Raw genomic sequence first — 60,948 nt, forward strand, 5'->3', positions numbered from 1 at the left:
GTCTGCCAGGAGTTGGGAGTGGCAGCCACGGGTGTGGCGTGAGACACACAGACAAGCAATCAGGAAGCAAAGGGAAACTAAATGCAAAGCTGTCACTGGGTAGATGTTCCTCAAACAGAGCAGGGCAAATACTGACAAATGCTGAAGACAATGGCTGATAAGGAGACAGATGGGGTCTTCAAAATTTCCATTTTGAAATGTCAGCATCTCAAATTTTGGATTCTATTACAAAGAAAATGAATCAGAATCAGTTCCCTCCACGTTTAAATTCTAAATAACCTTCCACTCCCTATGGTTAAAGGAGTTCACTTGGGTTTCTTTTTTTTAAAAAAAAAGAGAACAATACACCAGCCCCTACACTAGCCCACTCAGCAATCTCCCATTTCATGGGATCCCCTTGTTTTCACCTTCTTGGAAACATCCAAACTCTAAAAGTCAAAGGTATATTGTGCAATCACAGGAAAGCCAGGCTTGAGACCTAAAAACATTGCTATTTTTCCCGCTCTGGGATGATTCTTGCCAATAGACATATGCTCCATTTCACAAGTTATGTTCAAGTTGAAGTTGTAGTGTAGTAGTAGTAGTCCATAAGCCAGGAAAGACTCTCACTGCTTACTCTATAGCATCAGCTAGAATCATTGGAACAGACGCCTAAGAGCAACAGCTCCCCAGTTGCATGGTCCAATGAACCACTACCAAACAGTCATAAAGACAAGTGGACTACCACGTGCAGGTAACCAGGAATCTTGATTGTGAAACTTCTAACTGAAAACACTACAAAGACTAGGTGATCTCATGGATAAGCTGAGAACTAGTTAATACGGTCTTATGGGCCACCAGTGATTCAGGAGAATCAGAGTATGCTGAGGAGAGAGAGGAGAGGGACTGGCATCACATTGGTGGGGGTGGCTGTAGGCACATCTCCTGAGCAGGCTGGAGCAGGCAGCGGGCAACTGATGTCTCAGGGAGACCAGGAGCCACCTGAAGACATCCTCAGCAAGAGAATGACACCTCCAACTTCCCTACCCTGTGCCTATGGGGAGGCTGGCTTTCCAGGCAGCAGGCAAAGCTCTTCAGCCAGAAGAGGGGAGAAGCGCATGTTTTACCATAGCAGTACATGGAGTCAGTAGTCTCTGTAATTTGTCTACTTCTCTGTAACTTATTGCCCCCAAAGGGAGCTGTTGGGCTGCAGGGAGCCACCAGACTTGACACGCTGGTCTTCCCTGTCTGGCCCCTGGTAGCTGAGGAGAGCCGAGGGGACAGAGCCCCATGGAGGTCCCGGGGGAGATGGCCAGGTGGGCAGAATCCCCAGGGGGCCCTGGGCCAGCTGCCATGACTGCTACTGTGGGGAAGTGCCCAGTGGTACCACCAAAAATTTGAGAACACTGGATTTTGCAAGGTGACTTGGGGTGGCTGGGTCAGTGAAGAGAGCCAAGGAGAGGGTTTTCAGGGTGGGCACCAGCTGGTAGAGTAGAAGTTCAGATGCATTTCCCTGCTGTGAGGAGATCTAAAATCGTTCTTGTGCCTCCGCTAGCCAAACCAGCATGAAAACCCAGAGGTGTTGCTAGCAAAGTTACAATGCACCTTTCTGGAATCAGTGGGCTGTGCCCAGCATGAAAATGCTCTGTAAAATCATTGCATGAGCAGCTGAGCCAAGGAATACGTAAGATTTGGTTTAAACTATGCTAGGGAGCATTTCAGTGAAAAAGGGTAGGTCTGAGAACTAACAGACCAAAATTTCCACAGTTGTGAATGGGATAGGAAGCATCACCCCTCCGATAATTTACACATTGTTCTCATTATTTGATGCACTGTCTCTTAAATGTCTCTGGCAGCATAGTCAGGTATGTCAGCTACTCTCAGGCAAATGCAGCCGATCATTCATTCATAGTGCCGCATTCATTTGGTCCTTTCTGGGGCAGGATGGTTCCTCTGCTTTCACTTTTCACAGGTGGGGATTGCTCTCAGCAAATGAGTTTTGTCAGGCTGATGATGACTTGGAATTTACATGATGTATTTTGTTGTGGTGCTTTTTTATTAAACCTTCTTGCACAGTCCTTGAATGTTAGTTTTTGTCTCTTGCAGGTGGTGTCCCTCTTCTCTTGCCGAGTTAGGAGTTAAGACAGTGGTGTGTCTCAGAGGAGATGGAATAATGCAGCAGCCTTTGCTCAGTCTGCTTTGAGATTTCAGTTGAATGTTGAACTTCCAGCTTGTCGTAAGCTATTCTGTAGTGTTCCTCTATGCTGCTGAATTGCTGTGGGATGCACTTCTCCTCGGGAGGAGTGAGCAGTGAAGTGAACTATATAACTATGTGCCTTCATAATATGCTTTTGGTCCCAGGAAAGGACAAATGTAATAACCAGGCTGATTAGTTTCTCTAAAGATTTACAGCCTTTCTTACTTGCAGCATTTTGAGGGAAGATGGAAAATACTCTTTCCAACTCACCAGCTCTCTGCAGTCACTGAAATGTGCTCTTGACTTCTGCGTTTCAGCCAGCTTGGATTCTGAGGTGCTTTCTTAAGGCTGATTCAAAGTGTGTTTTGCGTAAAAGCTGCATCTGTAATCTGTTTCACATGCAGCAAAAAGATGATGCAAAGATGGTTTCCAAGGGACTTAATGATACTGAGTATCTGGCGTTTGATCTCTTCATCCTGCTGGAGAACTTGCATGTTGGTTAGCTGAGCTCTGATGTCTATAGACCAAGTCATTGTATCTCTTTTCAACACATGTGGCACTGGTTGAGCTCTTCACTTGCAGCTTTAGACAAGCTAAGCTTTAAATAGGACCACATAAAAGCGATTGCCTTTTCAGCTGGTGTCTCTCTAAAATGGAATTGAAAGGTAGGAGAAACGGAGAAAAACGGGAAATTGTTTCTGCTGAGTTTGTATTCAGAAAATAAGCTGTATCAGGCAGTTCTTAATGCACTGCATTATTGCCAGACTGTAGCATTGTCCTCTGAAAGCCAAGAGCAAATGCCAGCAAGGCAATCGCCAAGTAGCACAGGGGTGGTCCAGTTCTGAGCCCAATGCTTCTTAGTAGGTTGGGGAGTTGCCTGGTAGGTGTTTCCCTGAGCAGAAAAGAAGACCAATCCTCAGCATTAAAACTTTACAGACTGAAAATCACTCTTTTTATCTAATAATGATGCTCGAGTGGTAAAGTTGACTGGGATGCACTTTGCTCTGTTTTTTCATGCAGAGCTCTGGTGCGTGATTAGGGCTCTTCAACATTACAAAAGTAAAAAATAATAATTAACATTTTATTTTCCTTCTGCCACCCTTTCTTGTAACCATGTCTCTACTTGTTATGTTCTTATGCTGTAGGACTCTGTGGTCTCTTGGCCGTATTGTTAAAGTTTTCTCTTGGATAAAAAGTTGGACGAAAAAGCAAGCAACATTTTTTGGTGTTTTGTGTTTATGCAGGTACATAAGGATCTGTGAACTAGAGACTAACTGCAACAGGGGTATGAGCCACATGCTGAGTGCTGTGATCTTGGGGAAAGGAGGTACACTTTTCAAACACCCAGCTCATTGATCTGGTGTTGGGTTTGCAATTCTCTGTCCTGTTTTAAATTTTGATTAAAATAACCAGTTTTATAAAACTGTTAGTGTTCCATAAATAAGTGAAAGAGATCTGCTCTGTATGCTGTCTAATTCTGCTGATCGTAGATCTGCTCTATACATTTCAACACCCGTGGCACTGCCAGGTTTGTTTTTTTCTGCATTTGACATACTTGATTTTCTGCTTTGAAATGTGCAACAGTAATCATCTTGAGTTGCCTTTGTCACTGTCTTAAAGCACTAGCATCCAGCAAGGAAGGCTGCTCCACTGTTCTGCTGCTTACCCTTCGGGAGGGTCCAGACTGAAGCCTGAATGATGCTTACTGTCCAGAGCTTGTAGTCTGAGCTGCACTTCTGTTTACGTGGAAGGAGAAGTATAGCTGTGAATACGTGATTCTTCAGTACAGGTAGGTGCTCCAGTATTCAGCTACTGGCTCTGAATGAGCATGACCTGCAAGGGGTAAGATGTGGGTCCAGTAGGAGTTTTGTCATTTCACGTGCCTTTAGTCCTTCTGAAAACATGCACTGTATCAAATTGGGTTTTGAAAACGGCAATCTCCTTTTTTCTTTGAAAGACGGAGGTAGCATTGGCAACTGAGTCCCACCTTTCCCATAAGTTTGTGGAAACCGTAGTGCTGTGGGTAAACCGCCTGCAGCAGGCCAGCAGCTGCACATCCTCACCTTATATTCTTTCTTGGCGTAGTAGCAATTTTACTTCTGCAGATTGCTCCTAACCCATTGGAACTGGGATTTGACTGTTGGGGGACATTAACAGAATCTTTGAGTTTGAATAACTGCTGAGGCAGCTCAGGCAGTTCAGGCAGGAATCAAAGTGTTAGTTGCAGGCTGCTATCTCTGTAAGCCTTGTTGGTCTGCCGTGCTCATTAGCAACACTTATCCAGTACATCCTAACTTTTTGTGTATTCAAACACTGTTCTGAAAATAGCTAGTTTTAAGTAAAATCATCTATTCATGCATGGAAGTGAAGGAGGGAGCAGAAATAGAGGCTCAAAACCTTTCTGTTTCCCTGGAGCTACTCTGTACCACATGAGGTTAATTAGAAGACCAGTGTTTTTTACAAAATTTCAACGTAAGACGTTTCAGATGTCCTCTTGGCCAATAGCACAAATTGGCATAAGTTTCTGAAACAATGGCAAAATTTAACTGGACAAGGAAGGACATAAGAAGGTTGAAGAGATGAGGGACTATTTGTCTGTTACAACTAAAAACATCAGCTAAGAAACCTCTTTTTCCTTTGCTCATCCTTCAGGATGAAAAGATTATTCTGAAGACAGAGACTGCTTGTTTTTATCCCAGGGCCAAACCACTGTCAGAACAACAATGGGACTTGCAGGAGCAGCATGTGCCAGGCACTTTTTGAGATCAGACTAACTGGAGTTGTTGTCTTGATGCTAAGTAAATGGAAAAGTTCATTAATGCTGGCTTTGGTCTACTATTATTGACCTTCTCCCTTCCTCCACTGCCCCTAAGATGAAAGGAAAATATTTTCCAACTTTCCCAAGCTCTGGGTATTCTTCCTATTTGAAAATCAGACCATTCATTTAAAGAGAAAAATAAGCATATATATAGCAATAATCTAGCAACTTTTCCAGTTTTAAGATTCTGGCAGACTTTTAACAAGGAAATTTGTGAGTGACATGGATTTCTTTGAAATTGGAGTTGGGCTTCTCTGTCATTTCAGTATTCCAGAAACTGCTGTTCTTGTTGTCTAGCTTTCTGAATGTAACTGTGAAAATCTTGGCAGGGGACATGCATGTACTGCCCCCGTCTGAAACAGCTGTTCTCGGGAAGTTGAGGCGGAGCTGGGCTTGTCCTGCCAGGCCTTTCTTGGCAGTCAGACACTGAGCACTGCCAATTATGTAGGCTGGGTTTGCGGTCTGAGCTGAACTGGAAGGAGTAAAAGTATCAGGGGCACCTGGGTGCCGCAGACAAATCAAATGGACCTGTCTTGGAGTATTACTGGCGGCTGAGTAATTTGGAAAGGTGACCAGGTTACCTTGCTCCTGAATTTTGGAGGCTGGTTCTGGGCTTTGATGCTGCTCTTTTCATTTTCAGCTGAAAAAGAGAGACACATTTTTGCAGACTAGTTCAGCTGAAAAAAGCCAGATTTTGCAAGTAGGAATGTGCATATATGTGCATGATAGTGCATGTTTTACACCAGCTGGAATTAGCTGGAATCATGGTTTTAAATAAAACAAAATCAAAACCAGTAGAGGTTAAATGCTAGCAGTTTTTAACCTTGTTTTCAGGGGTGGAAAAAGCTCATTTGAACTTGATGCAAAATTCCCTTTCTGTTGCAAGCGTTCAAGTCTCAGTGTGTCTGTGTAAGTATGCACACAGGCATGTGCTCTCTAATGATCTTTTCAGTTTTAATGGAGACAGTGAAAACCTCCAAAAGATTAATGAACTTTCTTATTTCAGTCCCCAAATACTGTGTGCTTTCTGGGATCTGCAATAGGATTGTGCTGTTTACAATTCAGAATTTTCTGTAAGACCATTCTGCATATACACCAGGCACAGATGTGCTCAGTAGTGGAACAGAAGGCAAAGACTTACGAAGAGCAGGTAGCTCTGGAAGGGAGGGAAAAGATATTAGCCCAAAGGGAATTATGCTTTGTTATTCCTTGAGTATTCTGACTATTTTTCTTGAAAACCTGAATTTATCCTTCCAAATGTGCATCCATCTTTGTTCAGTGTTTCGTATTGTTCTTTTGTGGCTGCTTGGTTCTGTTATGTTTGCATAGCTAAATGTTTGCTGTGCCCCAGACATAAATTTTACTCTTCTATCACATTATTGTAGCCCTCAAGAATCAAAGTGTTTCTAGTGAAATGAAACCTAGGGTAGCAAGTTACATGGAATTTCTGTGAGCAGTGTGGCCAGAACTGACCCAGTGTCCTCCTCCTGTGCCAGCGTGTGTACTTGCATATGCCCTGCAGTTAGCCAGATAGAGCAATCCGGGGTAGAATGAAGTCTTGTAGGCTAGTTCTAGGTTAGATCAGTTGACCAGTACAGCACCCAGTTTGCTTTGTAGCTTTGAAAATGTTTGTGGTGGCACACAAGGGGCAGTGGCAACTGCTTTTAGTAGCTGAAACTGGTCATGGAATGGCAGTCTTCGGGTGCAAGTCCCCAGTGGAAGTTTGGTTGTTGAGGTTAAGTACCTCTTTATATGTGTGTCCACTTTCCAACTCAGTGGGGAGATTTTTCCAACACAGGTGACTTACTAGCACCTGTTTTGAAGAAGAAATCTGTTAAATGCAACAACCAATTCCAGGTGACTTGATGTTTTGGTGGGATGATACCATGATGCCATTGCAGGATCTATATTTTGCCCACTGAACGATAAGCCACAATCATCTGCCCAGCTCTATAGAGGAGGAAGGCAACACGCAGACTGAGACCATGTTTTCTCTCATACAGAAGAAAATATAGAAGGTAACAATGAAATGCACAGTATTATCTGGTGTCCTTCCCTTTCTTCTCCCACAGCTAGACCAGACCAGGAAATGTATTCTCCTACATTTTGCAATACTTTGCAGTGCCTTTAAAGCTGGATCTTGCACTGTTTTCATACAGAAGACGATTGCGTAGTCAAGTAAACCTTTGCTTTTAGGAGATTTTTCCCGTTATTTACATTCGGTTTTCCTTGACTACATATCTTTCTGAACCTTTCTGGTGCATGGAATTTTGGGCACTAAGGCACAGAGGCATGAAGGAGAAAATAGGTAAAATGAAGGGAATGAAGATGGAAGCAGCAAGTTATTCTCAGTTCTCTTCCAGAGAGCATCCGTTTTAATTTATAAATGTGCATAATGGCGAGTAGCTTTTTTAAATAAAAGCCTTTGTAGTAGTGAAGGATAAAATGGAAAAATCAAAGAAAACAGGAGAAACTCATGGGGTAGAAGTTGCGCTTTAAAATTTTATGCTTTGTTCCTAGTTTCCTAGATGTGAAAAAAAATGCTACGTTGTCTACAACGGTTTTTGTAGGAAGGCTCAATGTGAATTCTTCTGGAAGGGGAAGGTGGTTTTTATTTTAAGCAAAACTGATTTCACCCATGCTCCTTCTGCCACGGATTTCACTTACTCATTCTCTCATATTCACAAATGCCAAGACATGTGTGTCCAAGTAAGCTGGGAAGGAATAATAGTGCCACGGGGGAGAGGTGTCAGCAGCTGCTGAATCCTCATCATGTCTCTGGAGGTTCTTCTTGATTGGCAATCATTGTTAGTCATTACTAACTGAATTTTGGTTGTGTCTTTTGCATCTTCCATGAGCAGAGATTTTACATTTGCCTGACTATCCTCTCTTGCCCTTTGCAAGTCCAAGGAAAAATTGCTGAGTCTCAGTGCTCTGTATTTTCTTACTTGAGTATTTTATGGCTTCAAGCCTGTTCTTCAGCTCTCTGTCACCTTATCTTTATGGCTTTAAATTGCTGCTGTTCTTGTTCTCTGGTTATTTGAACGACAACCTTCTGTACCAATTAAGGCATGCCATGCCTTTATCTCTTGTTCCGCTCTTTATTCAGGTGCCTCTTCATACGTATTTCCATTCAGATGCCATTCATTCCAAACTCAAGATTTCTGTTGCAATGATCGGCAGTTTAATGCAGTATTTGCCTCAGAAAAATACATAGGGCACACATGGATAGCTTTTCATTGCTTTGGATGTCAACTATAGAAAGCTCATATGTAGAGGACCTGCGAGCAAATGTGCAACACACTTGAAAAGCAGTGTTTCCTAGAAAATACACTTTTTGTGGCATAGCAATTAAACCAGCAGGATTTTATACTTAAAAAAGCATCCTATACTTAGCACTTCTTAATTATTTTAAAATTGCACTATGGTATAGTATAACAATAGAGTAAGTTTAGGATACTGAAGTTTGTTACTAGAATGTTATCAAACAGAAACTGAATGCAGTATGAAATCTCATGTGCTGCCTTTTAAACCAATGTACATTACGCCATAGCTAATCAGTGCAAAATTCTTATGTGGATAAGGCCAAGAGTGTATGAAAGATGAAATAGGAATTGAACTTTTAAGATAAGCGTTTTCTTTTTCCCTGTGTCCTGCTTACAACTGCCTGTAGCACGGACATCTGTAAAGTTTGCCTTTGTAGGACAGCGAAACAACCGGGACTCTCCTAAAGCAAATGGAGGGACCCTGGATAGTCTCGGTGTTGACCTGCTGCCACCTTCTGCTCATAGAATCATAGAATCTGTTTAGGTTGGAAAAGACCTTTAAGATCATCGAGTCCAACTGTCAACCCAACATGACCACGTCCACCACTAAACCATGTCCTTAAGTGCCACTTCTACGTGCCTTTTAAATACCTCCAGGGATAGTGACTCAACCACTTCCCTGGGCAGCCTGTTCCAATGCTTGACAACCCTTTCGGTGAAGAAATTTTTCCTAATATCCAATCTAAACCTCTCCTGGCGCGACTTGAGGCCATTTCCTCTCATCCTGTCGTTGTGCCACAAACAGGCAAGGGCGCTTTGCCGGTTGTTCCTCAAAACCATCGCTATGGGCGCCGTCGTCCCGTTCGCATTTCAGAACACCCCTAATGCTCTCCCCCTGTGAGGTCTCTGCAAGCAGATTTTTAAGGGAAGTTTTTTTTCAGAATGATTAGTAAAATGGGAAGTCTTAACCCTTGTGCCCCAGATTTGAAGGGATTTTACTCCCCCAGACTGGGTGGTTGGATCCCAGCTTCCTTATACGGAAGGGAGAAGTAGCACTGTCTCCCTGTTGTGCTTTCTGCTTACTTGGAAGAAGCTACTTTTTGATGAACAAGTGAACTCAGTTCCATGAGAGCTGGGGCAAAAGCTAAGTTGCAGACCCTTATCTTCCCAACAACTAGAAATTAGTGATACCCGTAGTAGACAGGTGACCTTTATGAGCAAGAACAACTCAAGAACAGAATTTTAATTTCTGTTGTGGGTTCACAAAAGTAACTGCATATGAAGCCTCCTACAATATTTAGTATTTTACCCAAGCTGTTTGAGTCATATGACATTGGGAATATTGGCTATTAAAGTTACAGGTAGATTTCTAGTTTCCAGTATGCTAAAGAAATCTCGGAAAACTGAATCCAACGGATTTGTTAAGATACTGCCACCCAAGCATTTATTCTATTAAGAAGTTCCTGCTGTTTGAGAGGAGATCGTGGACATCAGGAGCCTTGATTCATGGAGTATGTGTAAGGAACAATGCCACAAAAGTAGCAGGGTTCACAGTTATTAATTTGGATCTATGACTGCTTACACAGACTGAGGCATGAAAAATCGGATTATATCAATGGTAAGAACTCTGGGGAAATTGGAAAGCAACAAGAATTTACTATCAATACGACAAGCCAAATATAAAATTGAGTGCATTCCTGTTAGTGGTACAGGCATTTGAAAACACTCTGTTTCTGAGATGACCTCATGCACAGATGATAGTCATCTTTCCATCATCCCAGAGAGTGGTTCCAAAACTCCACGGCTACTGTCAGAACACTAGGGAAGGCACAGCTCAGGGTCCATGATACATTGCGCTTACACAAAGCAGCATGATTTACCTCCCCTGCACCTCTGCTAGAGCTAACCTGGAAAAAAGGAAAGCAAGTCCAGCTGCCACCCTTTGACAGGCACAGCCTCCGCATCTCATCAGGCTGCCGCGTACACTTACACGTCCCTGAATCAAGGAGTGTAAGAACAAACGGTGGACAATTTGAAAAGACATGGGAGGAAGGTGGGGCCAAGGGGAAGACCTGGCTTTACTATTTGAGTTGAAGTGTGAAACCCACTTTGGGCAACGTGAGGAGGGAGAGGACTTCCAAAGCACCTAAATGGTACGTTGGAATGAATTTTTAAGTAAAAAAATATAGTAGAAAAAGAAAAAAATGACTCCTCTGTGCCATCTGAAAAACTACCTATATTGCTACAAAAAGCCCAGAAGACTGAATGTGCAGAAATCAAAAGTAAATGTCTCATTTTATCTCATTTATCTCATTATCTCATTTATCTCAAGATAAACACATTTATCTTGATGGAAGGCACTTGAGGAGACCTCAGGATACAAATCCAGGCAAAGCGTATTGCCTGCATTGCCTCTGGGGTGAAGTACAGGAGAGACAGTGCCACAGAAAGGAATATTCTGCAGTGCTTGAGACGTTCTCAAGGAATTTCTCCTGTGCAGCCTTGCCCAGACACACCTGCCCCAGGCAGTCACACGCCAGGTACCTGTGTCTTTGTTAACCACAGCAGGCCTCCAGGTTGGTTTGGAATTCCTTTTGCCTGGGTCGCTCTCCACCCTGCCCTGCCCAACAGGGAAGGAGAGGGAAGGGAAAGGGAATGGGCATTGGAAGAGGAAGAGGAAGGCACAGGAAAATGTGGGCTTTGATTGGCGGGAAGAGCTGAGAGAGCTGGGGCTGTTCAGCCCAGAGAAGAGAAGGCTCGGGGCAGGGTGGGGGTGCCCAGAGAGGTTGTGGAGTCTCCGCCTGTGGAGCTACTCAAAATCCAACTGGACCCAGGTCTGGGCAGCCTGATATAGCTGAACCTGCTTGGGCAGGGGGTTGGTCTAGATGATCCTGAAGGGCTCCTTGTGACTTCAGCAGTTCTGTGGCTCTGGGATCCCATGACATGGGGAAGGGCAAAGGGAAGGAAGTCCTCTTCCCAAGAGTGACAATGTAGGTTTGGGTTGGAGAGGAGACGCAACGGCTCTTCCTTGCACGAGAACGATTCCTGAGGAGCATTTAATTCACAGAACACACTGAATAGGCAAGATTCTCCCATGATGCAGTTGATATCACAGCCTTTACTTTCCATGACGCTGTCAGCTGCTGGGTTGGGTGAGGAGTTCTCAAGGGGTTAAACTAGCTTTCTAACTGAGCCCTGAATGTGCTCTCAGTAAGCTATTTTCTGCCAAGGGTCTTCCTAAGGGCCAGCTGCATGTGCTTGTTTGTTCAGGTTATAATCTACAGAGTTTAACAAGGGAGGCATTACAGTATAAGTAACCGAAAGAAAAGTGTCTTCATCCAAGATAGGTCTGGATTTGGGCCTCAGACAGATCATGGAGACACATTCAAAGCGCACAGCAACCACAACAAGATGAGAAAAGCACTTAGGAAAAGCTTTTTGCTCCTCTTCAGTAGAGGGAATTTTCTTCACGATGAAGCCATTAGAAAGCAGCATCAATAGGAATGAGCCAAATATAACCAACAGGCTAAGACTGGACATGAAAAATTCAGTTCCATTGCTGTCCATGCAAGCCATATAATCACAAGTGCCATGTCACAAAAGAAGTTCATCTTACGGCCGTAGAAACTTCAGTTAAATATGGAAGACGTCTCTCTTAGAGACAGCACCAACCCAATTAGTGCTGAAAAGGCCACCAGATGAGTACAGGCTTTGGGGTTCATGAGAATGAGTTTGAAGGCTTACACACTGCAAAGCAGCAATCATAGCCCATTGCTACTAGAAGGAAACAAACTGTGCACGAAGAACCAATGAAGAAAAACATCTGCATAAGACAAGCTATAAATGAAATGGTCTTGATTTCTTTTAAGAAATTTGCCAACACACCAGGGAGAACGACTAGTTAATAACAGAGCTATGAAAATGAAGGAAGAGAGGGAAAGAAATAAATGGGGGAGTACCGTCAATCCCTGTTATGACCATAATGGTGACATTTCTGGCAAGTGTAAGCAGGTATATGATGGAAAACACTAGGAAGAGCACAAGCTGCGCATCCAGAAAGCTGGAAAATTTGAGCAGGATTAATTCTGTTGTGAGGATTTGATTTCCTTTTCTCATTTTTGCAAAAAAGTTCTGCTGGAAAGAATGATCGTAAGACAAAGGAATGACATACTAGTATCACAGCTTAATCCATTAGAAAAGCTGATCTTTTCCCAAATACACCATTATACCTTGAAGCGCTACAAGGACGGAAACTATTCCACACCTTCAAACGGCCTTTCACGTGAGAATAACTCTAAGAGTAGTATTATAGCAATAATAAACTACTGTAGCTTCTTACTTACTTGCTGCCCAACTAAGACTCCGGAAGAGTTTAAGCCACGTACCTAATAACCTTGTGACATGAAGGTCTACATACAGAGATAAAAATGAGGAAGCGTCAACCAAGGCTGACGTCTTCTGAGAAGAGAAGGTATTGTTCCCTTTACCCCAAGGTTTGTTTTCAAACATCCTTCATCACAGATCTTTGAAAATTTGTATCACATAAGTGCAACTTCTCAGACACAATGTCAATGACTTGATGAAACTTCACTTGCATGGGGAGTCCCTGCATTTCTCTCTCACACACCTGACACAAATATAGGGTATTTTTCCCAGCTGAGGGACAAGACTGGAATGGAGGAGGGGAGAATATGGAGGGCACTGGAACTTCCAAACGCCAGGCTTTGTCACTGCTTAATACGCCTCTACTAACGACCCTTCTCGGGTGATAGGCCTTGACAGGCAGGACCCCAGGGGACCCATGTCTGGGCAGCCTGTGGCTCTGGGATCCCGTGACACGGAGAAGGAGGTCCTCTCCCCAGGAGTGGCAATGTGGATTTGGGTCGGAGGGGAGAGGCAACGGCTGAAGGGAGAGCTGTCGCAGGGCAGGGCCAGGGAGGAGAATGCAGAGGAGAAGAGAGCGCTCGGCCCTGTAGCACCTCCCCCCGTGCCAACCGCTGGGAAAGCCTCTGTCATGGAAAACAGGAGCGGAGCTGGGGAGCAGAGCTTCCCCCTGAGCTCACCCACAAAGGGCGGAGCCAGCGGGGATGGCATCACAAGCGGGGAGGTGAGGTCACAGAGGAAGTCCTTCCCTATTGGTCCCTGCCACCCCAGAAGAGCCCTTGCTCCCACTGCCCAGGCGAGCAAGGGGCCCGAGCCTGCGCAGGAGAGGGCCTGAGCCTGAGCCCTTCTTCCGCGGGGCTCGGCCAAAGCAGGGTCTGTCCCGGCCAGAGCACGTGGGGACGCCGTGCCCAGACAAGGCTTGGCCAGGCCCAGGCAAGCTGAGCCCGGAGACAGGAACCACCAGCGAGGGTCAGCAAGGAAAGCAAGGACAGGTGGGCAAGGCAGGCAGGCTGCAGGAAGACGCAGCATGGAGATAGCTGGGGAGAAAGCTGCGAGCAGCATGTCCGGAGCAGAGGAGGTCTGCACAACGCCTGAGCAGGAGAGGGAGCCCGAAGCGGCATGTTCTGGGGGCCCCTCCGAAGGCAGCGAAGCAAAGGCCAAAAAGAGCCGCTCCTCCCGGTCCTCCCGGGCCGGGCTGCTCTTCCCGGTGAGCCGCGTAGAGAGGCAGCTGCGCAGAGGCCACTTTGCTGAGCGCTTTGGAGCCAGGGCCCCCGTCTATCTGGCTGCGGTGCTGCAGTGGGTGACGCACAAGGCCATGGACATGGCTGGCAAGATTTCCAAGAAGAGCAAGCAGCAGCGCATTTCTCCATCGCACTTGCAGATGGCGGTGCAAAAGAGCTCTGTGCTCAGGAAGCTCCTGCGAGGCGGCGTGCCTGGGCACCACGGCAGGGCTGTCCCGCAAAGCCAGCGCGTGGCCTCACCCTCCAAAAAGAAGATGACCAAGAGTAAGAAGAGACGCCCCATGCAAAGGGCTGCACCTGCCCGTGCCACTGCTGCTGTGAAGTAAGGAGAAAGCAGAAGCTCTTGCCCCACAGTGGCAAGGCAAGGCAAGGGCTGTCATGTTTGCAAGGCTCTTGCCAAATCCAGCTCTATGGTCTAAGGGTTCAATAAAAGCCTTTGCAATGCTGTGCAGTGCCTGGAGCATGCCTTGCAGGTTTTAGGCAGCAGAGCGTGAAGAGGCAGGTCAGGAGACAGCAACTGCCTCTCACCCAGTGGGAGAGCGCGCCCCGTCAGTCGGGAGTTTTGTTTGAGCAGCGACACCCGGTACTGCCCCAGTGGGGAAGAGTCTGTGGAGGGATTGCTCAGGATGCCTGGCTGCGTTTCGGTATTTTGCCGGCTGCCAGGGCCTTCTCACAGCCATGCCTCTCCTGCCCAAGGGAGAACGGTTCCCACGCAGGAGCCCAAGTGTGACCACAGAGAGAGGGAGTGAGCGTGTGGGGCAAAAAGGGGGGATGTGGGGGATAAAGGTGCCCCCTGGCAGTGACCACAGAGGAGCGGGTCCTCCCTCAGCCCCTTGCCATGTGACAGGATTGTCCCAAGCACGGGCTCTCCACCACATCCATCGTTCCCTCGGGGGAGGGCCGGGAGGTGGTCCTGATGATCCAGGGGAGCTCTTGGTGCAAGGCCAAGGCATTTCTCCTCCTCAGTGTTGCCCCGTTCTCTGTGTCCCTCCTCTCTTTCTGGCTGAGGGGGCTGCCGGGGTGGGGTGGGGCTGGCCACTTGCCCATGGGGTCTGTAAGAGGGCCACTGGGGTGAGGCTTCCTGCAGGGGAGTTTCTCCTCAGAGGAGCTCCCAGCTGTGGGTGGGATCTCTTCGCGCCATCTCAGTCATGCCAGAGGAAAACCAGGCTACGTGGACCCCAGCGCTGGGCATGCTCCAAGGACTGAGCAGTCTCTTCCTGTGAGCAGGCTCAGCATTGTGGTAGCCAGGCCATGGAGCCTTTTGTGCTGTGTGTTGGACTAGCGTGTTGGGCTAGCGTCTCCTGGCTGGACAAGGGCACACAGCTGGACATGGGGATAAAGCTCTGCAAAGGGAGGCTGTAGCACAGCCCCTGCTGAGAAGGAGGGCAAGGAACCTGCCTGGAGGGCAACTGGCCCTGATGGGCAGCACCTGCCTCCAGCTCAGTTTTGCACTTGGTCTGAAGGCAGCTGGGAGGGGAAGAAGGGATCTGCCCCCCAGAGGATGGGCGCAGGCTGTGAGGGGTGGTGAAGGTGAATGTTTCGAGAAGAGCAAAGGGCCCCGGAGGTTCCTCTTGCGCCGTCCCAAGGGGGAATATGGGAGAGACAGCAAGTGCCCCGCAGTCCAGCTGCGTTTGCCCTTCCTGGGTGGGGAGGGCAGGAAAGCACTTGGGCTCATCACAGCCAGCACCCCAACTCCCACTGCTGCCTGCCCATGCAGAGCCCCATGGCCGGTGTCTTCCACACCTTTCTTTGCACGGCTCTCGGAGAGCCCTCAGGTTCCAGATCCAGCCTGAGCACACTGCCCGCCTCTCTTCCGGGTGAAGCACACAGGGACAGGCCCTCCTGTGGGATCTTCCCATCGGGCGTATCCCGACTCAGGACCCTGGGAAGGCAGGAAAAGCCACTTCCTGACAGTGACTCCTGTTCATTTCCCCCCACACACACTTTTCCTATTTATTTCCACACTGCAAGATCTTCTGGATGTTAAGTATGTATCCTACACGTCTAGGCTGAAGTTAGTTTTCCCCGGAACATCATGGGAGGAGAGGGAAGAGAAAGGAAGGGCGCACGTGCCATGGAGAAGTGTGTTGTCTGGTTGCCATAGGCAAATGCATTCCACTCAAAACTGCTACAGAGAGGTGACCCAGCTCGTTGCAGGATTTTATAGAAACTCAGGGCATGAAGCGCTTTGAAGCTCAAGGAATGGTTGAAACACACTCTTCTTTCAATCTTGTTCTACTAACACCTTCCAGAAGTGGTTTCCAGTGGAGACAAGGGGACAGACGCAACCATCTCCCATTGTCTTTAAGCCTCAGAGACAATAGGTGGCACATAAACACATCTCTAAGACACCTGGGAAATTATCTCAGTGGCACCACAAACTTCTTGTTGTTGATGTAAGTGATACTGATATAAATGCTGATACTAAGGGGAATTTATAAAATAAACAGGTATACCTGACATATATACATGTTGCTCCAAACGCAACAAAGTCACCTGCTGCAATACGAGGAGATTTAATTTTTTTTCAGTATATAGGGGCAATCAAAGGTTAAAAAAGGCACCCCACACCTGGAAATCTGAAAATAAGCCAAGGATAACCAGTGTTTTGGTTCTCTCCTTTCCTGGTGTTGAGGTGTGTGGCGCAAGGTAACCTGACATGAGAAAGAGATACAGGAGAGCATATCCTTCAGTTTGACCCTTAAGTTTGAGGTGTGTTAAGTAACTGCACTAGAATTTCTGTTTATAAAAGGCATTTTCAAATTTTTCAAGGGCGAGGATCTCTCTGACCATTTATTTCCAACACGGATTTGCTTTCTCCTTTTCTTTACAACGATATTCCGCGTTTGTTTAATCGCCAGGTATTTTTTCTAGCTATGGGGCAAGACTGGAGTGGAGGAGGGGAGAAAGGATGCTGCCTCTGAAACTTTCAAAGTCCAGGCCTTGTCACCACTTACAACCTCTCTGCTAGTGGCCCTGTTGGCTCAGTGGCTTCCAGTCCTCTCCGCAAGTTTGTCCCCATTCTACGTGACGTGAGAAGAACAGTGCTCTTTCTTAAGCACGGGGGTGACGGGAAGAAGCAGGCAACTCCAGACGAGAGGGGTTGTTTCCGCTCTGGGGGACACTGCGGGAGAAACCTTAACACCGGGACTGGCCAGTGAAAGGGGGATGTGGGCACAGACAAGCTTTGGCAGAGCAGAGGGACTCAGAGCGGGCATGTCAGAGCCTTCAAGGCACAGGAATGGGGAGAAAATGGGTGCAAAGGAAGAAAGGAAACGAGTGCAGACAGGGAAAGGGGTCAGCAATGGCACACGGTTGCAGATTCAGTGTTTTGGACGAAAGGGGATCCTGGAGCTATGGAGAGAATTATGATGGCCAACCTGGGAAAGTTGGGGAGAGGACAAAGTCCCGTATTTGCTGGGGCAAGACAGAGGAAGAGCTAGAGGTAGAGACCGGGAAGAGCCCTCTGTGTTACACCTTTCATTCACCAAGGAATGAAATGGGGCAGTTTTGGTCTTTCCGAAAGGGTGACCCTTGTTTCTTGATCCTGATCACAGTTTAGCAATCCCAACCACAGTAACAAATTTTCGGATTCAGCGTAACACGAGCTGAGCTTTTATCCCCGACAAGCTGCCATTAAAATAAGCGTGTAGATGCATTTGTGCGTGTGCCTGCAGACAGAAGAAGGGTTATATTTATTATGGACATGAGAGTGGACAGGGTAGGTAGGCAGGTGGGAGACACCGCTAAAGCCTGGAGCCTTCTTCCCCCACTACGTCTGCGATGCCTGCGTTTCCATGCTTGCAGCGGCTGTGCCGAGAGACCCTCGGGCTGTGGCAGAAGGGGAGAGCTGCGGACCGGGTGGTGCTGGCTGCCCATGGCCAAGGAAGGCAGAGAAGCAGAGGTCATCGTCTGTCCTTGGCTTGGGGGGGGAACTGTCTGTTGTTGCGTTGGCTTTGCTCACAGCCCAAGGGGCTTCACCAAGCATTGTCTGGCGGCCCTGCGCGGCCAGCCCCTAACATAGAATCATAGAATCATAGAATCATAGAATCATAGAATCATTCATAGAATCATTGAGGTTGGAAAAGACCTCTAAGATCATCAAGTCCAACCGTCAACCCAACACCACCATGCCCACTAAACCATGTCCCTAAGCGCCTCATCTACACGTCTTTTAAATACCTCCAGGGATGGGGACTCAACCACTTCCCTGGGCAGCCTCTTCCAATGTTTAACCACTCTTTCAGTAAAGAAATCTTTCCTCACGTGCAATCTAAACCTCCCCTGGTGCAACTTGAGGCCGTTTCCTCTCGTCCTGTCGCTTGTTACTTGGGAGAAGGGACCGACACCCACCTCGCTACAACCTCCTTTCAGGTAGTTGTAGAGAGCGATGAGGTCTCCCCTCAGCCTCCTTTTCTCCAGGCTAAACAACCCCAGTTCCCTCAGCCGCTCCTCAGAAGACTTGTTCTCCAGACCCTTCACCAGCCTCGTTGCCCTTCTCTGGACACGCTCCAGCACCTCAACGTCCTTCTTGTAGTGAGGGGCCCAAAACTGAACACAGTAGTCGAGGTGTGGCCTCACCAGTGCCAAGTACAGGGGCACGATCACTTCCCTACTCCTGCTGGCCACACTAGTTCTGATACAGGCCAGGATGCCATTGGCCTTCTTGGCCGCCTGGGCACACTGCCGGCTCATGCTCAGCCGGCTGTCGACCAACACCCCCAGGTCCTTTTCCAACAGGCAGCTTTCCAGCCACTCTTCTCCAAGCCTGTAGCGTTGCATGGGGTTGTTGTGACTCGCGTGCAGGACCTGGCACTTGGCCTTGTTGAATCTCATACAGTTGGCCTCGGCCCATCGATCCAGCCTGTCCAGGTCCCTCTGCAGAGCCTTCCTACCCTCGAGCAGATCAACACTCCCGCCCAACTTGGTGTCGTCTGCAAACTTACTGAGGGTGCACTCCATCCCCTCGTCCAGATCATCGATAAAGATATTGAACAAGACCGGCCCCAAAACTGAGCCCTGGGGAACACCGCTCGTGACTGGCCGCCAACTGGATTGAACTCCATTCACCACAACTCTCTGGGCCCAGCCGTCCAGCCAGTTTTTTACCCAGAACATCATCGCCAGCAGACACGTAAATGCTTTGCAAAACAAGAAGTCTTAACTTTTAACAACCCTCACTGTGGCCTGTGTCGCAGCACAACGGCACTGGGAATCACCTGTGCCACTTGCAGAAGCCCCATCAGACTTGTTATCGTTGAAATGCTGACACCTTAACGATGCCTCGTGCGGCTCCTCTCCCAGCACCACGGGACCCTCCGCTGTGCCATTTGGGCAGGCAGAGCCTCGGCCCTCAGGCTCCGTTACCCGAAGTACTGAGTAGGGCTGTGTGCCCCACGTGCTCGGTTCTGGCTCTGGCAGCATATTGCCTGCATGGCAGGTCAGGCACAGCCACTGCTGCTGCTGTGGCATTTGTCGCCCGCTCGCTGTCAGATAAAAGTTGGGATTTCACCCTTTACTTAGCTCAGGTTCAGTTCCCTTCTCAGACATTTCCTCATGTGTTCTTGCATCCACTTCTCCATCTACAGCTGCTCCCTGGAAGAGCCATTGTCATCTGCTCCTCTCTTTTCTGTTGTGCTCTTCGGCTGTGCTTCCCTTGCCGTCTTAGGGATGAAGTGATTCCTGTCAGATACCCACTGTGAAATCCCTCCCCAAACCCCAAACCCCAAGCCCCAGAGGTTGTTCCCAAGGACCAAAACAAACAGAGATTGCTGCTGAGAAAACCGCAATTGACTGTGGGGAGGTGGAGATGGGGAAAAAGCACCTGATTGCACAGCATACCAAAAATCAGCTGCAATTTAGATGCTTAGACGCCCTTGTGGACCTGGCCTTTGTTGACCTGTGAAAGGCGAAGCTCCTGCAGTCCTGGCCTGTGATGGCAATCATGCCCTGAGATTTGAAGGAAGGTGTGGAAAGAAAGGCACCCACATCTTGTGCGCTTGGCTTGGGTCAGCCGTAGGGAGTCCAGGGGAACATAACAATGGGGTGGAGCACAGGCTCACATTTTCTGGCCAAAGGGAGACATATTGTCAAGGACTTAAGCTCAGGAGGGCTTAAGCCCACAGATAGTTTCAAAAGCAAAATGTGGTTAAAGATAAACTTCCTCGTAGTGATCACTGTCCCTGTCCTAATGAGTCAGGGTTAGGTTGCGCAGCAGTCTTTAGAAAGGAACGGGGAAAATCTTGAGGGATGCTTGGAGCAGCTAGTGAAAGAGCGTGCTCCAAGCGAGTTATTCTAACGTGGTTTGCGATGTGGTTAGAAAGAAGGTGATTTTAGCAGGGCTTAGATTGCGTGTGTGCCGGAAGGGAGAACATGAGATTCAAACAGCACCATTCTCAGATGGGAAAGAGGTACTTACATGGGCGCCGAGTGACTTGGTGTTTGCTTCTAGTCTTGCTGAATCTGACCAGGGAGGAGGGACCTGGGGGAGGGAATTGGAAATAAGCCTTGGGCATGAGCAGAAAAAGACCCAGCCCCTGAGCAAGATGTTGGATCCGCACCATTGAGATACATACTGCTCCCTCAAACTCTAACATGGGTGTGCACAGCCAGCCCAGCCACGAGGTAGGACGGTGTTTTGCCGGGTGGCATAACTGGGGCAGGTGCTTTCTGATAGAGCAGAATCAGAGACAGATCAGCCCCCTGGCTGGACTTAACAACAGCTTTGTCTCTCTCCCACCAAGACAACGGGCGCAAGCCACAATAGCAAGAGCAAGTCACTGTTGTCCTTTTCTCTGGCAGTGCTTCAGGTTTATTGACTGTAACCTACCAACATAGAGTGGAAGGGTGTAACAGAGCCAGTCTGTTTCCCTGTGTTCAGAGAACTGGTACACTCCAGATGAACAAGGCGTTCCTCAATCTCATACCAAGTGGGAAGAGGAAAAGAGTCACAAGCCCAGCTGTGCTCTCTGACTTTCTCAGCTTGGATGGAGTATAAATGGAAATGAAGCTAACAGCCACCAGCTCGGGGGCCCAGGGTCACGCTGTGCCATCCGTCTGATAAAACTCCAGGAGCTTTGTTCCCAGAGGAGAGGCCATCATCAGCTGGGCTCAGGGAGACTCGTACTTCATTGAAAGGTTCTACACGCACCGGGGCTGTACGGACAAGACCGTTCTTCTTCTTCCCTCCACAGGGTGATATGAAATGAGGGACCGAATAATGTTCTTCAGGACCACACTGGTGATCTCAGGGCCTGGCAAGAATGACGCAGATGAGCAAAGGAGCACGCGTCAGGATGTACCCTGCTTCAGAAATGGGGTGCTGGGCCAGGTGGCCCCCAGAGGTCCCTTCCAGTCTAACTTCTTCTGTGAGTCTGTGTGTGCAGGAGTTACCTCCGGCTCTGAAGTGAAAGCCAACATGAGGATAAGAAAGGAGAATAAAGGCAGTGAAGCTCTCTTACAGATCCAGTTATCCAAATGGTGTAGGTACCATGCTAATGCTGATGCTTTTCGTGCTGAAATCAGGAATGATCCACTTTAGGGAAAGGAGATTCCTTTATTCCCACCTCTCTTTCACTTTTAAAATTCTGCCAGATTTTTGATAGGTTATAATTTTGTTTATTGCATGGGTGCCTTGGAAAAGGGATTTTGGCCCCTCAGTCATCTCAGCGTTCCAGAAACACCTACAATGAATGTCTAGCTTTATAAAGATAACTGTGGCTGTTGTTTGAATTTCAGGTGCTCTTCCTGTTTTTCAGCTCTGCTTTTCTCACATTCATTAGAAAAAGCCAAACTTCTACAGGGTTCAAGTAGGAAGGGACTAATGTATCTGGTTTATCGATGCTCAGGGTTAGAACATCAGCAATAGTCTCCTCTGGCAGATGAACATCTGTTCAAACCAAATGGTAAGTGGCTAATCAATTTTTGACATTTAGTGTGTTCACATTAGCGAACACAGCCATGGCTGGCGCCCGTTGCTGAAGGGGCTGCCAGCTTTCCCATTTCTCTTCTTTTGAAAGAGGACCGCTGTCTCAACTGTTACATATTTCACAGGAAGTTTTCAACAACACGTACCTGCAGTCATTCTCCCAAATGAACACGTAAGGCAGGAACCTTCAAAGGCTTGTTTAGGATGAGGGGTAGGGAGATTTCTTTCTTCTCCGCTAAACTTGTGCCAAGTAGAAAGATCCAGAGGAATTACGTGTTGAATGCAGTCCGTTATTTTGAAAACCCCATCCCAGTTAGCAGCCTTATTTCCTGGAAGGGATGATCCTGCTGACAGGATCCGGTGGAATATATGGCACTTTTTAACCATTAGACCTCCTAGTTAGATGTGTCAACACAGAGACCAGGGAAGATTTTCCAAAGCATAATTGTCAGCAAATAGAGCTGCAGGAAGAAAGACATTTGAAATGTGGGTAAACAGGAAGGCGCTAAGAGCCTACAGCCTGAGTCAGGGTCAATGCAAGAACTACACTGCAGAGTGCAGACACCTCAGCTAGCTCAGTCTGAGGAAATGCTGTGGGTACCAGCCTGGCAAAACCACACAAAGCTAGTTTCTGCACTGCAGTGGTCGTCATGTTCACTTCCTACACGAGAGGTGTCAGGCTCAAAAGTGTGCAGAAGCAAAACTCTTCACAGGCTCGTTCACCCTCCTGAGAAGCAAAGCCCGTTAGCATCAGGTTTTCTCTCTTTCTCGTTCTAATAATAGAGTTGAAGCTCTAGCATCCTAAGGATATAGGAAATACAAATATGGTAGGGAAAAATAATATCTTATTAGATCAACTGATACGCTCAGAAAAAAACCTGCTACACAGTAGTTTATTCTGACTGCTAGTTAGAATCGAGAAGACAAACTACTTTTTCCAGCTGCGTCAACAGTTCTGGTAAAACATACTACCTGCCTAGGATGGCTGCATATGAGGAAGAATAATTAGTCATCGCTAATAAAAGGAATAATAATTAGTCATTTTGTGTTGTGATATTCATTAGATTGTACAGAGAAACAGAGGCAAATGCATTTGAATAATCTCGTGTTACGTTTTAACCACTTAAAATTCAGTGAGAAATACCCAAAGAGCTCAAGAAGAAAGAGCAGAAAGACAGGAGACAGGTGAAAGCCTAGATCCTGAACTACACGGAATGAAAAACTCTTTTCCTTCTCTGAAGCTTCAGCAAGGCTTCCTTCACCTGCTTGTTCCTCAGACTGTAAATCAGGGGGTTCAAACTTGGGCTGACGAGACTGTAGAAAAGGGAAAGAACTTTCTCCCTCCCAGATGAGTTACCGCTCCCGGGCCCCATGTACATGAAGATGGCGTTTCCATAAAACAGACCCACCACGGCCAGGTGGGAGCCACAGGTGGAGAAGGTTTTGTGCCATCCTGCCGCAGAGCGGATGCGCAGAATGGTGGCCAGGATGTGCAGGTAGGAAATTAGGATTAAGGCTAAAGGGAAGAGGAGGAAGCACACGCAAACAGCAAAGATCAGGACTTTATTGGCAGTAGTGTCAGTGCAGGCCAGCTTTAAGACAGCAAGGATTTCACAGAAGAAGTGGTCAACCTCGCAGGGGCCACAGAAAGGCAAGTGTAAAGCCAGAGAGGCTTGTAGTGTACCAAATAGGAACCCAAAAGCCCATGAAACTGCAGCAAGGGTGAGGCACACCCTCCGGTTCATGATAAGGGCATAGCGGAGGGGATGGCAGATTGCCACGTAGCGATCATAAGACATCGCGGCCAGCAGCACGCACTCTGTAAGTGCAAAGATTAAATAAAGATGTATCTGTGTCCCACAGCCAGCAAAGGAGATGGTTCTGCCTTGTCCAAGGAGGTTCCTCAGCATATGGGGAACATTGTTGGAGGCGTAGCAGATGTCCACGATGGAGAGGTGGCAGAGGAAGAAGTACATGGGGCTGTGGAGGCGGTAGTCCAGGCAGATAAGCACAAAGACAAGGGCGTTTCCCATCAGAGTGGCAGAGTAGAGGACAGAGAAAATGCCAAAGAGGCAGAGCCGCAGGACTGGGTTGCTGGAGAACCCCAGGAGGATGAATTCTGTGACAGACGTTTCATTCTGCATGCTGTGCTGGAGGTGAGACAGCACAAACTGTGACCATGGGGATCTGGAAAGGAAGGAGCAAGGAAAAGCAAAGAAAATTGAAAGTTTTGCTAAGAATTTTGCGTCCTTTACTCTTTACGTTGCAGCTCCCTTCTCCTTGTTTTTCCCTCTGACTCCAGTGCAAGGTGCATACTGCTCTTACCATGCTGAGCAATGTACATCTGAATTGCATGCTCTAATCTCTGCACAAACTTTGAGCAGCTTTGAGCAATCTTGCACAACTTGATTGCCTAGCTTGCCCTTGATGTCCTTCTTTTTCTGGGTTGGGTTTTTTTTTTTGGGGGGACAGCATTTCTCTGTTGGAGAAAATAACAGCTCTCTGTCATGATGAAGATTGCAGGTGTCGATTAAGGTGAAGTCAGAACATCTTCAAAGCAGCTATTTTAAATTAAGTCCATATTAAAATGAATGCACAGTTCACAGAATAATTCCAGTTTTACCATTAAACCAACCAGCATTTATAATCCATTGCTGTGTCCTCTTTACCTTAGTGAAATGTATTCATATTGAATCCTGCAGTTGCTTGATCTGTTATCCTATAGCTAACTTCACTTCAGACTGCTGAACAAACTGAGAGCTACACTTGGAGGTGCAGCAGAAAATTATTGCTAAAAGAATGTTACTAACATTTACGTACAAGTGTTTCCTTACCTGTAGCATCTGGACAAATGTGATTTGTTCAGCTCCGTGTTTTTTATCAGGGAAACCTTATTATAAAGTTCTGTGTAATTCCTCAGACAACAGGCGAAACAAAGAGCTGTTCCACTCTGTTCAGCTCCCTACATTCATTTGTTTTTAAAGCCAAAATTTTCTGTGTAATGTGTCTGAAGGGACACTGTTTTGATTGCCAACAGGCAGTACAAAAATTAATCTCAAGTATAAATCCCCAGAGTTCCATACCTGAACTCTGGGGATCTGGGAACTCTGGAAAAGAAAATTGAAAGTTTTGCTAAGAATTTTGCGTCCTTTACTCTTTACGTTGCAGCTCCCTTCTCCTTGTTTTTCCCTCTGACTCCAGTGCAAGGTGCATACTGCTCTTACCATGCTGAGCAATGTACATCTGAATTGCATGCTCTAATCTCTGCACAAACTTTGAGCAGCTTTGAGCAATCTTGCACAACTTGATTGCCTAGCTTGCCCTTGATGTCCTTCTTTTTCTGGGTTGGGGGTTTTTTTTCCATACCTGAACTCTGGGGATCCTTCCAGAAAGTAAACACCACTTTATTCTGAAATGGACATGGCATTGTACTTACATGGCATTATACTTCCTGGCCCTTCATTCATATGGGTTTCTTTTCTGTAAAACACAGTCTCCTCCATTACTTTCCCTTTTATGCCTTCGCTGCCTCCCAGAATTTCCCTGCCTCCAACAGCATACAGAGCTTTTTGTTTCTGAGATACTAGCATAGGATCAATCCTACTGCTAGGAGTTGCCAAATCCAGTATCTCGATGCAGTACAACACTGCTGCAGCTCTATGTCCCCATGTTCAGCCAAGTAGTGAGGCTGAGCATGTGTTTTCTGACTGGCACACGTACACATGCATACATATTCATGGCCTGCCACGTAGATCCACACTGATTGAAAACAAAGCACTCACACAAATACAAAGAGCACAAACAGCTTTCATCCTGTCCCCTTTCAGGATACTCAGGGTGAAAGACGCTCGATGGAAAATATACACTGTATGTACAAACAGAAGCAATATGGGTCCCATCAGTAGCTGGTTTTAGACAGTTAACCTATCCAGTGCTTGCCTCAGGATCCCATAGTCTCCCAGCTGTCTCGGGTACAAACACACACACATGTAAAAGGGTCTCTTCAGTAGCTGTTCCAGACGTACAACCTTACCAGATCCCTTGGTCTCTCCCATAGCTGGCTTGGGCCTCCCAGTCCCTCCAGTAGTTGACTCTCAGGCCCTCTGGTCTCTTCAGTATCTATCTGTCCCAGACCTATGGCCACTCCAGTCCCTGGGCCCCAAGCCCCTTATTCTACTTGCTGACTAAGTCCAGCTTGATGCTCACTAGCAGTTGCACATGCTGACATACTCACCCTCACAATATGCACACATTGCGGTCTCCACAGCTGCTGGTGCCTCAGGTCCATGGTCCCCTATGGCCCAGGGTCCCTTTCCAGTTGCTGGCACTTAGACCTTACACACAAAGTAGAGACCTCCTCACTCAGGAAAACAGAAATGGAGTTTAATAAGAAGATGGGACAGATTGTGGTGATATCATGGGCAAATAAGAACAAACAACAACCTGTAGTGTATCTGGATTCTGGGTTTTATTTAACAACCAACAAGATTAGCCCCTACTTGATTATTTCTCTCTCACACACACACACACATGCACACACACACTCACACATGTGAGCTGACGATGTTCAGCACATACACAGTGGTACAACCCAGAGACCGCAACTTCCCTTCCCAGCAGGGAGGTTACTGCACGTCCAGGAAGATCAGGCAGAAAGTCATGTTGGTTCCTGCTGTGCAGCTGCTCATCGTTACCAGTTTCGGAGGTTGCTGGTCAAGGTCCTTGGGCATCCCCTGGCATTTGTCTCCACGCAGCTCTCTGGTCTCCAAGATCTTCCCCCACTTCCAGAACATTTTCTCCAGCCAGGATCTTCACCTTTTTCTTTCTGGGTCCCCTTCTTCTTTTCAAGATCCCTTCTTCTTTTTGGGAACCCTTCTTTTTGGCACCACCTCTTCTTTCTGGAACCCCACGCCACCAGTTTTCCCAGTCTGAATTGTCTATGTGAGTAGTACAATGCCTGATCAGCCTCCTAATTGACGGTTCTATCTCCTATCTCTTTGTTAATTGTAGGATTCAGGACATGCCACTTTTGCTTATTCCAGATGTTACCAAAATTTACAACCAGCCCACACTGGTTGCAGTTAGCAAGTAGCAGGCTTCCACTTGAGAGTTCAGAGTTCAGTTTCAGACATTCACACACACAGACCTTACCATACTTATGCACCCAATCATGTGTTGCCTGTTAACATTCACAGTTTAAGCTATTTTTTTGTCTACGACAGGTGTTCAGATTCAGGGCATGGCCAAAGAAGTGCATTCCCCCCTTCAGTCTGTGAGGTGAGCAGGGGAGAGTCAATACTCAACTGTACTCCTTTGTACTCCTTTGTGTTTGTGGAGATGAGTATTCAACCACATAACCTAACACGTACAATACTGGGAAAATGAGAGGCTGGAGAGGGTCCAATGTTGAAGGTCGTTGATGTAAAAGGCTATTTGTAAGAGGCAGGAGACCTAGCTCACCTGCTTGTTCCTGAGCTGCTCTGTAAAAAACACTGTGTGCAACATGCTCTGTTAAACAGGCTGTGCCTGTGTCTGACTGCCTTGTCCTGGCTACAGCACCCTGTGCTAAGGGAATGCCATTGAGAGCAAGGAGGATGCTTCTTCTCCATGAGCAACTGAGGATGCTCAGCTGAGTGCTGCTGCAGGGGCCAAAGTGGGGAGGGAGGGAAACACAGGAATGGGAGAGCTGGGAGTGGTAGGGCAGACATGCAGATGCCTGAGAGGATAAGGCATCCAGATCGCCATGGTCACAGTTTGTGCTGTCTCACCTCCAGCACAGCATGCAGAATGAAACGTCTGTCACAGAATTCATCCTCCTGGGGTTCTCCAGCAACCCAGTCCTGCGGCTCTGCCTCTTTGGCATTTTCTCTGTCCTCTACTCTGCCACTCTGATGGGAAACGCCCTTGTCTTTGTGCTTATCTGCCTGGACTACCGCCTCCACAGCCCCATGTACTTCTTCCTCTGCCACCTCTCCATCGTGGACATCTGCTACGCCTCCAACAATGTTCCCCATATGCTGAGGAACCTCCTTGGACAAGGCAGAACCATCTCCTTTGCTGGCTGTGGGACACAGATACATCTTTATTTAATCTTTGCACTTACAGAGTGCGTGCTGCTGGCCGCGATGTCTTATGATCGCTACGTGGCAATCTGCCATCCCCTCCGCTATGCCCTTATCATGAACCGGAGGGTGTGCCTCACCCTTGCTGCAGTTTCATGGGCTTTTGGGTTCCTATTTGGTACACTACAAGCCTCTCTGGCTTTACACTTGCCTTTCTGTGGCCCCTGCGAGGTTGACCACTTCTTCTGTGAAATCCTTGCTGTCTTAAAGCTGGCCTGCACTGACACTACTGCCAATAAAGTCCTGATCTTTGCTGTTTGCGTGTGCTTCCTCCTCTTCCCTTTAGCCTTAATCCTAATTTCCTACCTGCACATCCTGGCCACCATTCTGCGCATCCGCTCTGCGGCAGGATGGCACAAAACCTTCTCCACCTGTGGCTCCCACCTGGCCGTGGTGGGTCTGTTTTATGGAAACGCCATCTTCATGTACATGGGGCCCGGGAGCGGTAACTCATCTGGGAGGGAGAAAGTTCTTTCCCTTTTCTACAGTCTCGTCAGCCCAAGTTTGAACCCCCTGATTTACAGTCTGAGGAACAAGCAGGTGAAGGAAGCCTTGCTGAAGCTTCAGAGAAGGAAAAGAGTTTTTCATTCCGTGTAGTTCAGGATCTAGGCTTTCACCTGTCTCCTGTCTTTCTGCTCTTTCTTCTTGAGCTCTTTGGGTATTTCTCACTGAATTTTAAGTGGTTAAAACGTAACACGAGATTATTCAAATGCATTTGCCTCTGTTTCTCTGTACAATCTAATGAATATCACAACACAAAATGACTAATTATTATTCCTTTTATTAGCGATGACTAATTATTCTTCCTCATATGCAGCCATCCTAGGCAGGTAGTATGTTTTACCAGAACTGTTGACGCAGCTGGAAAAAGTAGTTTGTCTTCTCGATTCTAACTAGCAGTCAGAATAAACTACTGTGTAGCAGGTTTTTTTCTGAGCGTATCAGTTGATCTAATAAGATATTATTTTTCCCTACCATATTTGTATTTCCTATATCCTTAGGATGCTAGAGCTTCAACTCTATTATTAGAACGAGAAAGAGAGAAAACCTGATGCTAACGGGCTTTGCTTCTCAGGAGGGTGAACGAGCCTGTGAAGAGTTTTGCTTCTGCACACTTTTGAGCCTGACACCTCTCGTGTAGGAAGTGAACATGACGACCACTGCAGTGCAGAAACTAGCTTTGTGTGGTTTTGCCAGGCTGGTACCCACAGCATTTCCTCAGACTGAGCTAGCTGAGGTGTCTGCACTCTGCAGTGTAGTTCTTGCATTGACCCTGACTCAGGCTGTAGGCTCTTAGCGCCTTCCTGTTTACCCACATTTCAAATGTCTTTCTTCCTGCAGCTCTATTTGCTGACAATTATGCTTTGGAAAATCTTCCCTGGTCTCTGTGTTGACACATCTAACTAGGAGGTCTAATGGTTAAAAAGTGCCATATATTCCACCGGATCCTGTCAGCAGGATCATCCCTTCCAGGAAATAAGGCTGCTAACTGGGATGGGGTTTTCAAAATAACGGACTGCATTCAACACGTAATTCCTCTGGATCTTTCTACTTGGCACAAGTTTAGCGGAGAAGAAAGAAATCTCCCTACCCCTCATCCTAAACAAGCCTTTGAAGGTTCCTGCCTTACGTGTTCATTTGGGAGAATGACTGCAGGTACGTGTTGTTGAAAACTTCCTGTGAAATATGTAACAGTTGAGACAGCGGTCCTCTTTCAAAAGAAGAGAAATGGGAAAGCTGGCAGCCCCTTCAGCAACGGGCGCCAGCCATGGCTGTGTTCGCTAATGTGAACACACTAAATGTCAAAAATTGATTAGCCACTTACCATTTGGTTTGAACAGATGTTCATCTGCCAGAGGAGACTATTGCTGATGTTCTAACCCTGAGCATCGATAAACCAGATACATTAGTCCCTTCCTACTTGAACCCTGTAGAAGTTTGGCTTTTTCTAATGAATGTGAGAAAAGCAGAGCTGAAAAACAGGAAGAGCACCTGAAATTCAAACAACAGCCACAGTTATCTTTATAAAGCTAGACATTCATTGTAGGTGTTTCTGGAACGCTGAGATGACTGAGGGGCCAAAATCCCTTTTCCAAGGCACCCATGCAATAAACAAAATTATAACCTATCAAAAATCTGGCAGAATTTTAAAAGTGAAAGAGAGGTGGGAATAAAGGAATCTCCTTTCCCTAAAGTGGATCATTCCTGATTTCAGCACGAAAAGCATCAGCATTAGCATGGTACCTACACCATTTGGATAACTGGATCTGTAAGAGAGCTTCACTGCCTTTATTCTCCTTTCTTATCCTCATGTTGGCTTTCACTTCAGAGCCGGAGGTAACTCCTGCACACACAGACTCACAGAAGAAGTTAGACTGGAAGGGACCTCTGGGGGCCACCTGGCCCAGCACCCCATTTCTGAAGCAGGGTACATCCTGACGCGTGCTCCTTTGCTCATCTGCGTCATTCTTGCCAGGCCCTGAGATCACCAGTGTGGTCCTGAAGAACATTATTCGGTCCCTCATTTCATATCACCCTGTGGAGGGAAGAAGAAGAACGGTCTTGTCCGTACAGCCCCGGTGCGTGTAGAACCTTTCAATGAAGTACGAGTCTCCCTGAGCCCAGCTGATGATGGCCTCTCCTCTGGGAACAAAGCTCCTGGAGTTTTATCAGACGGATGGCACAGCGTGACCCTGGGCCCCCGAGCTGGTGGCTGTTAGCTTCATTTCCATTTATACTCCATCCAAGCTGAGAAAGTCAGAGAGCACAGCTGGGCTTGTGACTCTTTTCCTCTTCCCACTTGGTATGAGATTGAGGAACGCCTTGTTCATCTGGAGTGTACCAGTTCTCTGAACACAGGGAAACAGACTGGCTCTGTTACACCCTTCCACTCTATGTTGGTAGGTTACAGTCAATAAACCTGAAGCACTGCCAGAGAAAAGGACAACAGTGACTTGCTCTTGCTATTGTGGCTTGCGCCCGTTGTCTTGGTGGGAGAGAGACAAAGCTGTTGTTAAGTCCAGCCAGGGGGCTGATCTGTCTCTGATTCTGCTCTATCAGAAAGCACCTGCCCCAGTTATGCCACCCGGCAAAACACCGTCCTACCTCGTGGCTGGGCTGGCTGTGCACACCCATGTTAGAGTTTGAGGGAGCAGTATGTATCTCAATGGTGCGGATCCAACATCTTGCTCAGGGGCTGGGTCTTTTTCTGCTCATGCCCAAGGCTTATTTCCAATTCCCTCCCCCAGGTCCCTCCTCCCTGGTCAGATTCAGCAAGACTAGAAGCAAACACCAAGTCACTCGGCGCCCATGTAAGTACCTCTTTCCCATCTGAGAATGGTGCTGTTTGAATCTCATGTTCTCCCTTCCGGCACACACGCAATCTAAGCCCTGCTAAAATCACCTTCTTTCTAACCACATCGCAAACCACGTTAGAATAACTCGCTTGGAGCACGCTCTTTCACTAGCTGCTCCAAGCATCCCTCAAGATTTTCCCCGTTCCTTTCTAAAGACTGCTGCGCAACCTAACCCTGACTCATTAGGACAGGGACAGTGATCACTACGAGGAAGTTTATCTTTAACCACATTTTGCTTTTGAAACTATCTGTGGGCTTAAGCCCTCCTGAGCTTAAGTCCTTGACAATATGTCTCCCTTTGGCCAGAAAATGTGAGCCTGTGCTCCACCCCATTGTTATGTTCCCCTGGACTCCCTACGGCTGACCCAAGCCAAGCGCACAAGATGTGGGTGCCTTTCTTTCCACACCTTCCTTCAAATCTCAGGGCATGATTGCCATCACAGGCCAGGACTGCAGGAGCTTCGCCTTTCACAGGTCAACAAAGGCCAGGTCCACAAGGGCGTCTAAGCATCTAAATTGCAGCTGATTTTTGGTATGCTGTGCAATCAGGTGCTTTTTCCCCATCTCCACCTCCCCACAGTCAATTGCGGTTTTCTCAGCAGCAATCTCTGTTTGTTTTGGTCCTTGGGAACAACCTCTGGGGCTTGGGGTTTGGGGTTTGGGGAGGGATTTCACAGTGGGTATCTGACAGGAATCACTTCATCCCTAAGACGGCAAGGGAAGCACAGCCGAAGAGCACAACAGAAAAGAGAGGAGCAGATGACAATGGCTCTTCCAGGGAGCAGCTGTAGATGGAGAAGTGGATGCAAGAACACATGAGGAAATGTCTGAGAAGGGAACTGAACCTGAGCTAAGTAAAGGGTGAAATCCCAACTTTTATCTGACAGCGAGCGGGCGACAAATGCCACAGCAGCAGCAGTGGCTGTGCCTGACCTGCCATGCAGGCAATATGCTGCCAGAGCCAGAACCGAGCACGTGGGGCACACAGCCCTACTCAGTACTTCGGGTAACGGAGCCTGAGGGCCGAGGCTCTGCCTGCCCAAATGGCACAGCGGAGGGTCCCGTGGTGCTGGGAGAGGAGCCGCACGAGGCATCGTTAAGGTGTCAGCATTTCAACGATAACAAGTCTGATGGGGCTTCTGCAAGTGGCACAGGTGATTCCCAGTGCCGTTGTGCTGCGACACAGGCCACAGTGAGGGTTGTTAAAAGTTAAGACTTCTTGTTTTGCAAAGCATTTACGTGTCTGCTGGCGATGATGTTCTGGGTAAAAAACTGGCTGGACGGCTGGGCCCAGAGAGTTGTGGTGAATGGAGTTCAATCCAGTTGGCGGCCAGTCACGAGCGGTGTTCCCCAGGGCTCAGTTTTGGGGCCGGTCTTGTTCAATATCTTTATCGATGATCTGGACGAGGGGATGGAGTGCACCCTCAGTAAGTTTGCAGACGACACCAAGTTGGGCGGGAGTGTTGATCTGCTCGAGGGTAGGAAGGCTCTGCAGAGGGACCTGGACAGGCTGGATCGATGGGCCGAGGCCAACTGTATGAGATTCAACAAGGCCAAGTGCCAGGTCCTGCACGCGAGTCACAACAACCCCATGCAACGCTACAGGCTTGGAGAAGAGTGGCTGGAAAGCTGCCTGTTGGAAAAGGACCTGGGGGTGTTGGTCGACAGCCGGCTGAGCATGAGCCGGCAGTGTGCCCAGGCGGCCAAGAAGGCCAATGGCATCCTGGCCTGTATCAGAACTAGTGTGGCCAGCAGGAGTAGGGAAGTGATCGTGCCCCTGTACTTGGCACTGGTGAGGCCACACCTCGACTACTGTGTTCAGTTTTGGGCCCCTCACTACAAGAAGGACGTTGAGGTGCTGGAGCATGTCCAGAGAAGGGCAACGAGGCTGGTGAAGGGTCTGGAGAACAAGTCTTCTGAGGAGCGGCTGAGGGAACTGGGGTTGTTTAGCCTGGAGAAAAGGAGGCTGAGGGGAGACCTCATCGCTCTCTACAACTACCTGAAAGGAGGTTGTAGCGAGGTGGGTGTCGGTCCCTTCTCCCAAGTAACAAGCGACAGGACGAGAGGAAACGGCCTCAAGTTGCACCAGGGGAGGTTTAGATTGCACGTGAGGAAAGATTTCTTTACTGAAAGAGTGGTTAAACATTGGAAGAGGCTGCCCAGGGAAGTGGTTGAGTCCCCATCCCTGGAGGTATTTAAAAGACGTGTAGATGAGGCGCTTAGGGACATGGTTTAGTGGGCATGGTGGTGTTGGGTTGACGGTTGGACTTGATGATCTTAGAGGTCTTTTCCAACCTCAATGATTCTATGAATGATTCTATGATTCTATGATTCTATGATTCTATGATTCTATGTTAGGGGCTGGCCGCGCAGGGCCGCCAGACAATGCTTGGTGAAGCCCCTTGGGCTGTGAGCAAAGCCAACGCAACAACAGACAGTTCCCCCCCCAAGCCAAGGACAGACGATGACCTCTGCTTCTCTGCCTTCCTTGGCCATGGGCAGCCAGCACCACCCGGTCCGCAGCTCTCCCCTTCTGCCACAGCCCGAGGGTCTCTCGGCACAGCCGCTGCAAGCATGGAAACGCAGGCATCGCAGACGTAGTGGGGGAAGAAGGCTCCAGGCTTTAGCGGTGTCTCCCACCTGCCTACCTACCCTGTCCACTCTCATGTCCATAATAAATATAACCCTTCTTCTGTCTGCAGGCACACGCACAAATGCATCTACACGCTTATTTTAATGGCAGCTTGTCGGGGATAAAAGCTCAGCTCGTGTTACGCTGAATCCGAAAATTTGTTACTGTGGTTGGGATTGCTAAACTGTGATCAGGATCAAGAAACAAGGGTCACCCTTTCGGAAAGACCAAAACTGCCCCATTTCATTCCTTGGTGAATGAAAGGTGTAACACAGAGGGCTCTTCCCGGTCTCTACCTCTAGCTCTTCCTCTGTCTTGCCCCAGCAAATACGGGACTTTGTCCTCTCCCCAACTTTCCCAGGTTGGCCATCATAATTCTCTCCATAGCTCCAGGATCCCCTTTCGTCCAAAACACTGAATCTGCAACCGTGTGCCATTGCTGACCCCTTTCCCTGTCTGCACTCGTTTCCTTTCTTCCTTTGCACCCATTTTCTCCCCATTCCTGTGCCTTGAAGGCTCTGACATGCCCGCTCTGAGTCCCTCTGCTCTGCCAAAGCTTGTCTGTGCCCACATCCCCCTTTCACTGGCCAGTCCCGGTGTTAAGGTTTCTCCCGCAGTGTCCCCCAGAGCGGAAACAACCCCTCTCGTCTGGAGTTGCCTGCTTCTTCCCGTCACCCCCGTGCTTAAGAAAGAGCACTGTTCTTCTCACGTCACGTAGAATGGGGACAAACTTGCGGAGAGGACTGGAAGCCACTGAGCCAACAGGGCCACTAGCAGAGAGGTTGTAAGTGGTGACAAGGCCTGGACTTTGAAAGTTTCAGAGGCAGCATCCTTTCTCCCCTCCTCCACTCCAGTCTTGCCCCATAGCTAGAAAAAATACCTGGCGATTAAACAAACGCGGAATATCGTTGTAAAGAAAAGGAGAAAGCAAATCCGTGTTGGAAATAAATGGTCAGAGAGATCCTCGCCCTTGAAAAATTTGAAAATGCCTTTTATAAACAGAAATTCTAGTGCAGTTACTTAACACACCTCAAACTTAAGGGTCAAACTGAAGGATATGCTCTCCTGTATCTCTTTCTCATGTCAGGTTACCTTGCGCCACACACCTCAACACCAGGAAAGGAGAGAACCAAAACACTGGTTATCCTTGGCTTATTTTCAGATTTCCAGGTGTGGGGTGCCTTTTTTAACCTTTGATTGCCCCTATATACTGAAAAAAAATTAAATCTCCTCGTATTGCAGCAGGTGACTTTGTTGCGTTTGGAGCAACATGTATATATGTCAGGTATACCTGTTTATTTTATAAATTCCCCTTAGTATCAGCATTTATATCAGTATCACTTACATCAACAACAAGAAGTTTGTGGTGCCACTGAGATAATTTCCCAGGTGTCTTAGAGATGTGTTTATGTGCCACCTATTGTCTCTGAGGCTTAAAGACAATGGGAGATGGTTGCGTCTGTCCCCTTGTCTCCACTGGAAACCACTTCTGGAAGGTGTTAGTAGAACAAGATTGAAAGAAGAGTGTGTTTCAACCATTCCTTGAGCTTCAAAGCGCTTCATGCCCTGAGTTTCTATAAAATCCTGCAACGAGCTGGGTCACCTCTCTGTAGCAGTTTTGAGTGGAATGCATTTGCCTATGGCAACCAGACAACACACTTCTCCATGGCACGTGCGCCCTTCCTTTCTCTTCCCTCTCCTCCCATGATGTTCCGGGGAAAACTAACTTCAGCCTAGACGTGTAGGATACATACTTAACATCCAGAAGATCTTGCAGTGTGGAAATAAATAGGAAAAGTGTGTGTGGGGGGAAATGAACAGGAGTCACTGTCAGGAAGTGGCTTTTCCTGCCTTCCCAGGGTCCTGAGTCGGGATACGCCCGATGGGAAGATCCCACAGGAGGGCCTGTCCCTGTGTGCTTCACCCGGAAGAGAGGCGGGCAGTGTGCTCAGGCTGGATCTGGAACCTGAGGGCTCTCCGAGAGCCGTGCAAAGAAAGGTGTGGAAGACACCGGCCATGGGGCTCTGCATGGGCAGGCAGCAGTGGGAGTTGGGGTGCTGGCTGTGATGAGCCCAAGTGCTTTCCTGCCCTCCCCACCCAGGAAGGGCAAACGCAGCTGGACTGCGGGGCACTTGCTGTCTCTCCCATATTCCCCCTTGGGACGGCGCAAGAGGAACCTCCGGGGCCCTTTGCTCTTCTCGAAACATTCACCTTCACCACCCCTCACAGCCTGCGCCCATCCTCTGGGGGGCAGATCCCTTCTTCCCCTCCCAGCTGCCTTCAGACCAAGTGCAAAACTGAGCTGGAGGCAGGTGCTGCCCATCAGGGCCAGTTGCCCTCCAGGCAGGTTCCTTGCCCTCCTTCTCAGCAGGGGCTGTGCTACAGCCTCCCTTTGCAGAGCTTTATCCCCATGTCCAGCTGTGTGCCCTTGTCCAGCCAGGAGACGCTAGCCCAACACGCTAGTCCAACACACAGCACAAAAGGCTCCATGGCCTGGCTACCACAATGCTGAGCCTGCTCACAGGAAGAGACTGCTCAGTCCTTGGAGCATGCCCAGCGCTGGGGTCCACGTAGCCTGGTTTTCCTCTGGCATGACTGAGATGGCGCGAAGAGATCCCACCCACAGCTGGGAGCTCCTCTGAGGAGAAACTCCCCTGCAGGAAGCCTCACCCCAGTGGCCCTCTTACAGACCCCATGGGCAAGTGGCCAGCCCCACCCCACCCCGGCAGCCCCCTCAGCCAGAAAGAGAGGAGGGACACAGAGAACGGGGCAACACTGAGGAGGAGAAATGCCTTGGCCTTGCACCAAGAGCTCCCCTGGATCATCAGGACCACCTCCCGGCCCTCCCCCGAGGGAACGATGGATGTGGTGGAGAGCCCGTGCTTGGGACAATCCTGTCACATGGCAAGGGGCTGAGGGAGGACCCGCTCCTCTGTGGTCACTGCCAGGGGGCACCTTTATCCCCCACATCCCCCCTTTTTGCCCCACACGCTCACTCCCTCTCTCTGTGGTCACACTTGGGCTCCTGCGTGGGAACCGTTCTCCCTTGGGCAGGAGAGGCATGGCTGTGAGAAGGCCCTGGCAGCCGGCAAAATACCGAAACGCAGCCAGGCATCCTGAGCAATCCCTCCACAGACTCTTCCCCACTGGGGCAGTACCGGGTGTCGCTGCTCAAACAAAACTCCCGACTGACGGGGCGCGCTCTCCCACTGGGTGAGAGGCAGTTGCTGTCTCCTGACCTGCCTCTTCACGCTCTGCTGCCTAAAACCTGCAAGGCATGCTCCAGGCACTGCACAGCATTGCAAAGGCTTTTATTGAACCCTTAGACCATAGAGCTGGATTTGGCAAGAGCCTTGCAAACATGACAGCCCTTGCCTTGCCTTGCCACTGTGGGGCAAGAGCTTCTGCTTTCTCCTTACTTCACAGCAGCAGTGGCACGGGCAGGTGCAGCCCTTTGCATGGGGCGTCTCTTCTTACTCTTGGTCATCTTCTTTTTGGAGGGTGAGGCCACGCGCTGGCTTTGCGGGACAGCCCTGCCGTGGTGCCCAGGCACGCCGCCTCGCAGGAGCTTCCTGAGCACAGAGCTCTTTTGCACCGCCATCTGCAAGTGCGATGGAGAAATGCGCTGCTGCTTGCTCTTCTTGGAAATCTTGCCAGCCATGTCCATGGCCTTGTGCGTCACCCACTGCAGCACCGCAGCCAGATAGACGGGGGCCCTGGCTCCAAAGCGCTCAGCAAAGTGGCCTCTGCGCAGCTGCCTCTCTACGCGGCTCACCGGGAAGAGCAGCCCGGCCCGGGAGGACCGGGAGGAGCGGCTCTTTTTGGCCTTTGCTTCGCTGCCTTCGGAGGGGCCCCCAGAACATGCCACTTCGGGCTCCCTCTCCTGCTCAGGCGTTGTGCAGACCTCCTCTGCTCCGGACATGCTGCTCGCAGCTTTCTCCCCAGCTATCTCCATGCTGCGTCTTCCTGCAGCCTGCCTGCCTTGCCCACCTGTCCTTGCTTTCCTTGCTGACCCTCGCTGGTGGTTCCTGTCTCCGGGCTCAGCTTGCCTGGGCCTGGCCAAGCCTTGTCTGGGCACGGCGTCCCCACGTGCTCTGGCCGGGACAGACCCTGCTTTGGCCGAGCCCCGCGGAAGAAGGGCTCAGGCTCAGGCCCTCTCCTGCGCAGGCTCGGGCCCCTTGCTCGCCTGGGCAGTGGGAGCAAGGGCTCTTCTGGGGTGGCAGGGACCAATAGGGAAGGACTTCCTCTGTGACCTCACCTCCCCGCTTGTGATGCCATCCCCGCTGGCTCCGCCCTTTGTGGGTGAGCTCAGGGGGAAGCTCTGCTCCCCAGCTCCGCTCCTGTTTTCCATGACAGAGGCTTTCCCAGCGGTTGGCACGGGGGGAGGTGCTACAGGGCCGAGCGCTCTCTTCTCCTCTGCATTCTCCTCCCTGGCCCTGCCCTGCGACAGCTCTCCCTTCAGCCGTTGCCTCTCCCCTCCGACCCAAATCCACATTGCCACTCCTGGGGAGAGGACCTCCTTCTCCGTGTCACGGGATCCCAGAGCCACAGGCTGCCCAGACATGGGTCCCCTGGGGTCCTGCCTGTCAAGGCCTATCACCCGAGAAGGGTCGTTAGTAGAGGCGTATTAAGCAGTGACAAAGCCTGGCGTTTGGAAGTTCCAGTGCCCTCCATATTCTCCCCTCCTCCATTCCAGTCTTGTCCCTCAGCTGGGAAAAATACCCTATATTTGTGTCAGGTGTGTGAGAGAGAAATGCAGGGACTCCCCATGCAAGTGAAGTTTCATCAAGTCATTGACATTGTGTCTGAGAAGTTGCACTTATGTGATACAAATTTTCAAAGATCTGTGATGAAGGATGTTTGAAAACAAACCTTGGGGTAAAGGGAACAATACCTTCTCTTCTCAGAAGACGTCAGCCTTGGTTGACGCTTCCTCATTTTTATCTCTGTATGTAGACCTTCATGTCACAAGGTTATTAGGTACGTGGCTTAAACTCTTCCGGAGTCTTAGTTGGGCAGCAAGTAAGTAAGAAGCTACAGTAGTTTATTATTGCTATAATACTACTCTTAGAGTTATTCTCACGTGAAAGGCCGTTTGAAGGTGTGGAATAGTTTCCGTCCTTGTAGCGCTTCAAGGTATAATGGTGTATTTGGGAAAAGATCAGCTTTTCTAATGGATTAAGCTGTGATACTAGTATGTCATTCCTTTGTCTTACGATCATTCTTTCCAGCAGAACTTTTTTGCAAAAATGAGAAAAGGAAATCAAATCCTCACAACAGAATTAATCCTGCTCAAATTTTCCAGCTTTCTGGATGCGCAGCTTGTGCTCTTCCTAGTGTTTTCCATCATATACCTGCTTACACTTGCCAGAAATGTCACCATTATGGTCATAACAGGGATTGACGGTACTCCCCCATTTATTTCTTTCCCTCTCTTCCTTCATTTTCATAGCTCTGTTATTAACTAGTCGTTCTCCCTGGTGTGTTGGCAAATTTCTTAAAAGAAATCAAGACCATTTCATTTATAGCTTGTCTTATGCAGATGTTTTTCTTCATTGGTTCTTCGTGCACAGTTTGTTTCCTTCTAGTAGCAATGGGCTATGATTGCTGCTTTGCAGTGTGTAAGCCTTCAAACTCATTCTCATGAACCCCAAAGCCTGTACTCATCTGGTGGCCTTTTCAGCACTAATTGGGTTGGTGCTGTCTCTAAGAGAGACGTCTTCCATATTTAACTGAAGTTTCTACGGCCGTAAGATGAACTTCTTTTGTGACATGGCACTTGTGATTATATGGCTTGCATGGACAGCAATGGAACTGAATTTTTCATGTCCAGTCTTAGCCTGTTGGTTATATTTGGCTCATTCCTATTGATGCTGCTTTCTAATGGCTTCATCGTGAAGAAAATTCCCTCTACTGAAGAGGAGCAAAAAGCTTTTCCTAAGTGCTTTTCTCATCTTGTTGTGGTTGCTGTGCGCTTTGAATGTGTCTCCATGATCTGTCTGAGGCCCAAATCCAGACCTATCTTGGATGAAGACACTTTTCTTTCGGTTACTTATACTGTAATGCCTCCCTTGTTAAACTCTGTAGATTATAACCTGAACAAACAAGCACATGCAGCTGGCCCTTAGGAAGACCCTTGGCAGAAAATAGCTTACTGAGAGCACATTCAGGGCTCAGTTAGAAAGCTAGTTTAACCCCTTGAGAACTCCTCACCCAACCCAGCAGCTGACAGCGTCATGGAAAGTAAAGGCTGTGATATCAACTGCATCATGGGAGAATCTTGCCTATTCAGTGTGTTCTGTGAATTAAATGCTCCTCAGGAATCGTTCTCGTGCAAGGAAGAGCCGTTGCGTCTCCTCTCCAACCCAAACCTACATTGTCACTCTTGGGAAGAGGACTTCCTTCCCTTTGCCCTTCCCCATGTCATGGGATCCCAGAGCCACAGAACTGCTGAAGTCACAAGGAGCCCTTCAGGATCATCTAGACCAACCCCCTGCCCAAGCAGGTTCAGCTATATCAGGCTGCCCAGACCTGGGTCCAGTTGGATTTTGAGTAGCTCCACAGGCGGAGACTCCACAACCTCTCTGGGCACCCCCACCCTGCCCCGAGCCTTCTCTTCTCTGGGCTGAACAGCCCCAGCTCTCTCAGCTCTTCCCGCCAATCAAAGCCCACATTTTCCTGTGCCTTCCTCTTCCTCTTCCAATGCCCATTCCCTTTCCCTTCCCTCTCCTTCCCTGTTGGGCAGGGCAGGGTGGAGAGCGACCCAGGCAAAAGGAATTCCAAACCAACCTGGAGGCCTGCTGTGGTTAACAAAGACACAGGTACCTGGCGTGTGACTGCCTGGGGCAGGTGTGTCTGGGCAAGGCTGCACAGGAGAAATTCCTTGAGAACGTCTCAAGCACTGCAGAATATTCCTTTCTGTGGCACTGTCTCTCCTGTACTTCACCCCAGAGGCAATGCAGGCAATACGCTTTGCCTGGATTTGTATCCTGAGGTCTCCTCAAGTGCCTTCCATCAAGATAAATGTGTTTATCTTGAGATAAATGAGATAATGAGATAAATGAGATAAAATGAGACATTTACTTTTGATTTCTGCACATTCAGTCTTCTGGGCTTTTTGTAGCAATATAGGTAGTTTTTCAGATGGCACAGAGGAGTCATTTTTTTCTTTTTCTACTATATTTTTTTACTTAAAAATTCATTCCAACGTACCATTTAGGTGCTTTGGAAGTCCTCTCCCTCCTCACGTTGCCCAAAGTGGGTTTCACACTTCAACTCAAATAGTAAAGCCAGGTCTTCCCCTTGGCCCCACCTTCCTCCCATGTCTTTTCAAATTGTCCACCGTTTGTTCTTACACTCCTTGATTCAGGGACGTGTAAGTGTACGCGGCAGCCTGATGAGATGCGGAGGCTGTGCCTGTCAAAGGGTGGCAGCTGGACTTGCTTTCCTTTTTTCCAGGTTAGCTCTAGCAGAGGTGCAGGGGAGGTAAATCATGCTGCTTTGTGTAAGCGCAATGTATCATGGACCCTGAGCTGTGCCTTCCCTAGTGTTCTGACAGTAGCCGTGGAGTTTTGGAACCACTCTCTGGGATGATGGAAAGATGACTATCATCTGTGCATGAGGTCATCTCAGAAACAGAGTGTTTTCAAATGCCTGTACCACTAACAGGAATGCACTCAATTTTATATTTGGCTTGTCGTATTGATAGTAAATTCTTGTTGCTTTCCAATTTCCCCAGAGTTCTTACCATTGATATAATCCGATTTTTCATGCCTCAGTCTGTGTAAGCAGTCATAGATCCAAATTAATAACTGTGAACCCTGCTACTTTTGTGGCATTGTTCCTTACACATACTCCATGAATCAAGGCTCCTGATGTCCACGATCTCCTCTCAAACAGCAGGAACTTCTTAATAGAATAAATGCTTGGGTGGCAGTATCTTAACAAATCCGTTGGATTCAGTTTTCCGAGATTTCTTTAGCATACTGGAAACTAGAAATCTACCTGTAACTTTAATAGCCAATATTCCCAATGTCATATGACTCAAACAGCTTGGGTAAAATACTAAATATTGTAGGAGGCTTCATATGCAGTTACTTTTGTGAACCCACAACAGAAATTAAAATTCTGTTCTTGAGTTGTTCTTGCTCATAAAGGTCACCTGTCTACTACGGGTATCACTAATTTCTAGTTGTTGGGAAGATAAGGGTCTGCAACTTAGCTTTTGCCCCAGCTCTCATGGAACTGAGTTCACTTGTTCATCAAAAAGTAGCTTCTTCCAAGTAAGCAGAAAGCACAACAGGGAGACAGTGCTACTTCTCCCTTCCGTATAAGGAAGCTGGGATCCAACCACCCAGTCTGGGGGAGTAAAATCCCTTCAAATCTGGGGCACAAGGGTTAAGACTTCCCATTTTACTAATCATTCTGAAAAAAAACTTCCCTTAAAAATCTGCTTGCAGAGACCTCACAGGGGGAGAGCATTAGGGGTGTTCTGAAATGCGAACGGGACGACGGCGCCCATAGCGATGGTTTTGAGGAACAACCGGCAAAGCGCCCTTGCCTGTTTGTGGCACAACGACAGGATGAGAGGAAATGGCCTCAAGTCGCGCCAGGAGAGGTTTAGATTGGATATTAGGAAAAATTTCTTCACCGAAAGGGTTGTCAAGCATTGGAACAGGCTGCCCAGGGAAGTGGTTGAGTCACTATCCCTGGAGGTATTTAAAAGGCACGTAGAAGTGGCACTTAAGGACATGGTTTAGTGGTGGACGTGGTCATGTTGGGTTGACAGTTGGACTCGATGATCTTAAAGGTCTTTTCCAACCTAAACAGATTCTATGATTCTATGAGCAGAAGGTGGCAGCAGGTCAACACCGAGACTATCCAGGGTCCCTCCATTTGCTTTAGGAGAGTCCCGGTTGTTTCGCTGTCCTACAAAGGCAAACTTTACAGATGTCCGTGCTACAGGCAGTTGTAAGCAGGACACAGGGAAAAAGAAAACGCTTATCTTAAAAGTTCAATTCCTATTTCATCTTTCATACACTCTTGGCCTTATCCACATAAGAATTTTGCACTGATTAGCTATGGCGTAATGTACATTGGTTTAAAAGGCAGCACATGAGATTTCATACTGCATTCAGTTTCTGTTTGATAACATTCTAGTAACAAACTTCAGTATCCTAAACTTACTCTATTGTTATACTATACCATAGTGCAATTTTAAAATAATTAAGAAGTGCTAAGTATAGGATGCTTTTTTAAGTATAAAATCCTGCTGGTTTAATTGCTATGCCACAAAAAGTGTATTTTCTAGGAAACACTGCTTTTCAAGTGTGTTGCACATTTGCTCGCAGGTCCTCTACATATGAGCTTTCTATAGTTGACATCCAAAGCAATGAAAAGCTATCCATGTGTGCCCTATGTATTTTTCTGAGGCAAATACTGCATTAAACTGCCGATCATTGCAACAGAAATCTTGAGTTTGGAATGAATGGCATCTGAATGGAAATACGTATGAAGAGGCACCTGAATAAAGAGCGGAACAAGAGATAAAGGCATGGCATGCCTTAATTGGTACAGAAGGTTGTCGTTCAAATAACCAGAGAACAAGAACAGCAGCAATTTAAAGCCATAAAGATAAGGTGACAGAGAGCTGAAGAACAGGCTTGAAGCCATAAAATACTCAAGTAAGAAAATACAGAGCACTGAGACTCAGCAATTTTTCCTTGGACTTGCAAAGGGCAAGAGAGGATAGTCAGGCAAATGTAAAATCTCTGCTCATGGAAGATGCAAAAGACACAACCAAAATTCAGTTAGTAATGACTAACAATGATTGCCAATCAAGAAGAACCTCCAGAGACATGATGAGGATTCAGCAGCTGCTGACACCTCTCCCCCGTGGCACTATTATTCCTTCCCAGCTTACTTGGACACACATGTCTTGGCATTTGTGAATATGAGAGAATGAGTAAGTGAAATCCGTGGCAGAAGGAGCATGGGTGAAATCAGTTTTGCTTAAAATAAAAACCACCTTCCCCTTCCAGAAGAATTCACATTGAGCCTTCCTACAAAAACCGTTGTAGACAACGTAGCATTTTTTTTCACATCTAGGAAACTAGGAACAAAGCATAAAATTTTAAAGCGCAACTTCTACCCCATGAGTTTCTCCTGTTTTCTTTGATTTTTCCATTTTATCCTTCACTACTACAAAGGCTTTTATTTAAAAAAGCTACTCGCCATTATGCACATTTATAAATTAAAACGGATGCTCTCTGGAAGAGAACTGAGAATAACTTGCTGCTTCCATCTTCATTCCCTTCATTTTACCTATTTTCTCCTTCATGCCTCTGTGCCTTAGTGCCCAAAATTCCATGCACCAGAAAGGTTCAGAAAGATATGTAGTCAAGGAAAACCGAATGTAAATAACGGGAAAAATCTCCTAAAAGCAAAGGTTTACTTGACTACGCAATCGTCTTCTGTATGAAAACAGTGCAAGATCCAGCTTTAAAGGCACTGCAAAGTATTGCAAAATGTAGGAGAATACATTTCCTGGTCTGGTCTAGCTGTGGGAGAAGAAAGGGAAGGACACCAGATAATACTGTGCATTTCATTGTTACCTTCTATATTTTCTTCTGTATGAGAGAAAACATGGTCTCAGTCTGCGTGTTGCCTTCCTCCTCTATAGAGCTGGGCAGATGATTGTGGCTTATCGTTCAGTGGGCAAAATATAGATCCTGCAATGGCATCATGGTATCATCCCACCAAAACATCAAGTCACCTGGAATTGGTTGTTGCATTTAACAGATTTCTTCTTCAAAACAGGTGCTAGTAAGTCACCTGTGTTGGAAAAATCTCCCCACTGAGTTGGAAAGTGGACACACATATAAAGAGGTACTTAACCTCAACAACCAAACTTCCACTGGGGACTTGCACCCGAAGACTGCCATTCCATGACCAGTTTCAGCTACTAAAAGCAGTTGCCACTGCCCCTTGTGTGCCACCACAAACATTTTCAAAGCTACAAAGCAAACTGGGTGCTGTACTGGTCAACTGATCTAACCTAGAACTAGCCTACAAGACTTCATTCTACCCCGGATTGCTCTATCTGGCTAACTGCAGGGCATATGCAAGTACACACGCTGGCACAGGAGGAGGACACTGGGTCAGTTCTGGCCACACTGCTCACAGAAATTCCATGTAACTTGCTACCCTAGGTTTCATTTCACTAGAAACACTTTGATTCTTGAGGGCTACAATAATGTGATAGAAGAGTAAAATTTATGTCTGGGGCACAGCAAACATTTAGCTATGCAAACATAACAGAACCAAGCAGCCACAAAAGAACAATACGAAACACTGAACAAAGATGGATGCACATTTGGAAGGATAAATTCAGGTTTTCAAGAAAAATAGTCAGAATACTCAAGGAATAACAAAGCATAATTCCCTTTGGGCTAATATCTTTTCCCTCCCTTCCAGAGCTACCTGCTCTTCGTAAGTCTTTGCCTTCTGTTCCACTACTGAGCACATCTGTGCCTGGTGTATATGCAGAATGGTCTTACAGAAAATTCTGAATTGTAAACAGCACAATCCTATTGCAGATCCCAGAAAGCACACAGTATTTGGGGACTGAAATAAGAAAGTTCATTAATCTTTTGGAGGTTTTCACTGTCTCCATTAAAACTGAAAAGATCATTAGAGAGCACATGCCTGTGTGCATACTTACACAGACACACTGAGACTTGAACGCTTGCAACAGAAAGGGAATTTTGCATCAAGTTCAAATGAGCTTTTTCCACCCCTGAAAACAAGGTTAAAAACTGCTAGCATTTAACCTCTACTGGTTTTGATTTTGTTTTATTTAAAACCATGATTCCAGCTAATTCCAGCTGGTGTAAAACATGCACTATCATGCACATATATGCACATTCCTACTTGCAAAATCTGGCTTTTTTCAGCTGAACTAGTCTGCAAAAATGTGTCTCTCTTTTTCAGCTGAAAATGAAAAGAGCAGCATCAAAGCCCAGAACCAGCCTCCAAAATTCAGGAGCAAGGTAACCTGGTCACCTTTCCAAATTACTCAGCCGCCAGTAATACTACAAGACAGGTCCATTTGATTTGTCTGCGGCACCCAGGTGCCCCTGATACTTTTACTCCTTCCAGTTCAGCTCAGACCGCAAACCCAGCCTACATAATTGGCAGTGCTCAGTGTCTGACTGCCAAGAAAGGCCTGGCAGGACAAGCCCAGCTCCGCCTCAACTTCCCGAGAACAGCTGTTTCAGACGGGGGCAGTACATGCATGTCCCCTGCCAAGATTTTCACAGTTACATTCAGAAAGCTAGACAACAAGAACAGCAGTTTCTGGAATACTGAAATGACAGAGAAGCCCAACTCCAATTTCAAAGAAATCCATGTCACTCACAAATTTCCTTGTTAAAAGTCTGCCAGAATCTTAAAACTGGAAAAGTTGCTAGATTATTGCTATATATATGCTTATTTTTCTCTTTAAATGAATGGTCTGATTTTCAAATAGGAAGAATACCCAGAGCTTGGGAAAGTTGGAAAATATTTTCCTTTCATCTTAGGGGCAGTGGAGGAAGGGAGAAGGTCAATAATAGTAGACCAAAGCCAGCATTAATGAACTTTTCCATTTACTTAGCATCAAGACAACAACTCCAGTTAGTCTGATCTCAAAAAGTGCCTGGCACATGCTGCTCCTGCAAGTCCCATTGTTGTTCTGACAGTGGTTTGGCCCTGGGATAAAAACAAGCAGTCTCTGTCTTCAGAATAATCTTTTCATCCTGAAGGATGAGCAAAGGAAAAAGAGGTTTCTTAGCTGATGTTTTTAGTTGTAACAGACAAATAGTCCCTCATCTCTTCAACCTTCTTATGTCCTTCCTTGTCCAGTTAAATTTTGCCATTGTTTCAGAAACTTATGCCAATTTGTGCTATTGGCCAAGAGGACATCTGAAACGTCTTACGTTGAAATTTTGTAAAAAACACTGGTCTTCTAATTAACCTCATGTGGTACAGAGTAGCTCCAGGGAAACAGAAAGGTTTTGAGCCTCTATTTCTGCTCCCTCCTTCACTTCCATGCATGAATAGATGATTTTACTTAAAACTAGCTATTTTCAGAACAGTGTTTGAATACACAAAAAGTTAGGATGTACTGGATAAGTGTTGCTAATGAGCACGGCAGACCAACAAGGCTTACAGAGATAGCAGCCTGCAACTAACACTTTGATTCCTGCCTGAACTGCCTGAGCTGCCTCAGCAGTTATTCAAACTCAAAGATTCTGTTAATGTCCCCCAACAGTCAAATCCCAGTTCCAATGGGTTAGGAGCAATCTGCAGAAGTAAAATTGCTACTATGCCAAGAAAGAATATAAGGTGAGGATGTGCAGCTGCTGGCCTGCTGCAGGCGGTTTACCCACAGCACTACGGTTTCCACAAACTTATGGGAAAGGTGGGACTCAGTTGCCAATGCTACCTCCGTCTTTCAAAGAAAAAAGGAGATTGCCGTTTTCAAAACCCAATTTGATACAGTGCATGTTTTCAGAAGGACTAAAGGCACGTGAAATGACAAAACTCCTACTGGACCCACATCTTACCCCTTGCAGGTCATGCTCATTCAGAGCCAGTAGCTGAATACTGGAGCACCTACCTGTACTGAAGAATCACGTATTCACAGCTATACTTCTCCTTCCACGTAAACAGAAGTGCAGCTCAGACTACAAGCTCTGGACAGTAAGCATCATTCAGGCTTCAGTCTGGACCCTCCCAAAGGGTAAGCAGCAGAACAGTGGAGCAGCCTTCCTTGCTGGATGCTAGTGCTTTAAGACAGTGACAAAGGCAACTCAAGATGATTACTGTTGCACATTTCAAAGCAGAAAATCAAGTATGCCAAATGCAGAAAAAAACAAACCTGGCAGTGCCACGGGTGTTGAAATGTATAGAGCAGATCTACGATCAGCAGAATTAGACAGCATACAGAGCAGATCTCTTTCACTTATTTATGGAACACTAACAGTTTTATAAAACTGGTTATTTTAATCAAAATTTAAAACAGGACAGAGAATTGCAAACCCAACACCAGATCAATGAGCTGGGTGTTTGAAAAGTGTACCTCCTTTCCCCAAGATCACAGCACTCAGCATGTGGCTCATACCCCTGTTGCAGTTAGTCTCTAGTTCACAGATCCTTATGTACCTGCATAAACACAAAACACCAAAAAATGTTGCTTGCTTTTTCGTCCAACTTTTTATCCAAGAGAAAACTTTAACAATACGGCCAAGAGACCACAGAGTCCTACAGCATAAGAACATAACAAGTAGAGACATGGTTACAAGAAAGGGTGGCAGAAGGAAAATAAAATGTTAATTATTATTTTTTACTTTTGTAATGTTGAAGAGCCCTAATCACGCACCAGAGCTCTGCATGAAAAAACAGAGCAAAGTGCATCCCAGTCAACTTTACCACTCGAGCATCATTATTAGATAAAAAGAGTGATTTTCAGTCTGTAAAGTTTTAATGCTGAGGATTGGTCTTCTTTTCTGCTCAGGGAAACACCTACCAGGCAACTCCCCAACCTACTAAGAAGCATTGGGCTCAGAACTGGACCACCCCTGTGCTACTTGGCGATTGCCTTGCTGGCATTTGCTCTTGGCTTTCAGAGGACAATGCTACAGTCTGGCAATAATGCAGTGCATTAAGAACTGCCTGATACAGCTTATTTTCTGAATACAAACTCAGCAGAAACAATTTCCCGTTTTTCTCCGTTTCTCCTACCTTTCAATTCCATTTTAGAGAGACACCAGCTGAAAAGGCAATCGCTTTTATGTGGTCCTATTTAAAGCTTAGCTTGTCTAAAGCTGCAAGTGAAGAGCTCAACCAGTGCCACATGTGTTGAAAAGAGATACAATGACTTGGTCTATAGACATCAGAGCTCAGCTAACCAACATGCAAGTTCTCCAGCAGGATGAAGAGATCAAACGCCAGATACTCAGTATCATTAAGTCCCTTGGAAACCATCTTTGCATCATCTTTTTGCTGCATGTGAAACAGATTACAGATGCAGCTTTTACGCAAAACACACTTTGAATCAGCCTTAAGAAAGCACCTCAGAATCCAAGCTGGCTGAAACGCAGAAGTCAAGAGCACATTTCAGTGACTGCAGAGAGCTGGTGAGTTGGAAAGAGTATTTTCCATCTTCCCTCAAAATGCTGCAAGTAAGAAAGGCTGTAAATCTTTAGAGAAACTAATCAGCCTGGTTATTACATTTGTCCTTTCCTGGGACCAAAAGCATATTATGAAGGCACATAGTTATATAGTTCACTTCACTGCTCACTCCTCCCGAGGAGAAGTGCATCCCACAGCAATTCAGCAGCATAGAGGAACACTACAGAATAGCTTACGACAAGCTGGAAGTTCAACATTCAACTGAAATCTCAAAGCAGACTGAGCAAAGGCTGCTGCATTATTCCATCTCCTCTGAGACACACCACTGTCTTAACTCCTAACTCGGCAAGAGAAGAGGGACACCACCTGCAAGAGACAAAAACTAACATTCAAGGACTGTGCAAGAAGGTTTAATAAAAAAGCACCACAACAAAATACATCATGTAAATTCCAAGTCATCATCAGCCTGACAAAACTCATTTGCTGAGAGCAATCCCCACCTGTGAAAAGTGAAAGCAGAGGAACCATCCTGCCCCAGAAAGGACCAAATGAATGCGGCACTATGAATGAATGATCGGCTGCATTTGCCTGAGAGTAGCTGACATACCTGACTATGCTGCCAGAGACATTTAAGAGACAGTGCATCAAATAATGAGAACAATGTGTAAATTATCGGAGGGGTGATGCTTCCTATCCCATTCACAACTGTGGAAATTTTGGTCTGTTAGTTCTCAGACCTACCCTTTTTCACTGAAATGCTCCCTAGCATAGTTTAAACCAAATCTTACGTATTCCTTGGCTCAGCTGCTCATGCAATGATTTTACAGAGCATTTTCATGCTGGGCACAGCCCACTGATTCCAGAAAGGTGCATTGTAACTTTGCTAGCAACACCTCTGGGTTTTCATGCTGGTTTGGCTAGCGGAGGCACAAGAACGATTTTAGATCTCCTCACAGCAGGGAAATGCATCTGAACTTCTACTCTACCAGCTGGTGCCCACCCTGAAAACCCTCTCCTTGGCTCTCTTCACTGACCCAGCCACCCCAAGTCACCTTGCAAAATCCAGTGTTCTCAAATTTTTGGTGGTACCACTGGGCACTTCCCCACAGTAGCAGTCATGGCAGCTGGCCCAGGGCCCCCTGGGGATTCTGCCCACCTGGCCACCTCCCCCGGGACCTCCATGGGGCTCTGTCCCCTCGGCTCTCCTCAGCTACCAGGGGCCAGACAGGGAAGACCAGCGTGTCAAGTCTGGTGGCTCCCTGCAGCCCAACAGCTCCCTTTGGGGGCAATAAGTTACAGAGAAGTAGACAAATTACAGAGACTACTGACTCCATGTACTGCTATGGTAAAACATGCGCTTCTCCCCTCTTCTGGCTGAAGAGCTTTGCCTGCTGCCTGGAAAGCCAGCCTCCCCATAGGCACAGGGTAGGGAAGTTGGAGGTGTCATTCTCTTGCTGAGGATGTCTTCAGGTGGCTCCTGGTCTCCCTGAGACATCAGTTGCCCGCTGCCTGCTCCAGCCTGCTCAGGAGATGTGCCTACAGCCACCCCAACCAATGTGATGCCAGTCCCTCTCCTCTCTCTCCTCAGCACACTCTGATTCTCCTGAATCACTGGTGGCCCATAAGACCGTATTAACTAGTTCTCAGCTTATCCATGAGATCACCTAGTCTTTGTAGTGTTTTCAGTTAGAAGTTTCACAATCAAGATTCCTGGTTACCTGCACGTGGTAGTCCACTTGTCTTTATGACTGTTTGGTAGTGGTTCATTGGACCATGCAACTGGGGAGCTGTTGCTCTTAGGCGTCTGTTCCAATGATTCTAGCTGATGCTATAGAGTAAGCAGTGAGAGTCTTTCCTGGCTTATGGACTACTACTACTACACTACAACTTCAACTTGAACATAACTTGTGAAATGGAGCATATGTCTATTGGCAAGAATCATCCCAGAGCGGGAAAAATAGCAATGTTTTTAGGTCTCAAGCCTGGCTTTCCTGTGATTGCACAATATACCTTTGACTTTTAGAGTTTGGATGTTTCCAAGAAGGTGAAAACAAGGGGATCCCATGAAATGGGAGATTGCTGAGTGGGCTAGTGTAGGGGCTGGTGTATTGTTCTCTTTTTTTTTAAAAAAAAGAAACCCAAGTGAACTCCTTTAACCATAGGGAGTGGAAGGTTATTTAGAATTTAAACGTGGAGGGAACTGATTCTGATTCATTTTCTTTGTAATAGAATCCAAAATTTGAGATGCTGACATTTCAAAATGGAAATTTTGAAGACCCCATCTGTCTCCTTATCAGCCATTGTCTTCAGCATTTGTCAGTATTTGCCCTGCTCTGTTTGAGGAACATCTACCCAGTGACAGCTTTGCATTTAGTTTCCCTTTGCTTCCTGATTGCTTGTCTGTGTGTCTCACGCCACACCCGTGGCTGCCACTCCCAACTCCTGGCAGACCCAGGACAGCCGGGGACATCATCTGAAGAGTTGTGTGTGATTGCTCCTTAATTACTGGGTAATCATCCCCAGATTATGGAAACTATAATCATTGTTTATAATGATGTTATTCCTGCACATCTTGTAAAGGTGGTTTGGCACTGTTGTCCAAGAGACCCAGGGGAAGATCCTACGGCTGCAGCATCATCTCCGTACCAGCTCTGCTTTGGGCTGTGGTTGGAGGGCCTCATTCCCCTCTGCGCAGGAGAGTCCTGAGTTATGTGGCAGGACTCGTTCTTGTGTTCCCTCAGGAACTGCTATTTCGATTTCCTCCTATGCAGCCTGAACAAGGGTCAGAAGGCTGAAACACAACAGTGTAATCTAGGATTAGGATTGTCATAGATATAATGAATATACCTCTGGCATTCACAGTAGCATGGGGAAATCACGTAGTGGCCAGTGTCACTGTGGTGACAAGGATTTATTCCTTCAGTTTCAGGATGTCCTTTTACTGTTTGACTCTTGACAGAGGGACTCTGAATTCAGTAGTCTCCTTTTCCACGTCAGCACCAGTCCCCAGGCAGACTGGTTGTAGACTGGAAGGTGACACAGCCCAGTTCTAGGGGTCTTCAGACTTTATTTCGGTTGTCAGTGGCCCAAAGCATTTGCTTTCAGCACTGATCAAACTGTATTCACTGCTTCAAGAGAGAGATGATTTGTTCCTATCAGATTCAGGCACACTGAAAGTTAAAGCAATTACTAATCTAACAAAGTGAAGGGTCTGGGTCTTGTTTATACAATTAAAAGCACTTCTACTAAAAATAAAGATGCATACAATAAAATCTTTATTTTTAACAACTCAGCAGCTAGGAGTGCTAATAAACTCCTAAGATCTACACTGCTGAATAGAGAGACTGGGGCACCGGTGCTTCTGCTCATCTTCTTTTCCTCTTAGGAAAGGACCTGAATGATGAGTTTACGCAGAAGTTGTTTTCAAATAACGTAACATGCTTTTAAGCTCTGTTCATGTCTTTGACATCCTCTCTACTGTCTTCCCTAATCAGACAGTAAACAGAGCCCTCTGTTTGCGCTTGAATCTTTAAATGTACCTTATGATGGACACATTGCAAAAGACTCTTAGGGAGGGCAGAATCTGGCAGCCCAACAGAGGTGAAATTGCTGCAGCTCCTTGCCCCGAGGTGCAACCAGTAGCGAGGCTGAGCATGTTATTCCCAGTAGGCACATGCATACAAATGCACATACACACCACAGATATACATACATACATGCATACATGTCCGCCACACAGATCTACACAGACACACAGAGCACTCCCATGAGCACAAACAGCATCAACAGCCTCCCTCCTGCTGAGCAGGATAGAGGTCCACTCATGCGAAATATATATGCATATGTATATGTACAATGTGGATCACATCAGCAGCTGGGCTTTTGCAAACCAAAATATTATCAGGTCAGGTAAAACAGATAGACGATCCTCTCCATGGTTTGAATGTGCTGTATAGACAGATAGCATTCCAAAATTAACTTCGGGACTTAAAATTCACTTTTGATCCAATTCTGGCCTTTGGTTCCAGATCTCACCGGCAGAAAGTAGCTGCTTCTTCTTGTAGAAGTGAAAATATCCAGCTTCTAACATCAGATGAGTTTCCGTGTTGGGCTGCTGTTGTTACCTAGTGAAGGGAGCTACTCATCAAGTTCTTGCTGCTGTCGTGAGTCAGCTGTGGTGCAGTCCAGTGCTCCTCTAACATCAGGTCCCAACTACAGGCTGACTGAGAAAGAACATTCTGGTAATTAAAGCATGGAAATGGGAATCTGCTTTACACGTTATATTTGACACATTTTGATCAAGATCCAGACTCTTGACTGCACTGTGTTTCACTTTCCCAGTCTATAGGCCGATTTTTTTCTTTTAGACAACAAAATTAGGATGACCTATATTACACTTCGGAGCTTGCATATCTTATCGAAGCATTTCCCACTGGGGTCATTGTTGGTTAGTTGCTGTTGGTCACTACCCCACAAGCAGACCTGCAGATCTCAAATTACTTAGTATGAACTGCAGGTTTTCAGGTTAGCAACAGGAAAGAGTGACTCCACTGAGGGATGTAAATAGATTCCCCCCACTTCTGCAGAGAAAACCAACCTTCCTGAATATCACACATCGTGCCCCCATATTTCCTGCTGTAACCAAAGGACAGTCAAAAGGAGACAACAGAGACAGTATCTCTATTGCTAAATGCATCCTCTTTAGGGAGGGATCTCTGGTCAGACCACGTGATGCTAAATGTCCTGGGTCCACCAAGTTAGGGCTCTAGAACAGATTGGAGTGGCTGAATTGCACAGTATTAGGCCCAGGTCTTCTCTGTAAATGCAGAAGTAACATGAGGGCTTTGCTGCAGTCCACAAGGTTAAGTGTTGCATGTCCTGAGATGCACAATGGAGGCATGCAGGGGTTACTGCAAGTGCAAAGCCTACTGACAAAGTGAAAAGGGGACCTACCATACTCTGGCCCAACCCATCATGACTATCAGTAGTGCTCCCTGCCATGAATTATCTCCAGAACTGTACCTAGGTTTCTTCCTGGAAGGAACGGGTTGGTTCATTCCAAAATAGTTCCCTGTGGTGAATTGACATCCATGCAGGGTGGACAAACTAGGAACCAGGTTATGGGAGCCAAGTGATCTGATAGTGCAGATAATACCCAGAAGGTGAGGTGTTAGCTGAAGGGGCAGGGGATGACCATGTGAGCTGTACCTGTGGCAGGGGTGTTGCATGAAGGTACACAGGGGTGGAAAGGTTGTAAAACTCTCTCAGGGTTTTGTAGCATCTAAGGTGTTTCTCCTGGAAAATGCAAATTCTTCAAGGGGATGAGCTGCAGGGTGGTCCCACTTGTTGGAAAAAGTGATGTGGACTCACAAAGTGATTTGAGCTGCAGAGTCTTTGGTCCCTGGTCCCTGCAAGAATGACTGGCTCTTCAGACAGAATGGGGAGGGATGCAAAAGCCTTGTTTTTGCTGCCTGAAGAGTCACTCCTGAAGGTTTCTCCAGCTTCCTGTTGCTTACAGATTAGCTCACTGAGCACTGCCCCTTGCAAAATTACAGTGGGCACCACAGCAGGTACACGTGGCTACTGCAGTTGTTTCATATCACCAGGAATAAGTTTTCAGCAGCCCGTAAGCCTTTGTTAAATGAAGTAACACACCTGAAAAATGTCTTGTACTAAATGGAAGTCTTGGAGTTGCAAGGGATGTGTTGTGCTCAAAAGACTGGGAAAACCAGGTCTTAAAATACAAAGAGGGATGACATCACTTTATACGGTCTCTCTTATGTCTTTAAACTACTGATTCTCCTGAATCACTGGTGGCCCATAAGACCGTATTAACTAGTTCTCAGCTTATCCATGAGATCACCTAGTCTTTGTAGTGTTTTCAGTTAGAAGTTTCACAATCAAGATTCCTGGTTACCTGCACGTGGTAGTCCACTTGTCTTTATGACTGTTTGGTAGTGGTTCATTGGACCATGCAACTGGGGAGCTGTTGCTCTTAGGCGTCTGTTCCAATGATTCTAGCTGATGCTATAGAGTAAGCAGTGAGAGTCTTTCCTGGCTTATGGACTACTACTACTACACTACAACTTCAACTTGAACATAACTTGTGAAATGGAGCATATGTCTATTGGCAAGAATCATCCCAGAGCGGGAAAAATAGCAATGTTTTTAGGTCTCAAGCCTGGCTTTCCTGTGATTGCACAATATACCTTTGACTTTTAGAGTTTGGATGTTTCCAAGAAGGTGAAAACAAGGGGATCCCATGAAATGGGAGATTGCTGAGTGGGCTAGTGTAGGGGCTGGTGTATTGTTCTCTTTTTTTTTAAAAAAAAGAAACCCAAGTGAACTCCTTTAACCATAGGGAGTGGAAGGTTATTTAGAATTTAAACGTGGAGGGAACTGATTCTGATTCATTTTCTTTGTAATAGAATCCAAAATTTGAGATGCTGACATTTCAAAATGGAAATTTTGAAGACCCCATCTGTCTCCTTATCAGCCATTGTCTTCAGCATTTGTCAGTATTTGCCCTGCTCTGTTTGAGGAACATCTACCCAGTGACAGCTTTGCATTTAGTTTCCCTTTGCTTCCTGATTGCTTGTCTGTGTGTCTCACGCCACACCCGTGGCTGCCACTCCCAACTCCTGGCAGACCCAGGACAGCCGGGGACATCATCTGAAGAGTTGTGTGTGATTGCTCCTTAATTACTGGGTAATCATCCCCAGATTATGGAAACTATAATCATTGTTTATAATGATGTTATTCCTGCACATCTTGTAAAGGTGGTTTGGCACTGTTGTCCAAGAGACCCAGGGGAAGATCCTACGGCTGCAGCATCATCTCCGTACCAGCTCTGCTTTGGGCTGTGGTTGGAGGGCCTCATTCCCCTCTGCGCAGGAGAGTCCTGAGTTATGTGGCAGGACTCGTTCTTGTGTTCCCTCAGGAACTGCTATTTCGATTTCCTCCTATGCAGCCTGAACAAGGGTCAGAAGGCTGAAACACAACAGTGTAATCTAGGATTAGGATTGTCATAGATATAATGAATATACCTCTGGCATTCACAGTAGCATGGGGAAATCACGTAGTGGCCAGTGTCACTGTGGTGACAAGGATTTATTCCTTCAGTTTCAGGATGTCCTTTTACTGTTTGACTCTTGACAGAGGGACTCTGAATTCAGTAGTCTCCTTTTCCACGTCAGCACCAGTCCCCAGGCAGACTGGTTGTAGACTGGAAGGTGACACAGCCCAGTTCTAGGGGTCTTCAGACTTTATTTCGGTTGTCAGTGGCCCAAAGCATTTGCTTTCAGCACTGATCAAACTGTATTCACTGCTTCAAGAGAGAGATGATTTGTTCCTATCAGATTCAGGCACACTGAAAGTTAAAGCAATTACTAATCTAACAAAGTGAAGGGTCTGGGTCTTGTTTATACAATTAAAAGCACTTCTACTAAAAATAAAGATGCATACAATAAAATCTTTATTTTTAACAACTCAGCAGCTAGGAGTGCTAATAAACTCCTAAGATCTACACTGCTGAATAGAGAGACTGGGGCACCGGTGCTTCTGCTCATCTTCTTTTCCTCTTAGGAAAGGACCTGAATGATGAGTTTACGCAGAAGTTGTTTTCAAATAACGTAACATGCTTTTAAGCTCTGTTCATGTCTTTGACATCCTCTCTACTGTCTTCCCTAATCAGACAGTAAACAGAGCCCTCTGTTTGCGCTTGAATCTTTAAATGTACCTTATGATGGACACATTGCAAAAGACTCTTAGGGAGGGCAGAATCTGGCAGCCCAACAGAGGTGAAATTGCTGCAGCTCCTTGCCCCGAGGTGCAACCAGTAGCGAGGCTGAGCATGTTATTCCCAGTAGGCACATGCATACAAATGCACATACACACCACAGATATACATACATACATGCATACATGTCCGCCACACAGATCTACACAGACACACAGAGCACTCCCATGAGCACAAACAGCATCAACAGCCTCCCTCCTGCTGAGCAGGATAGAGGTCCACTCATGCGAAATATATATGCATATGTATATGTACAATGTGGATCACATCAGCAGCTGGGCTTTTGCAAACCAAAATATTATCAGGTCAGGTAAAACAGATAGACGATCCTCTCCATGGTTTGAATGTGCTGTATAGACAGATAGCATTCCAAAATTAACTTCGGGACTTAAAATTCACTTTTGATCCAATTCTGGCCTTTGGTTCCAGATCTCACCGGCAGAAAGTAGCTGCTTCTTCTTGTAGAAGTGAAAATATCCAGCTTCTAACATCAGATGAGTTTCCGTGTTGGGCTGCTGTTGTTACCTAGTGAAGGGAGCTACTCATCAAGTTCTTGCTGCTGTCGTGAGTCAGCTGTGGTGCAGTCCAGTGCTCCTCTAACATCAGGTCCCAACTACAGGCTGACTGAGAAAGAACATTCTGGTAATTAAAGCATGGAAATGGGAATCTGCTTTACACGTTATATTTGACACATTTTGATCAAGATCCAGACTCTTGACTGCACTGTGTTTCACTTTCCCAGTCTATAGGCCGATTTTTTTCTTTTAGACAACAAAATTAGGATGACCTATATTACACTTCGGAGCTTGCATATCTTATCGAAGCATTTCCCACTGGGGTCATTGTTGGTTAGTTGCTGTTGGTCACTACCCCACAAGCAGACCTGCAGATCTCAAATTACTTAGTATGAACTGCAGGTTTTCAGGTTAGCAACAGGAAAGAGTGACTCCACTGAGGGATGTAAATAGATTCCCCCCACTTCTGCAGAGAAAACCAACCTTCCTGAATATCACACATCGTGCCCCCATATTTCCTGCTGTAACCAAAGGACAGTCAAAAGGAGACAACAGAGACAGTATCTCTATTGCTAAATGCATCCTCTTTAGGGAGGGATCTCTGGTCAGACCACGTGATGCTAAATGTCCTGGGTCCACCAAGTTAGGGCTCTAGAACAGATTGGAGTGGCTGAATTGCACAGTATTAGGCCCAGGTCTTCTCTGTAAATGCAGAAGTAACATGAGGGCTTTGCTGCAGTCCACAAGGTTAAGTGTTGCATGTCCTGAGATGCACAATGGAGGCATGCAGGGGTTACTGCAAGTGCAAAGCCTACTGACAAAGTGAAAAGGGGACCTACCATACTCTGGCCCAACCCATCATGACTATCAGTAGTGCTCCCTGCCATGAATTATCTCCAGAACTGTACCTAGGTTTCTTCCTGGAAGGAACGGGTTGGTTCATTCCAAAATAGTTCCCTGTGGTGAATTGACATCCATGCAGGGTGGACAAACTAGGAACCAGGTTATGGGAGCCAAGTGATCTGATAGTGCAGATAATACCCAGAAGGTGAGGTGTTAGCTGAAGGGGCAGGGGATGACCATGTGAGCTGTACCTGTGGCAGGGGTGTTGCATGAAGGTACACAGGGGTGGAAAGGTTGTAAAACTCTCTCAGGGTTTTGTAGCATCTAAGGTGTTTCTCCTGGAAAATGCAAATTCTTCAAGGGGATGAGCTGCAGGGTGGTCCCACTTGTTGGAAAAAGTGATGTGGACTCACAAAGTGATTTGAGCTGCAGAGTCTTTGGTCCCTGGTCCCTGCAAGAATGACTGGCTCTTCAGACAGAATGGGGAGGGATGCAAAAGCCTTGTTTTTGCTGCCTGAAGAGTCACTCCTGAAGGTTTCTCCAGCTTCCTGTTGCTTACAGATTAGCTCACTGAGCACTGCCCCTTGCAAAATTACAGTGGGCACCACAGCAGGTACACGTGGCTACTGCAGTTGTTTCATATCACCAGGAATAAGTTTTCAGCAGCCCGTAAGCCTTTGTTAAATGAAGTAACACACCTGAAAAATGTCTTGTACTAAATGGAAGTCTTGGAGTTGCAAGGGATGTGTTGTGCTCAAAAGACTGGGAAAACCAGGTCTTAAAATACAAAGAGGGATGACATCACTTTATACGGTCTCTCTTATGTCTTTAAACTACTGATTCTCCTGAATCACTGGTGGCCCATAAGACCGTATTAACTAGTTCTCAGCTTATCCATGAGATCACCTAGTCTTTGTAGTGTTTTCAGTTAGAAGTTTCACAATCAAGATTCCTGGTTACCTGCACGTGGTAGTCCACTTGTCTTTATGACTGTTTGGTAGTGGTTCATTGGACCATGCAACTGGGGAGCTGTTGCTCTTAGGCGTCTGTTCCAATGATTCTAGCTGATGCTATAGAGTAAGCAGTGAGAGTCTTTCCTGGCTTATGGACTACTACTACTACACTACAACTTCAACTTGAACATAACTTGTGAAATGGAGCATATGTCTATTGGCAAGAATCATCCCAGAGCGGGAAAAATAGCAATGTTTTTAGGTCTCAAGCCTGGCTTTCCTGTGATTGCACAATATACCTTTGACTTTTAGAGTTTGGATGTTTCCAAGAAGGTGAAAACAAGGGGATCCCATGAAATGGGAGATTGCTGAGTGGGCTAGTGTAGGGGCTGGTGTATTGTTCTCTTTTTTTTTAAAAAAAAGAAACCCAAGTGAACTCCTTTAACCATAGGGAGTGGAAGGTTATTTAGAATTTAAACGTGGAGGGAACTGATTCTGATTCATTTTCTTTGTAATAGAATCCAAAATTTGAGATGCTGACATTTCAAAATGGAAATTTTGAAGACCCCATCTGTCTCCTTATCAGCCATTGTCTTCAGCATTTGTCAGTATTTGCCCTGCTCTGTTTGAGGAACATCTACCCAGTGACAGCTTTGCATTTAGTTTCCCTTTGCTTCCTGATTGCTTGTCTGTGTGTCTCACGCCACACCCGTGGCTGCCACTCCCAACTCCTGGCAGACCCAGGACAGCCGGGGACATCATCTGAAGAGTTGTGTGTGATTGCTCCTTAATTACTGGGTAATCATCCCCAGATTATGGAAACTATAATCATTGTTTATAATGATGTTATTCCTGCACATCTTGTAAAGGTGGTTTGGCACTGTTGTCCAAGAGACCCAGGGGAAGATCCTACGGCTGCAGCATCATCTCCGTACCAGCTCTGCTTTGGGCTGTGGTTGGAGGGCCTCATTCCCCTCTGCGCAGGAGAGTCCTGAGTTATGTGGCAGGACTCGTTCTTGTGTTCCCTCAGGAACTGCTATTTCGATTTCCTCCTATGCAGCCTGAACAAGGGTCAGAAGGCTGAAACACAACAGTGTAATCTAGGATTAGGATTGTCATAGATATAATGAATATACCTCTGGCATTCACAGTAGCATGGGGAAATCACGTAGTGGCCAGTGTCACTGTGGTGACAAGGATTTATTCCTTCAGTTTCAGGATGTCCTTTTACTGTTTGACTCTTGACAGAGGGACTCTGAATTCAGTAGTCTCCTTTTCCACGTCAGCACCAGTCCCCAGGCAGACTGGTTGTAGACTGGAAGGTGACACAGCCCAGTTCTAGGGGTCTTCAGACTTTATTTCGGTTGTCAGTGGCCCAAAGCATTTGCTTTCAGCACTGATCAAACTGTATTCACTGCTTCAAGAGAGAGATGATTTGTTCCTATCAGATTCAGGCACACTGAAAGTTAAAGCAATTACTAATCTAACAAAGTGAAGGGTCTGGGTCTTGTTTATACAATTAAAAGCACTTCTACTAAAAATAAAGATGCATACAATAAAATCTTTATTTTTAACAACTCAGCAGCTAGGAGTGCTAATAAACTCCTAAGATCTACACTGCTGAATAGAGAGACTGGGGCACCGGTGCTTCTGCTCATCTTCTTTTCCTCTTAGGAAAGGACCTGAATGATGAGTTTACGCAGAAGTTGTTTTCAAATAACGTAACATGCTTTTAAGCTCTGTT

The 60,948-nt window shown here is 46.8% G+C and overlaps 4 protein-coding genes across 5 annotated transcripts; 2 read left to right on the forward strand and 2 right to left on the reverse strand.

Moving 5' to 3' along the window:
• The first annotated feature begins 13,670 nt into the window (after positions 1–13,670).
• On the forward strand, positions 13,671–14,210 carry LOC143157977 (histone H2A-like). The gene has a single exon (XM_076333330.1). The coding sequence runs from the start codon at positions 13,671–13,673 to the stop codon at positions 14,208–14,210; it is 540 nt and encodes a 179-aa protein (XP_076189445.1).
• An 8,806-nt stretch (positions 14,211–23,016) lies between these two features.
• Positions 23,017–28,268, reverse strand: LOC143155822 (olfactory receptor 2A12-like). Of its 2 annotated transcripts, XM_076328797.1 has the most exons (2): positions 28,257–28,268; positions 23,017–23,949 (listed from the first exon to the last, which is right to left on the reverse strand). In XM_076328797.1, exons 1-2 carry the CDS (start codon positions 28,266–28,268, stop codon positions 23,017–23,019), a joined length of 945 nt encoding a protein of 314 aa, XP_076184912.1. The 2 variants fall into 2 exon arrangements, with proteins under 2 accessions (XP_076184912.1, XP_076184913.1); XM_076328798.1 differs by lacking the exon at positions 28,257–28,268 and having other exon boundaries at positions 23,017–23,955.
• On the forward strand, positions 27,592–28,530 carry LOC143155823 (olfactory receptor 2A12-like). Its single transcript, XM_076328799.1, has one exon. The coding sequence runs from the start codon at positions 27,592–27,594 to the stop codon at positions 28,528–28,530; it is 939 nt and encodes a 312-aa protein (XP_076184914.1).
• An 8,806-nt stretch (positions 28,531–37,336) lies between these two features.
• Positions 37,337–37,876, reverse strand: LOC143158026 (histone H2A-like). Its single transcript, XM_076333460.1, has one exon. The coding sequence runs from the start codon at positions 37,874–37,876 to the stop codon at positions 37,337–37,339; it is 540 nt and encodes a 179-aa protein (XP_076189575.1).
• Between the last annotated feature and the right edge of the window lie 23,072 nt (positions 37,877–60,948).

The sequence above is a fragment of the Aptenodytes patagonicus genome, chromosome 1 (assembly GCF_965638725.1).
Source record: "Aptenodytes patagonicus chromosome 1, bAptPat1.pri.cur, whole genome shotgun sequence".
In the NCBI taxonomy this organism is placed as follows: Eukaryota; Metazoa; Chordata; class Aves; order Sphenisciformes; family Spheniscidae; genus Aptenodytes; species Aptenodytes patagonicus.

Excerpts from the sequence above, each read along its gene's own strand:
- LOC143157977 (XM_076333330.1), top strand. The coding sequence starts at position 13,671 with ATGGAGATAGCTGGGGAGAAAGCTGCGAGCAGCATGTCCGGAGCAGAG.
- LOC143155823 (XM_076328799.1), top strand. The coding sequence starts at position 27,592 with ATGCAGAATGAAACGTCTGTCACAGAATTCATCCTCCTGGGGTTCTCC.
- LOC143158026 (XM_076333460.1), bottom strand. The coding sequence starts at position 37,876 with ATGGAGATAGCTGGGGAGAAAGCTGCGAGCAGCATGTCCGGAGCAGAG.